This window comes from Muntiacus reevesi, chromosome 1, assembly GCF_963930625.1.
Source record: "Muntiacus reevesi chromosome 1, mMunRee1.1, whole genome shotgun sequence".
NCBI lineage: Eukaryota > Metazoa > Chordata > Mammalia > Artiodactyla > Cervidae > Muntiacus > Muntiacus reevesi.
In genome coordinates this window covers 93,847,336-93,910,077 of record NC_089249.1, presented here as the reverse complement: position 1 = coordinate 93,910,077, position 62,742 = coordinate 93,847,336, and the positions used below count along the sequence as shown (strand labels likewise).

Here is a 62,742-nt window from a genome sequence, read left to right as displayed (position 1 = left end):
GCTGATTGGTGTACGACAAACCAACACAATATTGTAAAGTATTTATTCTCCAATTAAAAAAAAATTTTTTTTCTTTGTGATGGTTGTGGTTTAGTACATACAAATTGGTTGTGTGGTAATTGGTTGTGCAACCTCAAATTAGACATTGCACAGCCAATTATTTTTTAAACATTTGATATGAAAAGGTTAGATTGATTTGAAATATGTTTGTGTTAGCAAAAGATTACATGTCAATGAAAAGGAAATGTTAGATTCTTTTGTTGTAAATTTTGTAATGACCATAAAAATAATTTATCAATATGAATCAAGATCTTTCCAATCAAGTGGCCAGTGACCTAGTTCACTGGTTATTCTTAGTATCACTCTGGTGGAATAACCAGGTAAGTTTCCTGATTTGCTGAAATATGAAGTAGACAATATCACTTGTGGTATAATCTATCCAGAAATATTTTACCTGAGTCTTATCAACACTTAAGATGTAAATTCCAGTTTCCAGGAAATGCAGGAGGTAGAGGAACAAGATGAAGAAGAGACCCTTGGACTGCAAGGAGATCAAACCAGTCAATCCTAAAGAAAAAAATCCTGAATAGTGACTGGAAGGGCTGATGCTGAAACTGAAGTGCCAATATTTTGGCCACCTGATGCAAAAATCCAACTCATTGGAAAAGACCCTGATGCTGGGAAAGATTGAAGGCAGGATGAGAAGGGGACAACAGAGGAGAATATGGTTGGATGGCATCACCAACTCAGTGGACATGAGTTTGAGCAAACTCCGGGAGGTGGTGAAGGACAGGGAAGCCTGGTGTGCTGCAGTCCATCGGGTCACAGAGTCAGACATGACTGAGCGACTGAACCACAACAGCCTCTAACCCACAGAAACTGAAAGAAGAAATGTGTACTGTTTTAAGCCTCTACATTTGTGATACTTGTTATACTGCAATAGAAAACTGATATATTAAGGATCCCTACCATTTCCATCTGGTTTGCTTTTTTCTGATTCACTCACTATGGGTTCCCTTTCAGGTTGTCTGATCCAATTTCCCACCTTGATGCAGGCTTTAGACTTGGTTTCCTAACCTCATACAAGGCCCGTAGACCCAATCTTCAGGTCACCAAAAATTGATGACTCTTCCCAGAATAAACAGCAGCTCCAGGTCTCAACTCTCTTTCTGATTTTTGAGGATTTCCCCTATCTAGTTCAGCCATCCATTTAAAATATATATATGTATATATATTTTTTTTAACTGGAGGCTAACTGCTTTATAATATTGTACTGGTTTCTGCCATACATCAACATGAATCAGTCACATGTATACATATGTCCCCTCCCTCTTGAACCTCGATGCCGTCTTCCACCCCATCCCACCCCTCTAGATTGTCACAGAGCACTGGATTGAGCTCCCTGTGTCACACAGTAAATTCCAACTGGCTATCTATTTTACTTATCAGTCATGCATTTTTAAATTGCGTGCTTTAAGTCGCTTCAATAGTGTCCAACCCTGTACAACTCTCTGGACTGTAGCCTGCCAGGCTCCTATGTCTATGAGATTCTCCAGGCAAGAATACTTGGGTGGGTTGCCATGCCCTCCTCCAGAGCATCTTCCCAAACCAGGGATTGAACCCATGTCTCATGTCTCATATCTCCTGTATTGGCAGGCAGATTCTTTACCAGCTGAGCTACCAGGGGAGCCTTCTTTATCACTAGCACCACCTTAAACTATGGTGTTTCAAATGTTTTATCCAGCCTTGGTTGGTGCTTTTTAACAAGAGGATCTCTTTAAAGATCTAATCTGCTATACATCTAGGGATTTCCATTCACTCAAGTCTTATTCCCCACCACTATCATGCCCCAAGCTGCTTTAGCAAAAAGATCAGGATCTCTTCATTTCTAAATCCGATCAACTCTTTCCAGTCCTCATCTTAATCAACCTCTCTCTCTGCAGCATCTGGCAGTGTTCAGTTGAGTTCAGTCTCAGTTGTGTCCAACTCTTTGCAGCCCCACGGACTGTAGCACGCCAGGCTTCCCTGTCCATCACCAACTCCCAGAGCTTACTGAAACTCATGTCAATAGAGTCGATGACGCCATACAACCGTCTCATCCTCTGTCGTCCCCTTCTCCTCCTGCCTTCAATCGTTCCCAGCGTCAGGGTCTTTTTAAATGAGTCAGTTCTTAGTATCAGGTGGCCAAAGTATTGGAGTTTCAGCATCAGTCCTTCCAGTGAATATTCAGGACTGATTTCCTTTAGGATGGACTATTGAATCTCCTTGCAGTCCAAGGGACTCTCAAGAGTCTTCTCCAACACCACAGTTCAAAAGCATCAATTCTTCAGTGCTCACAGCTTTTCCTTCTTTTCCTCCCTGTTCCCTACATTAGCTATTACTGCTGTCACTGTGTCCTCTCAATTTCTGTAACTGACTCCAGGGTTTTTTTCTTAAAAAAATTTTTTTGTTAATTTATTTTTAAATTTTTGGCTGTGCTGGGTCTTTGTTGCTGTGCTGGCTTTTCTCTAGTTTCAGAGAGTGGGGGCTACTCTCTAGTTGTGGTGCTCAGGCTTCTCATTTCAGTGGCTTTTCCTGTTGTGGAGCAGGGGCTCTCGCGTGTGCAGGCGTCAGTAGCTGCAGCACGTGGGCTTAGTGCACAGGCTTAATAATAGTGGCATACAGGCTTAGTAGCTCCACAGCACGTGGGATCCTCCCTGATCAGGGATTGAACCCATGTCTCCTGTACTGGCAGGTAGATTCTTTACCAGCAAGTCACCAAGAAAGCTCCTCCACTTTTTCTGACTCCCTCTTAAGTGATGGTGTTCCTCAGAGTTCTAGGAATGTTTTATTCTCATTCTACAAACTGTTCCTGGATAATCTGATCCATCCCCGCGGCTTCTACTATCATGTGTATGCTGATGGTTTCCTAATCTATATCCCAAGTTGTGTTAGGCAGGATAAGTTAAGTCAACTGAGGTAAGAAACTGCCCTGAATTCTCAGTAGTGTAACATGGAAAAGTTTATTCCTTGCTCACACAGATTCCATTCTAGGTCCAGGTGACCCACCGGAGAAACTATCCTCCTTATAGTGACTCAGTGATCCACTTTAGAGCTTTCAACCTTATCTTCTCATCACAAAACCTCTGTGATCACCCAGAAGGGGAAGGGATCAGAGGAGGTCTTCCTTCAGTAATTAAACACTTCAACTAAAAGGGAACATCATCACTTGCATTCATAGTCCATTGGCCAGAGCTGATCACATGGCACTACTAAACTGTAAGTGAGGGTCTGTGCCAGGAGAGAAGATCTGGTTCGGGGTGAAAACTAGTACTTTCTACCACACAGCTCTGGATCTTTCATGAGCCCCTGACCTGTGCATCTGACTACCCTCTTGACATCTCTCGGTAATACAATCCACAGGCACCCTAAGTCAATGTGTTCAGAAGTAAGTTCATTATACATGTCCAATCCTACACTCACCTTCTTCTATAATCTCACCATTAATTGGTGATTCAAGGCAAAAACCTGGGAGTTGTCTTGAGCTCTCTCCCCCTTACCTTTCTCCCACAACTAGAAAAAGATTAGATTCATCACCTTTCTGCCCTGCCTTCTCTTCCCCATGGCCAGTGTCTCTGATTAGTTCATCCTGTTTCTCACTGGAACTCTGCCATTCTAAAGGACTCCCTGCCCCCTGTCTGGCCTGCACAAGTCCCTCCTACACTGTTGCCCAAACCAGAATGTGATCATGTTTCATCCTTCAGCAGTCTCTCCATTGTCTCCAAGGAAAGTCTGTTTAAGGTCGTTTATCATGTGACCTTGAGCTTCCTCTACAGTCTTTCTTGTTTCAAAGAAAAAGATTTGGAAAAAGATTCCACCCACTCTTAATCTCTGTAGCATCAGCAATGATGAAATACTTGCATTTCGCTGAACATCACAAACGTGACAAAGCATGTCTTTGCTCACATGGTCCCTCTGCCTGGAATACTCTTTCTTCCTCTGTCTGCCTAGAAAATGTGATTCATCTTTCAAGAAGCAACTCAAACATCATCTTCTCTATGATGTTTTTCTTGACACCCACTTCCTCTCACTGTGTGACCTGAGCCTTTTCTCTTGAGTCCCACTCCATCCTGTATGTCTGACACGGCTTAGTTCCTTGTCTCTTTCTTTACCCACAGTTTACTTGATGTGATACAATCTTCCTTACAGGTCATGTTTGGAATTCACACAAGAATTCCAAAATCTTTAGTGGTTCTTTATTAATACTTAAAATATACGTTTTGCTTGGATTTAAAGACCTCCACAGTTTATCTCAATCTATCTACACAACTATTTTCTGTCTCACCCTTTACCAAGGCCTCTCTCTTGAGCCATGCTGGTGTCCCAGAAATCCATCGCTCAAAGCCCAGCAAGCAATCCTGGGTTGGGAACTTCCTCACACAGTCCCTTTCTTCTCCCCCAAGCATATTCCAGATCTCCCTGCTCGCAGCCTTGCCTGATCCTACGTGCCCTGCCAGCTCTTCCCTTCTCCCAGGCCTGCGAGTTACTCTGCCGTCCTCCTGGAACTGTCTTCCCCAGGTTCTCTGCCCAACCAGCTCGTTCCCATCCTCTGGTTCTCAGGGTGAATATCACTCCTTGGACAGGAATTCCCGGGTCATCCATTTTATCTACAGACATCCTCCCATCACTGACTCTCCAGCATGGCACTCTTTTTCTTTCCTTCCTGTCCCTGAACAAAATCCGTAATCAATCTGTTATTTCCTTTTCTACTGTTGCTCTTCTCAAGTAGAGTAACTTCTCAAGTAGGCCTACTCTACTAGACAGTAGGCCTCATGAGCTTTCCTGCCTTCTCTCTAAAATACCCATAGCACATGGCCCATTGTGTCTATTGAATGTGTATACTTATTATTGTATGGGTAAATGCTTACAAGTAAATGATCCACCTTCCCTTTGAAGCCATCTCCATGCTTCATATATATATATGAAATATATATATATGAAATTTTTACTTATTTATTTATTTTGACCTGTACTGGATTTTCACTGTTGCACACAGGCTATTTCTAGTTGTGTTGAGCAGGGGCTACTCCTCCTTGTGGTGTGTGTCCTCCTCGTTGTTGTGGCTTCTCTTGTTACAGAGCATGAGGCTCTAGTGCGTGTGAGCTTCAGTAGTTGTAGCACTTGGGCCCAGTAGTTGCAATTCTCAGGCTCTAGAGGGCAGGCTCAGAAGTTGTGATGCACAAGCTTAGTTGCCATGCAGCATGTGGGATCTTCCCAACCCAAGGATCGAACCCCTGTCTCCTGTATTGGCTGGCAGATTCTTTGTCACTAAGCCCCTGGGGAAGCTGGCGATTCCCATAGTCTTAAAACACCTAATCTGTCTAGTCCCCACTTAACACCATTTGCTTTTCATTTTTCTCTATCAACCTTCCTTCCTTGGCTGGAATAAACGAGATTATGACATGCTTGGTGACAATGATAATGTCACACCCCCACTGTGGTCCCCACAACATCTGACATGGTAGTTCCATATTCAATACTTAATTAGAAATAAACTTGTCTTATCCCCCCAACGTTCTGGCATTCGCGTGTCAAAAGATATAAAAGTTCTCTGCTTGTGGAATGAAAAAAAAAATAGAGTTTGCCACAAACAGGAAGTGGGCCCCAGAGTTTAGACAAGATCTTTGCGACACAGAGCTTGATGGTGGCAGTGGCAGTGGCAGTAATCACTGTTTCATCATTCTGAGAAATCGGAATGATAGCAGAAGCAGCAAGTGAAAAGCTCCGTCTTAGACAATGACATCTTACAACCGGACTTTGTCTTAAAAGGTAAACTCATTTACCCCGTCTTTTAATATAGATGAAATAATCACCAAAACAAAAGGTTAATCTAATTTTTAGTGGTTTCAGTTACTTTTCTTTTCTTTTATTTATTTATTTATTTATTTTTTGAATTTTCTTTTTTTTTTTTAATTTTTCAGTGGGTTTTGTCATACATTGATATGAATCAGCCATCAGTTACTTTTCTTAACCTTATCTGGTCGGGGAAAGGTTGTATGGGAATGGCTGCGTTTAGTTGGTGGGTTTTATGACAATCAGTAAGATTCTCCAATGCTGGACAAAATGTGAAAAAGTATGTATATGGAGTGTTGCTTCTATTTTAATTTATGTTTCTGTCAAATGTTTGGAGTGTTGTTTTCAAAGGGTGTAGTCTTCCTGTTTTTCTCAGCACAGATTCGTAACTAGCGTGGACTCATTAACTACTTCCCTGTTGGATCGTGTGAAGGTTTTGTCTTTCAGTATGGTGGGGACCCAGCTTTTGTTTTACGTGACTGTCCTAACATTTCTTTGGGGTGGTTGTAAACTCAGAACCACTCATGGGAAGGTTAAAATTTTATGGAAAACTATGATCCTCCCCTCCCCCACCTCCCCAGTGATATGGTCTAGTACAAATTCATAGGATAAATTCATACTATGATTAGTGCAAACACATATTTCAATATTTAAAAAACACTACATAAATATTTTACAGTACTCTGCAAAGAGCACTGTTGACTTTTTGTTTATTATCGTGTTTAATTATGTTCCCTTTTATTTTTTTATTGGAATATAATTGCTTTACAATGTTGGGACAGTTTCTCCTGTGCAACATGGTGAATCATCAATATGTACACATATATCCCCTCCATCTTGATTATTGACTTTTAAATTAGAAAAAGAACAAAAAGTACTGGAAAAATTGTTACCCCTATGGATTCTGCTATGGGGATGGACTTTCTATCCCTAGGGCTCAGAATTCTCACCAAATTTCCATGTTGGCATCTTTCTTGTTATCCTAGATTACATGATCTTTAAAAGTTTGTTTGATTGTAAGGCACCTGATAATTTTGCTGTTGTAACTGGTACATGGCAATGAGGTGTTCTTCTCCAAATCTTTCCCTATGCCCAAGGACTCAGAAATTAATTCACTTTTGACAGCTGAATAATTAAGTACGAATGTCATTTATTGTCTAAATAAATAACCTTAAAATACAGTAGTTATAGCAGAATTAAAAATTCTTCTCATGGGTTTATTTAAGTATGTAGTAAAATTGTGGCTTCCTAAAATTGTTTGTTATTTTATTTTGTTTAAAGTGGAAATAATTTTTTATCAACAGGCAGGAAACTGGAAAAGCAAGCTATAGTACATATTTACAACAGAAAGACCTATCACCACTCAGAGGCTTATAGAAATTTTCAGTGAAATAGAAAAATGTTTATGATGAAACACTTAGTAAGAAAAGAAAAAGAGATATGAGGAAGTATCTCAGCTAGCTTTTAAAAGATGCATGGAAGTACAACAAAAAGAAAATACACTAAAATATTAACAATGGGTAGTGGAAGTTTGATTGATTTTACTTTTCTGCTTTTAGATACTCTATACTTTTTTGTATAAATAAATAAAAGAGGGGAAATACAGAAAGTTTAACATGAAAGAACCATAGCTTCTATAAAGACGTTTTAACACTTGAAAAGATAATATGTGAACAAAATAGAAGTTTCTGATGTAGGACCTCCAAGAGCAAGTTAGTTTGCCCAGCACTGCTAGGGAAGCCCGAAGCCAATGCATCAGACCTACGTGACACTCAATATTAAAACCATCCATTCTGCTTCTTTCATACTCCAATTTGATGTTTATCAGGAAAAATTATGGTTTTAATTGGATTTCTCATACATTTTGATGAAATGCACTAGCTATACAAACATGTTGCTTATGTTATTCTAGTTCATACATTGGTCTCCTCTGAGCTGGTTGGTATGAGTCTGTTCTGGAATATTCAGTCAATTCTTGATGCCCTGATGAGATCAAATGTATGGACCTACCGAGCTGAGGCCTCCCTGCTGAACTGTCGTCCTCACGCTGTAAAGTTTGGGACCACTGACCTCACTAGAACATTCTCCCACCATTTGCCTCTCTCCTTCGTCACAGCTCCGATATTAAGATCACAATCTCAGAACTGGCCTCTCTGCTGCCTCTCTTTTCCAAGTTTTCTAAGACGTACCTTTTTTTTTTTAATTCTCAGGTGAAGGCAACATGGGAAACCACATGCCCAAACCTGAACCAAACAATAGTAAGTCTGCAACAGAACCTATTACTTGCCTTGATGCCAAGTTCAGATGGACTGGAATCACTGGACACTGTGCTGAAGGGCTCTCAGGGGATGGTATTTCTGAAGTTGGAAGAATCAGATGCAGGATCTAATGCCAAGAAGAGTGAAAATGGGAACCAGGGAGAACTATCTGATCCTCCAAATATGATAAAGGGAGTGTCTGTGCTCAACATTAGACCATCTTGGTAGTTTGTGAGAGCCTGGCTCCCTTCCCTTGAGTGTGCGAGCTCATTCAGTCGTGTCTGACTCTTTGCAACCCCATGGACTGTAGCCTGTCAAGCTCCTCTCTCCATGGGATTCTCCAGGCAAGAATACTGGAGTGGGTTGCCATTTCTTCCTCCAGGGGGGTCTTCCTGACCCAGGGATTGCACCAGTGTCTCCTGCTTTGGCAGGCAGGTTCCTTAGCATTGAGCTACCAGGGAAGTCCCTTCACCAAGGCTGCCTTTGGCTAGCCACTGTTAACAGCTGCCCTAAAAAATAAATGAATCAAAAAAAGGCAGCGATTTCTAAGGTAATACTCCCCGGAACATCGGGAAATGCTAGTTCTAGGTATCACTTTGGGTTTCTAACTCCTGGCCTTGAGATTCTCTGCTTAAGTCCCAGGGAGCATATGTCTCTGGGTCTCATTAAAATCTTGGAGGGAGAGCTCTGAAATGTTATTACAGGGACAAACGGGACTGCGGAAACGCTAGGCTCTTCCTTCACTTGTGTAGCTGATTATTGTTTAAGCTCCTGATCTAGTTTTCATGTTAAAAGATACAGGCTCGGAAAAAAAAAAAAGAAAAAAAAAAAAAAATACAGGCTCGGGAGGGATGCCATGCCAGAGGGATGGCATGGGGAGAGAGGTGGGAGGGGGGTTCAGGATGGAGAAGACATGTAAACCCATGGCTGATTCATGTCAATGTATGGCAAAAACCACTACAATATTGTAAAGTAATTAGCCTCCAACTAATAAAAATAAATGGAAAAAAATTAAAAATTAAAATTAAAATAATTTTTGAAATGAAAAAAAAAAAAATACAGGCTCTAAGAAACAATGCTCCCTGCTCTTACAGAGCTGTAGCCCCATGGTTGGACTCCACTGGTTGCTTGGATGACGGGGAGCACGTGGGGACCCTTGGGCTGGAGAAGATGTGGCCGACGCACTAATCCCCTTTGTACTCTTTCACAGAGGGACCAGGCACACATCCCGTCATAGTCTCGGCAGTGACCTCTGCACCCTGCCTCTCTGGCCACCCCAAGTAAGCAAGAAATGCCTCCCATTTCATCTCATACCACATGGCATTTGATTCTGTGTTGACCACTTTGCCTTATGGACTTGGGGAGGGAGGTCTGGGGAGAAGGGACCAGAAACAGCAGAAGTAAATCAGTATTTTACCTTCAGAGTGTGGCTCTTAACCTGGGGTCCCCCATGCCTCAAAAGACTCATGAAACCCCTAAACATAAAATTTGCTATGTGCAGTCCTATGAACATTTTTAAGGGGGAATAGAGCCCGTAGCTTTTACTGACACCTCAAATGGATCTGGAACCTGAAAGCCAAAAGTTGAAAACTGGGGGGAGAGATTGCAAGTTAACTAACCAGTGTAAAAGCTATTTCAGGGGATTACCCATAAGTGGAAAAGGTTACCCTCTTGTCTTAAGGCCTTCATAAAGTCCCATGGGTCATCTGCTCTCTTTCTTCACCACAACAGCAAAGAACATTTGGTCTTAGCCTTTTTTGCTGGGGTTATACTGACACTGCTGCTGATGGCCTTTGTCTTCCTCATCATAAAGAGCTGCAGAAAATGTAAGTCTCCAAGAGCTGTGACAGCCCTTCTTTCTCTGCCATTGAGGACAGAGATAGCTTTGAGGGGAGTATAACAGACAGAGCCCGCACTCTCCATGGATCCAGGACTTGAACCCCTTCACTTCTCTCCCGGCCCTCTTCATCCTCCACCCTTCCCACCTCCAGCACCTCCCCCTTACACTGCCCCTTCACCCAAGATTAAAGAAAGAAGCTTCTAATTCCTCCAGGCCCCATGGCTGAGACTTGTTCCTCTTCTTCCTGGCACTTCCAGCAGGTCATTCCAGGCCCCGGACCCTGGATCCTCCTTCAGATCATCCAGCCAAGGTAAGCCAGCCACTCTGTTTCCTGGATATGGAGGCCTGATGCCATTGGACATTGGGCAACTGATTCTCTGAAGGGTTCTTCTGATCTCTTTGGGTCTTCTCTGACCCAAGCTTTCAAGTTGCTTTTAAATGTCACTTGCTTCTGAGAGTCACCTTCCTCTAAATCGAACTGACTCATTTCTCCTCTTCCTTCCTCCTCGGCAGCTTTCATCCTCAGAGGAGGTACTTACCTATGCCAGCATGATTTTCAAAGCCCCCAAAGAAAACAGCGATCGCCTGACCAAGAGTGTACAGAATGCTGTACACGCGGATCCTGTTGTCTATGCTCAGGTTAAAGGGACAAACTCACCTTGCCTCTCCAGTGAGGCTTGAGTCCAGTTCCTTTTATCTCAGCTCCATCTTCATCCCTCACTTGCCATTTTAACAAATTTTGGACTACGACCAGATGAAACCACAGCTGGAGCTGTCTGGGTGTGCTTGGACAATGCTAGTCACCGGTTTGAAGACCAAGGGTCAGTCTTCTCCTGGCCTGAGAGAAGACCTATGGCCCTCCCACTTGGACTAACAGACTGTTAGACCATTGAGAGCTGAGACTACCTCCCCTGTCACCTTCTAAAAAGTGTGATACAGAGCTCACAGCACCAAGTGTTCCCTTGGCATCATTGATCTACTTGGGAGGAGTCAACCAGATGAACAATCCAGGTTGGCTTACAAATAAAAGCAAATTCTGCAATGCTGACTCCTTCTCCATCATTGATGTGTCTTTCCCCATCTCCTCTAGAGGTGCAGAGCTCATCCACAGCCAGAAAAGCCTAATGAAAGTGGCAGTACTCTGGAACTAACTCAGGATCGATTGGGGTACAAGTCCCAAACTCTGCCACTAACTAACATCCTTCACTCATTGGGGCAAGTATGCTAAACTTTTGAAGCTTCAATTTCCTCATCTTGAAAACAGAACTAATAACATATCTCCTAGTATAAAAATAAATGAGATATCATTAAGTACTCTATACATCCCAGAGCACTACACAAAACAAGGTCCCTGTTGGATAAAGCACTATTCAAATGAGGATGTCCATCTCCTTGCTATAGCATAAGAGATATGCATAGCAACAGTATAGGGGAACTAAAAATGGATCTAAATGTTAGCCCCCTCCCCTGCCACATTCCAATGGATGACCCCATAGATGGTCCTAGTAAAAATATCAATAAGATTACTTTTTACTAGGTAAGATTATTCTAAATTTTCTTTGTAAGTCATAAACAAGAAAGACCATTCATAAAAATAAGCAAATAAAAGTAAGATGGGAAGTCTGACCTGAACAGCTAACTGAAAGTACTGTTTCATTAAGAATGGCTAACTTCCCTGGTGGCTCAAACGCTAAAGCGTCTGCCTGTGATGCGGGAGACCCAGGTTCGATCCCTGGGTCAGGAAGATCCCCTGGAGAAGGAAATGGCAACCCACTCCAGTACTCTTGCCTGGAAAATTCCATGGATGGAGGAGCCTGGTAGGCTACAGTCGGAGTCACGAAGAGTCGGACACGACTGAGCGAACTCACTTCACTTCACTTCAGTGGTTTATGAATGAAAAAGTAAAGGGATAAAATAGAAAGACCAGAGATAGACCAAAAATACAAGAGGAAATTTAGAATATGATGAAGTTGGTATATGAAATCATTTAGGGAAAATTAGTTTATTCATAAATGGTGTTGAGAAAATTAGGTAGTCATGAAGATGAAAATAAGATCAGATCTATATCTTACTCCATTTTTCAAAATCCCAGATATGTCAAAAATTTAACTAAAAAAATCATAAAAGTACTAGAAGTAAATATGAGAGAACTTTGAAACCAACAGAGTGAAGTATGCCTTTGAATACATGACGCATGATCAATAAAACAGAAAGGACTGATTAACTTGACTTACAAAGTACCATTCAAAAGACAAATGGCAAGCTGGAAAAATACTTATAGAGCATCTCATAGACAAAGGGTTGATTTTCTCAACATATATGAGTTCCTATAAATCAATAAGGAAAAAATCAACAACTCAATAGAAAAGTAAAAGAACGGATAAGATTAGGCTATTAGCAGAAATGGAAATATAAATGGCTTCAAACATATGAAGAGATACTCAACTTTACTCTTTATTTAAGATAAATCATAATTAGAACTATAATTAGATAATAAGTTCCATCAGTAAGATCCACAAAATTCAAAAAGTTTGCTAACAAACTAGACAAGATTGTGGGGAACTAAAACACATATATACTACTCGTGGGAGAGTGAGTTGATACAACTACTATGAAAGACATTTTGGCAACAGCCAACAACATTTTAAATTCTATTTCAAAGACTGTGTCCTACTTAAACCTGTGGAAGTCACCTATGTCATTTGAATTGCAGCATTCATCAAATAGACTAAAACTAAGTGAGGCTTGTTATACTCTAAACACTATTCTGAGTGCTTGGCATGTGTTCATGGAATGCCCACAAAACACCAGGAGGTTGCAGCAGTTATTATTCTCATTTTTGGTACAGAAATGGAGGCACAAGGAGGTCAAACAACTTGCCTGAGCTCACAGTTACACACGAATACTGAGTTCATACCTGTATTTACGTATGTTTAGTCTCTCTCTGGAAGAAACATCATTAATGGTTTTAGTAATTGGTATTTTCTGGGGAGGGGAACCAGATAACTGAGGGGCAGAGATGGGAGGAAGTATGTTTTCCTTTAAAAACCCTTTTTTGTAACTTTTGAAGTCCTTCATTTACCTTGTTGAGGATTTTCAGGGAGCCTGATACCTAGTGTTCCCATTCCCCACCTGAATTCTAGACCAAGTGAGAAATAAGAGGACTCGGCAGATAGAGATCAAAGCAGCATCTTTATTACAAACATAGGAAAATATAAGCATAAACCCATAGCTGCAGAACCCGGAACGCCATGCACTAAGGCAAGTCCCTGCCCCTCCCCACAACCCAAAAGGCGGCTCAGCTGTCCCCAGGAGTTGCGAAAGATACCGTGTGCTCTGGAAGGAAGGGGAAGGGCAGAGCAGTCACTTCTGGTTCCGACCCCCAGACTCACTCATTAGACAGATCACTCAACCTCTGCCTGGGCGTCCCTCAATAAGGAGTGCCCACCAACGGAGCTCAGTCCACGGGGAGGAAGCTTTACCCACAAACCTCTCTTAAAAATACATTAAGTAATATTTTTGAGAATCAAGGGAAGAAAATTAAGGCTCAAAGAGATGAGATAATTTACCCAGTGTCTCCCTGCTAGTAAGCGGCAGAACAAAATTTAAGTCCTCTGACTTCAAATTCTTTGCATCTGGCCTCCACCGCAAGCTGTCCCAGAGCCCATACAGTGGCAGAGAAACTAGAAAGGCCAAGTTAGATGATCTATTCGAGATGGAAAGCTGCTCCTGACAGCTGGATTTTGAGGGGAAGACAGAGGAAGAGAGAGTTGATAAAGGAAGGGCTCCCTCTGTGTAGAGCCGGTTTAGGGAAATAGTCCTGGGAAGAGATAGCAGTGCCACGGCGCAGTCGGCCGCACGAGGGCAGCAGAGCGCCAGGAATGCCCTTGTCCCCCGCGCCGGCTGTGGGCTGTGTTGGTAGGGGAGGACTCCTTTCAGCTGAAACTCGGAGCAGACTTCAAACAATTCTACCAACCCTGAAGTTAGAACCACATCAGCTTTCCAGTTCAGGGCCAGTACCTTATGAACAGCTTGCAAGAAAATGTATAACCATCATCCTTTGGCCACCCAATACATGAAACATCAGATTAATTCCTCTTCCCTGTTTTATTGAAACTTCCTATTTTTAACAGCACAACCCTCCATTCACAAAGTCTTGATTTTTTTGTGTCCCTATCATGAAAAGTGGCACACAACTAGCCTTGCTGAAAGATGAAATGAGTAAATAATTGACTGCAGATTCACCAAGTCTTTGGTACATAAGGGAAGAAAACAGGCTGTGGACCCAACCGTGGAACCAGAACCAAATCCTACAGGATTCCAAAAAGAAACAGGTTTCCAGATAGGTAAGTCTGCATCTTCCAAGATGTCTATGGATGTCTTCATCTGTCGTGGAAAATTGATGTCTGCTCTCTTGCCTTGTGTAGCAGGATGTCCTAACCCACCCAGCCAAGGAGGGATTGCTGTTTGCAAAACTGGTGGGCTAGTGGCTTCTTTGTACAAATTCAACTCATGGCCACAGGAGAAGGACTAGGATTGTTTAGTGGCTGAGGGAAGACACAACACTTTTGATGTTTGATCTGGGACTGGGGAAGCAAGGGGACTGGCTGAGTGGGCATACAGAGGATGGTAGGAATGGGGTCCCCCTCCCTGCTCTTCCCATCAGCCTGATTGTTGAGTAGCTTTGGGTTCCCTACCCAGGCAGAGAGTGCTTAGGGCTGAAGGAGCTGTGTTCCTAAAAGACTCTGTGAGAGCCTGGACCTAAACGTGCAGATGTGTATAGAACCCTATCCCAGGCCTGCCCAGACTGGACGCCACTGAGTCTCCTGAGCATGGAGACTGGCCAAAACCCTCTCAGGAGGGACTGGAAGAGCAGGGTTTTTATGAGGGCAGCAGAAGCAGTGTGGGAGATTCCAGGGTCTGAAATGCAGGAGACACGCTCTAGGGGGAAAGAGGTGTAGACATGCAGGTGGAAGCTAAGAGCGTAGGGAATCCTGGCATTCGTGACAGTATCACCTCGCTTGCACCCACAACTACTGATGCCCTCATCTCGATTTGTTTCCTGATGTGAATCAGTATTTCTCTTAACTTATCACACTTTGGTTTCTTACTGATGAGAGGCAGAGTCCATTCAACCTGGTGGCATTTTCCCATACAGTTTCCCAAACTGGTGGCAGTTTCCCAGTTTTTGAGCCAAGAGACTCTGAGTACCTCTGATGTAGCCTCTCCCCCCTTCTTTGGGTAGGACAGCATGGAATACTAATTCAGAAGTAAACTGGAATATTATACTTTAAAACAAACTTTTCTAGAAATACTTTCCCAGTGATATCCTGAGAGAAGTTAGTCATACCTTGAAGTTCATTCAACACTGGGTCAGAAATTTATTGGCTAAGGAATACAGCAGAAGTGATCTCCTGGCCCCCTGATCAAGATCTGGCCCTCTTCTTCACTTTTGACTGCTGATTGCGTGAGAACTAAGATCTTGAGATGTTATCTGACTGTGGCCTTGCTCAGGAGTGGCCAAGTAACCCCCTGAGTGCCTCTGTTCTATCCTATCTGCAAATGATTGTTGGCGAGGTTGAGGAGCCTTCAGAACACCTGAGATCAGAATCCGTCCCCAAGTTGTGGACCAGTTGTCATAGTGATTCTATTGTAGCATCATTTTATTTATGAACTTAATAAAAGAAATCTTCAGCCCCATCTGTTCAGTATGAGCCATTGCCTTTGGAGTCAGGACACGTGGAAGGGACTTCAAAGAGTTGTCTACTTTGTTAGAAATAGAAAAGGAGAATTGAATTGAGATTTATTGCCTACCTCTGCTGGGTGTTTCTGCAGCAAAAATGGCAAACTCTGTCATAAGGGCTTCCCAGGGGCCCAACACCAAAGTTTGTTTTCAGAGAGAAAATCAGATGTCATGATTTAAAGGTTATCAGCCAGTTAGCAGCAAAGCTTGGTGCATGGGGCCTGCGTTCAACTCTCACCAAGCTCTGGTGACACGAATGCAGCTGACCTCCTTCAGAGCCCAGAAGGGACCCTGATTCAGGCTGCATGTTCCCACTGTCTGAGTGTGAGGAAGCTGGCTGTGGCTAAACCAGACTGTACAATGCCCTGCTAGATAAGATTTAGGGTTGGGTTCCTTTGCCTCAACTTTCATAGCACCATGCTTCTCTCCTTTAGAGTACTTACAGTTGACAATTTCACATGTGTGTGTGTGAGCATGTGTCTGAGATGCTTTGCCTACCTCCCATTCTACATTATAAGCTCCATGAAGACACATGCTATTTGACTCAGCTGTGTATTCCAGAATCTGGTATGGTCATTGTTTATTGAATGAATGAATGAGTGAATGAATAAAAAATCCTGAGGCGTATGGGGTCCTCAACTTACACGGAAGTAAACAGGCAATAAGTTGCCCTAGGTCATGCCTTAAAGAAGTGAAAATAGTTTTTGCAAAAACCTAGGCTCCAGTTGTGTCCCAAAGGGAGTGTTGTGTGCTTAGTCACTCGGTTATATCCAACTCTTTTCGACCCCATGGACTGTAGCCCAACTCCAATACTTTGGCCACCTGATGCGAAGAACTGACTCATTGGAAAAGATCCTGATGCTGGGAAAGATTGAAGGTGGGAGGAGAAGGGGACGACAGAGGATGAGATGGTTGGATGGCATCACTGACTCAATGGACGTGAGTTTGAGTAAATTCTCGGAGTTGGTGATGGACAGGGAGGCCTGGTGTGCTGTAGTCCATGGGGTCGCAAAGAGTCGGACTCAGCAGAGCAACTGAACTGAACTGTACTGTAGCCCCAGGCTCCTCCGCCCATGGGATTCTCCAGGAAGAATACTGGAGTGGGTAGCCATTTCCTTCTCCAGGGGATCTTCCCAATCCAGGTCTTCTGCCTTGCAGGTGGATTCTTTACTGTCTGAGACCCCTGGGAAGCCCCCCCAAAGGGTGTGGTCTTGGGAAAACCAAGCAAGATGTTTCTTTGTCTACACCCCACACCTCCACAGCTCTTAGACGGCAAAATCCAGGAATGCCATGGAAGCCGCTGCTTTGAGTTCTTAGGGCTTCTGCTCTGGCCCTGGAGCCAAATTATCACCAAACCTTGGGTTTCAAATTGGCCTGGCTGTAGACTCTTGTGTTTCATTAACAGATGTTTCTGGTTCGTTTGTGTTCCCTCATTCTCTAAAATGCTGTTTTCTACATTTCCACACCCAGAGGAGGTTGGAGTCTGTTTTATAGTTATGCCCACAGTCTCTCCATTGCCCAAGGTATTTCTGTGGCTTCTGAGCACAAAAACAAACAAAAACCTATTAGCCAACTAGCGGTGCTTGTGTCTGATGCTGTCTGTGCCCTGTGTCCACTTGAGAGGTCAGCCGATTCCCCACATGGTGGCCTTGGGGATTCTGGCTTCTCTGAAGTGGCCCCACGGGAAAGATGGACGTATCTACACACCCTCTGCTGAACACAATTCCTACGTTTAGGAACAGGGAGCCGTACAGATCAGGGAGCAGTGGGTACGGAGCCCAAGATAGAAGAGTCAAGGAGGGAACTTACCAGCGGTGGGGGGCTCACAGAAGTTTGGCTGGTTTTCTGGTTTCTCGTTAGGCCTTTACCTGCAACCGCCCAAGGGAAGAAGGAGGCACAGAGCTTAAGGGCCGCTCCTTCCGTGGTTCGAGGCCAGGCCTGAGGCCCTTGGGCTTGTCCTTTTCCACTCCCAACCACTCCCAGCCCTTCTTCTCAAGGAGACCTCTCTATGCCTGCTTGCTCAGGTGCCCAGAAGCTCCCCAGTGTCTCAGCCCCCTCCTCCCTGGCCTGCACATGCCTCCACAGTGCTCCCTGCCACCTCTCAGGGTGCCTTTGTGACCATGAAGCAGATTTGCCCTCAGCCCGTGGGCAGGCTGCATGGGAATCCAGGGGTCCAGGCAATAGGAGGAGGGTCACATTCACCCATTTGAGAACTGTTCCTTGACCCCTTTCATTTTCTCCAATTTCCACCACCCCTGCCCCAAACTTCACCTACCCCTTCTGTTTCTTTGGTTTCTCCTCCTTCTGGACAAACGACTGAATATGGAGATGAGCCCTAAGCCCGAGATCAGTATGCAAATGATGAGAATGGACATCCTGGAAGGAATCACAGACAGTATCCGTATCTCTTGGAAGAAACCACGTTTTAGGTTCTCTGCTCAGGATCCCCTTTCCTGGGACCCATCCCCTCTCCCAGCCCCTGCCCCCACCCAGTTCCAGCAGCCCCTGGAAACCAGATTCTTTTAGAGCACCCATTGCCTCCAGATCACACATGATCACGCATGATGGGACCTGGGGTGGCTATCTGACACCAAGCCAGGCCCAGCCCCCTCCTCGGAGACTAACATGGGACTGGAAGTGGGAGGATGCGGTCTTGGGCTGGGGGAACAGGGGGAAAATAAACTCAGCAGCTACAAGTGGATTATCTTCTCCCAGGGAAGAAAAAAAAAAGTGAAATATAAGAGGGCAGTGGGGAGAAAGAAGAAGCAAGCACAAAAGTAAAGCAGATTGAAGACAGAGATAAATCCTGATGATGCTCCCCATTTCTGAGGGCGGCCACATCTCTGCCCCTGCATTTCATCAGACACTGCTTTCTCCTTATGATGAAATCTCCTCTTTAATCAAAATAGCCAGAGGGCATTTTTGCTGCTTGCAATCAAGAGTCCTAAACTGTTTTCTTTTGAAAGAAAGCAAACAAAAAAAAAAATAAAAATAAGAAAGAAAGCAAACAGTCACACTGAAGATGGATAGTTCAAGAGGAGAAACAGCACACAGCTGGAAAGCAGAGGGTGCAAACCCACGGCCGTGTTGCGTTGTTACTGCCCAGCCGAAGTCCACTTGTCCCCTAAAACTGCTCACCTGGAGTGATCTGCCTTGTGGACAACCTTGGAAGCCCTGCAGCTTCTGTTCTTGTTGCCTGAAAGGTCTGTGTCAAAAAGGATTTGTTGAGTCAAATAAGGCCCAACCTCGGGCCCTTCCGTTGCCTCCTGCATCCCTGCACCCCTGCCCATCCTTCTCTCAATCTCCAGAGAGTGAGTGTCCAGGGTGAATACTGGGTTGAGTTCACCTGACTCTTTGCAACCCCATGGACTATACAATCCATGGAATTCTCCAGGCCAGAATACTGGAGTGGATAGCTGTTCACTTCTCCAGGAGATCTTCCCAACCCCGGGATTGAACCCAAGTCTCCCACATTGCAAGTGGATTCTCTTACAGCTGAGCCACCAGGGAAGCCCAAGAATGCTGGAGCGGTAGCCTATCTCTTCTCCAGCGGATCTTTCCAACCCAGGAATCGAACCGGGGTCTCTTGCATTGCAGGCAGATTCTTTACCAACTGAGCTATCAGGAAAGCCCTCACAAGGCAGAAGGCGGATGGAACAAGCAAGGGCTGAAATCCAGCCCATACACTGTTTGCCAATCCATATACCCTACCACTGAGTCCCATGCACTGGGAGGAAGGGTGCCTTTTCCAGATGTGCACAAAGGTTCTAAGTTGACTAAACATGGCCCTTGGTTAGAGAGGCTGACAGCTATGGGAGGGGACCGTCAGAGGCACCAGAGGGCCAGTCCTGTCCTTAAGGAACTGATCAGTAGGTAACACAATTGCCACATTGTGTTTCTGACACCTATCAAAACCAGCAAGAGAAGGGCCGCCACAGTCACCCGCCTTGCCCCCTATGAGAAGATCAGGGGATGGGGTGTGTGTCTGCGTTTCATTTAAACTGAGGAGCTCATTTAGGTGGGACTTCTCTCATCCTGAGCCTAAAACTCAGGACAGACTACACACTTAAGTAAAAGCAGAGCCACACAAAGTAGAAACATGGTTGGTGCGAAGGATGTCACACTTTCGGTAAGATGTGTGCTGAAGAAATTACCGACTGGTCAAACGTGAACAAGGCTCTCCAGCATCAGGAGGCTTCCCCGAGCCTCCCTTATGCCCTTTGCTATGTTTTCCTACTGGCATTGTCCTCTGATGATGCTAGAGAAAGATTTCCCTTCTAATTTTTATCTATTTATTTATTTTTGGCTGTGCTGGGTCTTCATTGCTGTGAGGGCTTTTCTCTAATTGCAGTGAGTGAAGGTTACTCTTATGTGAGGTGCATAGGCCTCTCATTGCAGTGGCTTCTCTTGTTGCAGAACACTGGTGTCAGGGTTCGTGGGCCTAAGTAGCTGCAGTTCCAGGTCCACAATTTGTAGGATCTTCCCAGACCAGGGATTGAACCCGTGTCTCCTGCATTGGCAGGCGGATTCTTATCCACTGAGCCAACGAGGGAGCCCAAGACATCCCTTCTAGAAATGGAAACAAGGAGAAGTCACAGGGCCGGGGGTGGGGGCGGTGGAGGAAGGCAGGAAAAAAAGGTAGATCAATGTGCCTGAGAGAGATTTTCTGGTGTAAAGGGAGGTCTTCAACATTGGACAGAAGGACTTTGGGGAGCAAATGGAGCCCCTATCCCTTCTGCCTGGCCCAAAGGAGCAACATACTGGCTTAGACAGACTCGCCCCTCCAGACTGCTCCACCCATGCCCTTCCAGCTGCCTCCAGGAGCAAACTGTACCCCTTAAAAGAAAGCATTGACCTCTTGGACCATGTTTATCTCTGTATGTTATAAAATTATTTAAGTGGGCAATTTTTGAGGGTGCTTGCCTGGGTGTCTGTGTGCTTGCTAAGTCGCTTCAGTCATGTCCAACTCTTTGAGGAGCCCACCCGGCTCCTCTGTCCATGGGATCCTCCAGGCAAGAATACTGGAGTGGGTTGCCATTCCCTTCTCCAGGGGATCTTCCAGACCCAGGGATCGAATCTGCAGTTGTTACGTCTCCTGCATTGGCAGGCGGGCTCTTTACCACTAGTGCCACCCCGGAAGCCCGTCCAGGTGCCTAGACCACTATTTACAGCCTCAGCCACTTCTCAAGAAGTGAATATTCAAGATTCTAGTTCACAAGGCAAAGCTCTCACACTGGTGAGCCGCCCAAATCAGATGGCTGTGAGGGGAGAGAGGTTCTTAAGAGCACCCTGGGGCCCAGGCACCCTCCTCTTCCCCCAAACTCCCAGTTCATCAATAGCACCATCAGCAGCCACCCAGCTCTGGAAGGAGGGAGGGACCAGGTTAACCCAGAGAACCGAGTTGGTGCTCAATGAGTATTTACCTCACCAGCTCCCACCCACCGCCGTGGGTCACCCCCAGCTAGACACACAACAGGTTCCTTACCTTGCCCGGACCAGAAACTGTTGGTGATGGCTTTTCTGTCATCGGTCACAACCAGCTCTGTAAAGTCCATGTCATCTCTGGCAAAGTCACGCTGGACGCCACACCAGTACCAGCCAGTATCCTCCTTGGTCAGGCAAGACACAGTGACAATGAGCTGGTTTCCTGTGTCCCTCAGGGCCACGCGGTCGGTGCTGTTGGGTGTGAAGGCGATGATGTTGCAGTAGTCCCGGAAATAGCCTCGGCACCAGTACTTGAGGTGGTCCTTATAGTGGGTGCTGTAGTTGCAGATGGCGGAAGCTGTGTCCAGCACAAAGCTTTCCTTGACTTTCTCGTCCATGACCATGGCATCTGTGAAAACACACAGACAAACACCATCATTCTTTTAAACACATCTTGGCCCCTGTACCCTGGAGGAAAATTAGTGAAAGCTTTGGAGGCAGATTTTTGCCTGTTTTGGGGTTGGCAACTAACCGTTAGAGGTTGAACAGTGTTCCCCTAAAATTTATATGTTGATGTGGTAACCACCCAGTGCTTTTTAAAAAAAATCTTATTTATTTTTGGCTGTGCTGGGTCTTCGTGTTGCGTGTGGACTTTCTCTAGTTGCAGCAAGCAGGGGGTCCTCTCTAGTTGCGGTACTCGGGCTTCTCACTGCGGCGGCATCTCCTGTCATGGAGCACAGGCTCTGGGGCAGGCAGGCTTCAGTAGTTTCAGCTCCCAGGCTCTAGAGCACAGGCTCAATAGTTGTGGCCCACGGGCTTCATTGCTTCACAGCATTTGGGACCTTCCCAGATAAGGGTTTGAACCCGTGTCTCCTGCATTGGCGGTGGATTCCTAACCACTGAGCCACCATGGAAGCCCCACTCGGTACTTTAGAATGTGACTGTATTTGGATTTAGAACCTTTAAAGAAGTAATGAAGTTAAAGTAGGGTCATTAGAATAGGCCCCAATCCAATCTGACTGGTGTCCTAATAGAAAAGGTGATCAGGACACAGACAACAGAGGGATGACCACGAGGACAGTGAGAAGGTGGTCCTCTGCAAGCCAGGGAGAGAGATCTCAGGAGAAACCAAACCTGCTGACACCTTGATCTTGGACTTCTAGCCTCCATCACTGTTAGGAAACAAGCGTCTGTTGTTGAAGCCACACAGTCTGGGTTTGTTACAGGGGGCCTAGCAAACCAACACAGCAAACCTGGAGAAGAATTTTTCCCTGCTCTAAGAGCAGGGAAAATATGTATGCCCCTCTGAAAGACTTTAGAAGGCCACTCATGTTGCTTGGGGGAGGGTTGAAGAGCCTGAGGCTTACTGTTAGTAAATTCTCTGCCCCTAGCTCACCCCTCGCTGCCCCACTTTACCTTGGCACCCTCGAAAGGAAAGTAAGGAGGTTTGAGACAGAAACAAGCTCATAGACATAGGAAACACTGCAGTTACCAAAGGGGGAAAAACCAGGAGTTTGGGACTAACAGATACACACTACTGTATATAAACAGCTAAACAACAAAGACCTATTGTATAGCACAAGGAATTACATATTCAGTATCTTGCAATAACCTATAATGAAAAAGAATTTGAAAAAGAATATATGTGTGTGTGTGTGTGTGTGTGTGTGTTCACTTAGTTTCTCAGTTGTGTCCAACTCTTTGCGACCCCATGGACTGTAGCCCACCAGGCTCCTCTATCCATGAGATTCTCCAGGCAAGAATACCGGAGTGGGTTGCCATGCCCTCTTCCAGGGGATCTTCCCAACCCAGGGATCGAACCTGCAGCTCCTGCATTGCATGCAGATTCTTTACTGCTGAGCCACCAGAAAAGCCCCAAATCAACTATACTTCAATAAAAAAAAATTTTTTTTAATGTAGAAAAAGAAAAAGTAAGGCAGTTTTGAGGCTTCTGCTGGCTGTACAGTACTGAAGACAGAGGCATCCGGTTCTGTTCTGTCCTCAGGGTCTAAGAACTTCACGTTTCCTCTGTGCCTGACCAGTGAGGGGACCTCTGTCATCTCAAAATGTTGTGTAAAAAGGAAGTCATGCAGTCCTCATCCAGCTTGACAGTGGCTGGGGAAGTATTAGACCAAGGAAATGAGATGGCTAAGAGAGCCCAGCCCTCCCTTAGCCTTCCAGATGTGCATTGGGGCCCCTCAGTGCTGCCTCCAGAGTAGCCTGCAGTGGGTGTGACCAGCCCACGAAGCAGTCTCGTGTCTTGATGTCACTTGACAGGCTATGATATTTTGTTCTCATATGGACCCCATGAGAAAGATCATGTGATGATCAGTTTACCAGCCTGGATGCTGACCCAGAGAGAGGTGCAGTAACTTCAGAGATCACAAGGCTGGAGGAGGGCAGAGCTGGGGCCAGCCTGGTCCTCTGATCTTCTCATCTTTGGGGTCAGGTGTGTGCAGAAAGTGGGAAGTTCAATCCTCATATATCAGCACAAATGTTTTCAAAGGAAGAAGGGGAAAGGGAAGGGGAACTTACACCGAGAATACAGGGCCCTCATTTTAGCTGAGGGCTTCAAATTCCCCACCACCCTTTTATCAGATTGAAGAACAAGGACCAATTTGGACAAGATTTATTATTTTACCACCTTTTATTTTCCCATCCGGCTCCTTCTGTGGCTTGCACTAATAAGCAGGAACTCCAGGTAGGAACGGAAAAGCACACTAAGTTTAGGGTTGGGATGCACCACCTCTGGGAAGCTTGGAGGCCTGGAGATGATCCTTCCCCATTTCTTACCTGAAAAGACAGTCAAAGAGAGCAGAATGAAGAGCCTCATGACTGGAAAGAAGTGAATCTTCAACTGGGATGACCAGATGGACCCAGGGGCCTTAGGAATCCTGGATCTGTTTAAAGGAAACAGATATCTTTGAGTTGAAGATGCTTTTATCCTGTTTGGAGAGACCAGGGAAAAGAAGGACCAACCAGTTAATCCAAGAAGTGCTGTTAGGTATAGGTATCCCTGTTGTGCACTGCACAAAGGCGCTTCAGCAGAGGGAAGACATTTGCAGACATAAACTTACTTACTTACAGACAAAATTCTGAGCTTGCTGGTAGAGCCCAAAACACAGAGGAGCTGTCCCTCCTGGATACATCCGCTCTGGCAGACAAGGCACACTCAGAAGGGCACATGACTCCAAACCATCACTGGCACACCTTCGTCTATGCACCTGTGCCCGGTCCTGCAGAGTGGCCCAGGTATCAGCCAAGGTCAGGCCTCTTGTCTTGTTCACCACTCTTGGAAGCCCAATTCCTATTTAGCTGAGGGGAAGACCAATAAGGAGACTTATAGCTATCCTGCCTTCCAGGAGAACACTGCAGCCTCATCCAGGGAATGTGGCTGGAGGGTAGAGCCTGAAGCTGAAATGCTGGCAACCGGAGCATGTGAGCAGGTGAAAGTGTGGGTTCTGGGGCATCAATAGCCAGGCTGTAGCCTGCAGACATCTTCAAAGCCTTCTTGGGACACATCAAGGCTGTCCGTGCGATAGATACTTGCCCTGATTGCACGTGGGACCCATATGGTCTGGCTACTGATTTTTAAAGTTTGAATTATGGAACCATGCTCAGGTGAATTTAAGCTGAATGCTTATGTATCACACCCAGAGCTAGCACTTCTCATCAAGGGTTGGATGTGGTGATTGTCCAGGTTTTCAATAATGTCCTCTCCTGAGCAAGGAGAGCCTTTCTCTATTCGCACCAAGTCAACATTAGGCCAGCAGCAGGTCTGCATCATGGGAGGGGTTTTGCTTATATTGCCTCATTTGTTCCTCAAGAAACCTTTGTGAGGTCAATAATTAAACTGCCAGTGAGACAAAATGAAGCAGCACTCTATAAATTCAAAGGGGCTTGAGAGACATACTCCTTGGAGGAGGGCGCAGCAGCCCACTCCAGTATTCTTGCCTGGAGAATCCCATGGACAGAGGAGCCTGGTGGGCTACAGTCCATAGGATGGCAAAGAGTCAGACATGACTGAAGCAACTGAGCACGCATGCACGAGAAACATGCTAACAAATTATAACATATGGAACTTAGTAATACAAGAAAATTCTGGATTTTGGATCCTGACAGAAGCCAACAATTGAGAAAGGTTGGACAGTGACTGGATAGATGATGATATTAAGAAATTATTGTTGTGGACATAGTGGGGAAAGGAAAGAGTGGGATGAATGGTGAAAGTAGCATCAACATATACACACTACCATGTGTAAATCAGATGTCTGGTGAGAAGTTGGTATATAACACAGGGAGCCCAGCCTGCTGTCTGTGATGACCTAGAGAGGTGGGGTGGGGAGAGGGACGGGAAGTTCAGGAGGAAGGTGATATATGTATAATTATGGCTGATTTTCATTGCTGTATGGCAGAAATCAACACAACATTGTAAAGCAATTTTCCTCCAATTAAAAAATAATTTTTTTAGAAGTGAGAATAAAAGAAAAGGAAACACTGTTACACTTTTTTCCAGATGTGATAATGACATTGTCATAGCCAGCCTCTAAGATGGCTCCTGATACACGTGCCACTGTGTAATTCCCTCCAGACTTGAATCAGGGCTGCCCCGGTGATCAGTAAAATATGGCAGAAGTGATGGCATATGGCTTCCAAGGCTAGATCATAAAAGATGTGCAACTTCCACCTCAGAGGTTGCACCACTTTCTTTCTTTCTTTCAGAAGTCAGCTGCCACGTTGTGGGGACTCTCAAGTGGAACTGTGGAAAGGCCATGAGGAAAGGAACCAGCTTGCTAGACATGGACAACCCACCTTGAAAGTAAATCCTCCAGTACCATCAAACCTCCAGATGAATGCAGACCCAGCAACTTTGTGAGAGACCTCAAGCATAACGCGCCCAACCAAGATGGTCCTGAATTCCTGACCCATCAAAACCACAGGAGATAATAAAGAATTATCATGTTAAGCCTCTAAGTTTGGGCGTGCTTCATTAAATCACAGTCAATAATTAATATTGATATTGTGAGTGTTTTTAAAGTAGGCGCTTATCTCTGAGAAAACCACATGTAAAACACTCAGAATTGCTCAGAGCTTGTACCGTGAAACCAAAGAAAGTGCTAACCAAAGAAGATTGTGCACAGATATCAGGAAAATACCCAAGACATGAAAAGTAACATTCTAAAGCAAACGACAGGCTCAGAGTTCATAGAATAAACAGATGCATCTTTTAGCATTCTGACTATTATTTGGTATAATTAGTTCTATTGGTCCCTCTTAGGGGGAGAATTAATTTTCACTCTATTTGATATGTAAATAAGAAAGTAAATGGGTAATAAGAATAAGCTACATTTTAAAAATAACTTTTAAAAATACAAACCAAGATGCTGACAGATGAAATAATTTGATGTCCAAAATTTCAAAATAATCAGGTCAAGTGGGGAGGGGCCATTAATGAAACAAGGTTGGCTGTGAGCCGATCATTATTAAAGCAAGATAATAGTTATACAAGCCTTTGTTATTCTAGTCTCTCCACTGTTGTGTGTTTGAAATTTTTCATAATAAAAACTAAAAAGCAAAAAAAAAAAAACGTAAAAAGCAATAAAACAAGCAAAACATTGACACAGATATTACTAGCCTCACTTTAAAAATAAGAAAAATTGAGGCTTAAATAAGGCTAAGTTTAAATTCATACAGCTACTAAAGCCACCGTGAGCTAATGCTAAATCTGAAAGAAAAAACTCCTGTCCATCACTTGATTATGCTTCCCCAGCAGTAACCAGACTGCAAGACTGTAGAGCACCTCAGAGGCTGCAAAGAGACTTCACATATGCCTGTCCACCGAGTGGCCGGGGCAAGATGCAACCGACTTTTCTCATTCCCATCATACCCATCATAGTAACTAAGGGCAGAGTTTCTGTAGAAAACGTGCATTTAGTTCTAAGAAACAGAAGGCCCAGGTGGACCATGGCCAAACCATATATAAAAATAGAATCTGGCCCACAACCAGCCCAGGAAACCAGCCCCTTATCTATAGTAACTGGCCCAGGAAGCCAGCCCGATATAAACCAGACGGATCGGAAGTCAGACCATTATTTCTAGTAACAATCCAGAAAGCCAAACAATAATCCCTGTAACAATTGGCCCCACATGGTCAGGGCTAGATGAATAACTGACAGCATCCCTAATTTTTGTCCTGCTTCCAACTAAAGACCAACTAGAGAAAGTGAAGTATGCCCCCAACTCACCACACAGAATGCCCCACTTTTACAGTCTGCTGCAGTCTCCCCAGACCAACGGTCTCCAGTCAGGGTGCACCTGAAGCCTTCTTTCTTCCACTATAAAACCACCCCGCTCTTCTCCAGCCTTTCAGACTCTGTCAGAGAGCAACGGCCAGTGGTTTCCTGGTGGCTCAGATGCTAAGGGATCTGCCTGCAATGCAGGGGACCTGGATTCGATCCCTGGGTTGGGAAGATTCTCTGGAAAAGGGAATAGCTACCCACCCTAGCATTCTTGTTCATGGGGTCACAAAGAGTCAGACGCGGCCTAGTGACTAAATCTTTGTGGCTGACTCCTCCTCTCTAGAAAGCTCAGAATAAATAGCCTTCATTTGTTCTCATTTTGTTGGCCTTCACTTATTTCTACTGTTAATAAAAATTTAAAAATCGGGTAAATAAGCCAGCTACTCAGCATCTACTTTTGGTCCAGTGAATCTGTGTGGAGGAGAAGGGGGAGGCAAACTTTGACTTTGTCTGGGTGGTCTCTTTACCTGATTCCTTTAAAATGAAAGCCTAACAGCCACCTTTGACAATGTTTAGCTGAAGGGAGGAGCCAGGAGACAGAGAAACTCCTGTGATGCTAATCTTTAAACCTGAAACCAGGGTGGTTCTCACTACCTCTAGGCTAACTCCTCACCAGTGAGTCTTGCTTCATCTTTTTTGAGTTCACGCCCAAAGATACATCACTAAAAGGCCTCTTCTGGGCTGGTAGAACCCCTGAGCTCAAGAGATTCTCACTGACACCCAAGATATGACTTCCTACAAGCCTTCAGTGGGTTTGCTAAGCAGTGAATATCATAAAGGAAAAGAGAGAGAAGGAGGGGAGGAGGAAAAAGGGAAATAAAAGTTTTTCTGAAACTCAGGAACTGCAGCTTGTCTGATGACACCAAATGACTCAAGACAGACTGCTGCCTTCTTTTGAGAGAAACAGTTCCTTTAAATCAAGTCTTCCAAAAAAGGCATAGGTCAAATGTTGCTACAGCAACTGGGTTAGAATCTGAGAACTAACCAACACGTGCCTCAAGTCTCAAATTGGGCAAAGGTGAGTTGTTGGCAGACCAGTGTGCCAGGAACACCCATTACCCCCGAGTAAACCCAGGGCCTCATCCTGGAGGAGCATTTTCACTAAACCATAAAAATTAATTCAGGAGAAAAAGGCTGAAATCAAAGGGATACCATTAAGAAAAAATTGGAGGTGGCAGAGACTTGGTTTTTTGAAACAAAAAAGATCCCCCAAAATGTTTGATGGGGAGCTTGTCAGGAACAAAGTCTCCTTCTGTATCCAGGGACCCTCAGGAATGGGGGTGGGCATTCCAGTCTTCTTCCTCTAACATAGGAGTGTGAATGGTACCAGGAAGTGGGTGGGTGGGATGACCAACTGGGTTTGGCATTAGTAGAAAAGAACATGCAAATTTTAAACATCCCAGATAGTGCTGATTCTGCTTGGGCTGACAAAAGGAGATGCAAGAACATTTCCCTGAAGTGAAATGTTAACAAGATAAATATGGTTCTCAGGCTCTGGCCTAAGATTAGGGTCAGGATAATCTCTCAGGACTAGTTGAGAATTGATAAGAAGCACATTTTCAGTACACTTATCCTCTCTGATGTGGTTTAACTAAAATCCCCAGCTTACTGTTCTCATCATGTTAATATACGTACTGTATTGACTTGGGACTAAGAGTCCACAGCTGCAAATTTGGACTGCCTAATCAGAGATGCCACCTCCAAATTCCAGGGCCACACGCAATGCCCCAAATGACATGTGAAAGTGAAGTCACTCAGTCGTGTCCAACTCTTTGCTACTCCATGGACTGTAGCCTACCAGACTCCTGTGTCCATGGGGGCAAGAATACTGGAGTGGGTTGCCATTTCCTTCTCCAGGGGATCTTCCTGACCCAGGGATCGAACCTGGGTCTCCCATATTGCAGGCAGATGCTCTAACCTTTGAGCCACCACGGAAGCCCCCAAATGACATGACTAGCATGCTATTCCTGTCTGGTGTCCCAACAAGAAACAGCAACTAAGGCAAAAAAACAAAAAACAAACAAACAAAAAAGCAGTCCTTAAGTATACAAACCATAGCTTGTATTCGTGATTCTGATAATTGTACATAAGGTTAACTTAAGAGTTTGGGCTTTGTAGAAATTTCAAGTCCCACTGCATGTCTAAGGATAGGTAGCAAGAATGTTGGGTTCTCCCGTAAATCAGGGCTGCCTTGAAATCCTGGTGCTCACATTAATTAATTATGTGATTGTGGACAAGTTACTTAAACTCTCTGTATCTCAGTTTTTTCTTCTGCAAAATAGAGATGGTAGTGAGGATGGTACCTCAAAGACTATCAGAACCAAAAGAGAGAACGCATGTAAAATAGTACATAGCAAGTGAAAGTGTTAGTCGCTCAGTCGTGTCCGACTTTTTGTGACCCCTTAGACTGTAACCCACCAGGTTCTTCTGTCCATGGGATTTTCCAGGCAAGAATACTGGAGCAGGTTGCCATTTCCTTCTCCAGGGGATCTTCCTGACCCAGGAATTGAACCCCAGTTTCCCGCATTGCAAGCAGACTCTTTACTGTCTGAGCCACTAGGGAAGTATGTAGAACATGCTCAACAAATAATATTAATAGCTCTCTGGGGTCTCTTTTTGCCCCTATCCCACTATTCCTATTAAAATAAAATACTAGAGGAAATAATTGAAGACTCAGGTCTAAAAGAGAATTGTTTCTTCTTTAACTCTTGATGAATGGTTCAGAAAGCTGACAAATACTCTGATCAGCCCAGGAAAAAGGAGCAGAGTGTGCTGGGGCCAGGGGTGAGGATCCTAGAATCTATACAGAATTTATAGGAGAAGGTGTCACATGATGTCACGTAGCAAGCAGGCTGGATGCCAGGAGGAGCCAGCTGGATCTTCCAACCCCAAGTGACCCTGACCCTCATCAAAGAGTTATAAAGAAGTTAGCTATCATCTTTTATTCACTCAATACATTTACAACTGAATCCAGAAAGTTAAACTCAATTCAGTTCTTGCATTCCATCATCTTCCAGGCAACTGCTGAGAGCAGGGTTCTCTGCTTAGTTCCACAGTGAAGCAGAACTGAGTCACCATCACGTACATGTCAAGCCCCATCAGTCCCCTTTTGTCAGTAAGTCAATGAAGCATCCTTCAGATTCCATAACTTCTGTTAGAGGAGAAGACATGTAGCAGTAACCGTGGAGCATTGTCCTCAAGTCAGATACCCAGAAAAGAAGGACACGGAAAAACAAAAAAAGGATTAGAGAAAGAGTACATAAGGAAGGTACAACTAGAGGCAGCCAGCCAAATGCTTCGCACATCAGTAGAAGGAATCAAAGACATGAGAGCCCCATCCCACGTGGAAAAGCCCTCAAGTGTTGATGCCGAATCTGAAGGTCATTGGGATGGACAGCCATCTTTCATGGATAACTACTCAGAAGTCTGCTCAATGCTTGAGTCCATGGACTTAGAGGGCTGGCAGATCACACAGGCTTTGAGGATCAAGAGATAGGTTTCCTTGAACTTCTTTATTTTATAAGCATAGACGATAGGGTTCATCATGGAGTTAGCGTGGGAAAGCAGGATGCCCAAATAGAGCAGAGTTTGTGGCACTTCACCATTAAAGTAGATGATGCAGTTGATGATGGACAAAGGCAGCCAGGACAAAGCAAACAGGAAAAGAACCAGTAACAGAGACTTGGCGGTCTTGAACTCCCGCCCATAAAATGCACCTGTCTCTCTGGAGCCAGAGAAGTTCTGACTGAGTCGCTTCCGGATGATGTAGAAGATATCAAAGTAGATGGCACACATGACAACCAGGGGAATGAGAATCCAAATGAAGAAACTGAAGTAGACCATGTAGTCCATCCTCATGACCGAACGGAATTTGCAGGGTAGGAAGGTGAGATTTTTGTCCGCTGAGGTCAGTTTCATGTTCCAGCCAAACATGGGGGTCAGTCCCACCAGGAATGACACCAGCCAGCAAAGACCCAGAGCCAACCATATTCTTCTTTGCGTGGTGACTCTCCTGTATCTGTTTGCATGGAAGAGAGTCAGTGAGTTCACAGCAGAAATTGCTACCGGGTGGGGGGGAGATGGAGCTGGACTGTTGGGATTCTACGGTGATTTCAACTAAACTCTACTGGATATGAAGACAAGATGAGCAGAGAAAACTCCAGCAAAGTTCTCTGGGCACTTTTCTAAAGAAGTACAATCTACAATACAACAGGAGTATGTTGCCAAGGGCTTCCCTACTGGCTCAGTGGTAAAGACTTCACCTGCCATGTAGGAAATGCAGGTTCCATCTCTGGATTGGGAAGATCCCCTGGAGGAGGAAATGGCAACCCACTACAGTATTCTTGCCTGGGGAATCCCAAGGATAGAGGAAACTGGGGGGGCTACGATCCATAGGGTTGCAAAAGAGTCAGACACAACTTAGTGGCTAAAGAACAGCGACATGGCAACTGTGGATTGCATGCCCCTCTGACAGCGCCATTTCCAGCCCAAGAATTCTTCAATTCCTGGGAGGTAAGAGTTACTGAAGTCTCCTAGGATCACCTACCTGAGAAGAAACAATCTGCTCAAAGCATGTTTGCCTGCTGTGTTCTGCACTATTTTTTTTTTTTTTTTTTTTTGGCCATTGTGATGACATCCATCATTTAGACTCTGCCTCTCCCACACTTCCCCTCTACCTGTGTCTGTCTCTGCTTCTCTATGCTTTTCAAACACTTGGTGTTTGAGTTAGAGTCTATGGAGCTGCAAAAGTTGTGTTGAAGTTCTTCCAGGACCTTAAAAGACTCACCAATCAGAAGCCACCATTTCTCTTTAAACTATTCTTCCTGACAACATTCTACACAGACTACAAGAAGAAAGAGGATTTTATTAAGTACTGGCTATGTACTCAGTAGACTTTCTCTCAATGAAATCTCATGACAAACCGGGACTATTTTATGGCAATCTCCATTTCATTGTCGGTAATGGTGAACATCAGAGTAGTGACAGCTACCATTTACTGAGCACAGACTCTTTGTTGACATTTTTCTAAGAGCTTTACGTGTGTTGACTCACTTGACCTTACTGGGAAGGTGCAATTACGATCCTCATTCTATGGGCGAAAAAAATGAAACAGACAAGCAACTTGTGGAAGCTAAAAGTGGTAGAACTAAAATTGAATGAAGGACAGTCTGAACTCAGAGCATTGCAACACTATGCTGAAGAAACTAAGACACAGAAAGTTAAATAACTTGCCCAAGATCAGACCTCAAGATCTGAGATTTGAACTAGTGCTTGTTTGTATCCAAAGTTGTCTATAGCTGCTTCACCATGCTCTTTTTCCAAGAGAAGAGAGGCGCAACAAGAGACCAGTGTAATTCAGGACACGTGGGGAATTATTCACTCGGCAGTCTGTTCTGTTCACATGGTCACACGAAAAATTGCTACTACTTTCTGCAATAGAGAACTTTTTTGGTCCCCTTCGCATCATGGAAGAGGAAGCAAAATTACAATAACTTTAATTGGCAACATACTCCTGTTGTATTTGTAAAGGACAGAACCATCAGTTTATCTCTCATTTTTTTTCTCTCAGCTTATCTTATCATCTAGCATGTTTCTATCATTTCTAATAACCAAGAACATTTTTCACTAATTAAAGGGGGATCAAGTTTTTATCATCTTTAGCCTCTGCCCCAGGGGATATGGAGCAGGTACTCCCGTATCAGTGGGGTGGGGGGGATTGGAGGATTCCTTCATTCCTTGTGACAAGTGTCTGCTTGTCATTGATAAACCCTTCACACATCAAATGGTAAAAAGAACCACTTTCAAGCTCAGAGACCAATTTGAATTTGTTTCCACTTAAAAAGTCTTGGGTCTGGACTTGTAGCTCCATTTCCCAGGCACTTCTATCACCACCCGACACCACTGCTCTTTAGGCAAGTTACCTGACTGTGAGCTTGACCCGCAGGTATCGGTCCACAGCAATGGCTAGCAAGGACATGATGGATGCATGGGTGAAGATCAGCAGCAAGCAGGTCATGAGAAGGCAGCTATAAAAGTGGATTGTGACACCCAGGCTGATGACAATGGCCAAAGGCATAACCAGCACCCCAACAGCAATGTCAGCCAGGGCTAGGGAGACAATGAAATAGAAGGTGGTGGTCTGCAGGCTAGGGTTCAGTTTGACCACCCAGATGACCAGCACATTGCCCACTATGGCGCAGAGCCCGATGAGAATCTCCACAGTGATATAGGTAACGTTGGCCAAGAGCACAGCAGTGCTGTTGACAGGCATCTTGTTTTCCAAGAGGAGCCTCCCAGGTGAGTAGTGTTCCAAAAAGATCCGTGTGGGCCAGTCCACCTAGCTCTTGCCACACATCCTTCCAGAGGTCCAGGTGTAGCAGCCACCATCCAGAACTCACAACTCACCCATTCTCTGTCTTCTCTGGTGTCACCTAGTCTCCTTAGAGAGATTCCACCACAGGCTGACACAGGCCACACATCTCCAAGCTTGCAGAAGTCTGGGGAGGACAGTTCTCTGTGGCGGAATGTGAAAGTGCAGCTGCTCTTAGTTCCCCTGCCCCTGCAGGGCTACCCAAGCTCCATCGAGATAAGCAACGCTCTTCGGTGGTGTTTAAGGAAGTGAGATGGGCCAAGAGGAAGCACAGAGCTAGGAAACACTCAGCAAGAAGATGGAAAGAAGGGGCGGAGGGATGTTCGCAGCATGGAGAAGCCTCAGCATTTATTTACTAAGGGACTGGATAAGAATGTCACAGAGTGGGAAAGGAACTGGGAGCACTGACTGTGTAATAATGTTCTGGCTTTCTGCTGACTTAGCAGAGGCAAACAGAACACACAGAAGAAAAAGAAGTAGACTCTGGTTTTGCTGTTGTTCAGTCACTAAGTTGTGTCCGACTCTTTGCAATCCCATGGACTACAAAGCACCAGGCTGCCCTGTCCTTCACTATCTCCCAGAGTTTGCTCAAACTCATGTCCACTGAGTCAATGATGACATCCAACCGTCTCATCCTCGGTCGTCCCCTGCTCCTCCTCCTGCCCTCAACTTTCCCAGTATCAGGGTCTTTTTGTGTGTGTGTGTGTGTGTGTAATAAAGTTTTATTAAAGTATAACGGAGATAGAGAAAGCTTCTGACATAGGCATCAGAAGGGGGCAAAAGAGTACCCCCCAGTATCAGGGTCTTTTCCAGTGAGTCAGCTCTTCACATCAGGTGATCAAAGTACTGGCGCTTCAGCTTCAGCATCAATACTTCCAGTGAATATTCAAGGTTGATTTCCTTTAGCATTGATCTGTTTGATCTTGTTGTCCAAGGGACTCTCAAGAGTTTTCTCCAACACTACAGTTCAAATCATCCATTCTTTGGTGCTCAGCCTTGTTTATGGTCCAATTCTCATATCTGTACACGACTACTGGAAAAACCATAGCTTTGACTAGACAGACCTTTGTAGGCAAAGTGATTTCTCTGCTTTTTAATATGCTATTTAGGTTTGTCATAATTTTTCTTCCAAGGAGCAAATGCCTTTTAATTCTGTGGTTGCAGTCACCATCCACAACAATTTTGAAGTCCAAGAAAATAAAATCTGTCACTGTTGCCATTTTTTCCCATCTATTTGCCGTGAAGTAATGGGACCAGATGCCATGGTCTTAGTTTTCTGAATGTTGAACTTTAAGCCAACTTTTTCACTCTCCTCTTTCACTTTCATCAAGAGGCTCTTTAGTTCCTCTTCACTTTCTGTCATCAGGGTGGTGTCATCTGCATATCTGAGGTTATTGATATTTCTCCTGGCAATCTTGATTCCGGCTTGTGATTCATCCAGCCCCACATTTTGCAGGATGTACTCTGCATAGAAGTTAAATAGGCAGGGTTACAATATACAGCCAGATGTACTCCTTTTCCAATTTTGAACCAGTCCGTTGTTCCATGTCTGGTTCTAATTGCTGCTTCTTGACGTGCACACAGGTTTCTCAGGAGACAGGTAAGGTGGTCTGGTATTCTCATCTCTTTAAGAATTTTCTGCAGTTTGTTGTGATCCACATAGTCAAAGGCTTTAGCATAGTCAATGAAGCAGATGTTTTCCTGGAACTCTCTTACTTTTTCTATGATCCAACAGATGTTGGCAATTTGACCTCTGGTGTCAGGTTCTTAAACTTAGAATTTACTCCTTCTAAGCACATGCCATAGACTGACTGACTGTGTCACCCCAAACTCACAGGTTGAATTCTGACCTTCAAAGTCAAGGCATTTGGAGGGGGAGGCTTTTCGAGGTTATTAGGTCATGACGGTGGAGGTCTCATTAATAGGATTAGGGTCCTTATGACAGAGACCTCACAGAGCTCTCTCGTCCCTTCCACCATCTATGTACCAGGAAGAAGGCTCTCATCAGACACAGGTTCTATCGATACGCTGATCTAGGACTTAAAGAGACCTCCAGAACTGTGAGAAATAAATTTCTCTTTTTTCTAAGTCCCTTAGACTTTAGTGTTTGGTTATATCAGCCCAAATGACTAGGACAGCATATAACAGTTAATACGGAGAATTCAGCCACATGAGTTGACCCTGTTGGGCATGGCTGAACATGGCAATACATGGCAAGCCTTTGTATTGAAGATCTTTTGCCAAAGGGACAAACTAAGACTCCCTAATCAGACGAACAAAACTTCGGCACCTCCCATAAGCCCCATGAGCATCATATCTGCTGACCCTCAGCTCCCCTTCTCAGCTCACACTGTGGGCTCACTCACTCTAGCCACCAGCCTGTATCAAATCTATTTGAGGGACAACAGGATGACCAGCAACGCAGAAAATAGGGAAAGAGCAGCATGTGCACATAATCACATGGCAGACCTCCTGCCCCAAGCCCTGCCCCCACCCTGCAGAAATAGCTACGGATTGTCTGTACTTATGTTGTGCACTGTCTTAGCCATTTGGGCTGATAGACCAAATACTAAAGCTTAAGTCGCTCACCTGGTTTCAACTCCTGGGAATCAGACACTTGAAATGCAATTGTGATCTGGAGTCCACCCAGATGGCTCAAATTGTAAAGAATCCTCCTGCAATGCAGGAGACCTGGGTTTGATCCCTGGGTTGGGAAGATCCCCTGGAAAAAGAAATGGCAACTCACTCCAGTATTCTTGCCTTGAGAATTCCATGCAGAGAGGAGCCTGGCTGGCTACAGTACATGGGGTCACAAAGAGTCAGACACGACTGAGCAACTAACACTGGTTCAGAGGTTTCTCCATGCTGCCCAAAAGGGTTATTTAGAGAGACAGCAAAAGGAACAGTTGAACCTAAGTCCACACTGTGGATTGAAGGATTTATAATATTTACCTCTAAGCACCAATCTATGGAGAGCCACAAATAAAATTTGACCATCACAGGAGTGCTGTTCTGGTGTTTACTAACACTGGTGTTTACCTCTCACTGGGGCACAGGCGAGATGCTTCGGCATGGGGCCTGCCAGGGTCTTCTTTAGTTGTTCTGCTTCTGTATCATCCATCAATACCCTACCCCAGCTGCATGCCAAGTCTGTCTGGCATGCCTTGCTCCTTCCTGCTAGACTTGCCGCATATCCCTGAGCAAACACCCCAGGTAATAAGGGGCAGCCTTCTTCAACAACATTTCTGTCACCCCAGCATTTCCCAGCATTAGCTGTGCCTGCACCCCTGCACTTTGGGAATGCGACCAGTGTCACCAACCTCCAATATAAGTAAGTAAGTAAGTGAAAGTCACTCGGTCGTGTCCGATTCTTTGCCACCCCATGGACTATACAGCCCAAGGAATTCTCCAGGCCACAGTACTGGGGTGGGTAGCCTTTCCCTTCTCCAGGGGATCTTCCCATCCTGGGGATCGAACCCAGGTCTCCCGCACTACAGGCAGAATTTTTACCACCTGAGCCACCAGGGAAGCCCAAGAATACTGCAGTGGGTAGCCTATCCCTTCTCCAGTGGATCTTCCCCACCCAGGAATCGAACTGGGGTCTCCTGCCTTGCAGGCAGATTCTTTACGAGCTGAGCTATCCGGGAAGCCCTAACCTCCAACATGGTGAATGTCTCTACTGCGGCTGCTCTCTTTATCTCTGCTCAGAGGAAGTCATAGAGAGCGATTTCTAGGAGACTGCATGCTCCCAAAACAAGCCTTTCTGTAAGTCCACTATAAAGCAGTTGTTGAATCTTGGTCTGTTGTCATTTAGTCACTCACTGGTGTCCGACTCTTTGCCTACCAGGCAAGAATACTGGAGTGGGTTGCCTTTTCCTTCTCTAGGGATCAAACCCACATCTCCTGTGTCTCCTGCCTTAGCAGGTGGATTCTTTACCACTGAGCCACCAGGGAAGTCTGCTGCATCTTGGTAACTCACTGCAATAAAAGATATCCCAGCTCTCAGCCCTTGGCCACCCAGTAGCACCAAATAACCTTATATAAGAGAAAGACCCTCTGGGGAAGAGATGAGATGCTAACTGGTTGTGGTGATGGGATAGCTAAGGAGCACTTTTCCTGGAGGGCTTGGTAACCCCTGGGGTTACCTGGAGTGGCCAAGGACAGAGGGAGTTGGCTCATAGCAGAGCAGAGCACAGACCTCTGCCCCGTGTCGTGACTGGTCAGAGAGCGGCCAGCTCCTGCATTTAGAAAGAAAACGGTTGTGGCCCTTGTATGGTTGTGGGCCAGAAGCTGGGGTAGGGGAAGATGGTAGAGGCCAGGGAAAGTCTCTGAACCACGGATCCATCACACGAGAAGTGGGCTGAGCCCTTAGGGGTGGATGTGACAGCTGCAAACCTGGACTGGTGTGGTTTGGTCCCAGCCCATTTACTCTCCTTTAAGACCCAGATGAGTCCTTCTGAATTTGCGAAACCAAGGACAGGAGGGTTTGCCCAAGGACCAGTTGCAGGGGCAGTGCAGTGGGGACAGGGTGGCCTGTCGGAGAATGACCCCCAGGAAGAAGGAGAGGCAGGGGACAAACTTAGGGCTGCCAACTCACCCACTTCACCACTTAGGAATTGTCCCCTGAATCCTCTGCACAGACCTGGGGAATTCCCTCTCTGTGAATAAAAGAAGCCCTTCCTTTGTTTTCTTCTGAGTAGATAGAGCTCATCTCTGCTCAGGGGCCTGAGCTGAGGGGAGGTAGAGAAAGGTTTTCACAGTGACTTAGCATTTTGGCCTAGGAGGGGGCACTGAGTGTCCTTTTCATTCTAGATTAAATATCGAAGAGCAGCCAGGGAGAGGACAGAGAAACCAGGAGGAACGGACCCCTTCCCCCATTCCCCACCTCTGCCCACAGCCACTCTTAGTCACGGAACCAGCCTCATCACCGCTGAGCTGCCTAACCCAGCCCCAGACTCTAGTCCCTCCACAGCCTCCGTGTTGCCTGCAGGATCAAGTCCAGACTCCTCGCAATGGCATCCAGACTCTGCTATGGGGTCTCCCAGACCCTTCAGCCTCCTGTTGCCTGGTTCCCGGGGAAACCATAAGGGCCTTGGGGGCTCAGGGTGTGCTTTCTCACTTCCTCTCCCCTCTGCACACTGCTCCTTTCTGTCTAGGAAGGCCCTTCTCCCTTGCATCCACCCAGAAAACAAGCCCTTCTCCTTCCAGCCTCTTCTCAAACAGAACTTTGCAGAAAACTTTGCAGACACCTCCCCTCCTCCCATGGCTGGGGTTATACAATCCCTGTGAGCTCTTGGAGGGCAGGCATCTCCCTTTTTCATTTCTTCCAACCGTGTACCACAGCTCCTGGCCACTACTAGGTGCTCAGGATACCGACAAACAAATGGATAGGAAAGCACCTCAGTGAACCAGGGGCATAATAAATTCAGCACTAGGTATAGAATACCAAGAAGCCAGCTAGGACCTGTGAAGCGCTTTCTGTTCTACGGCTACTGTGTTGATGTTTTTATACACCTAATCTCTTGCAATGTTATCTGATGAAATATATGCTATCATTACCATTGAGGCTCAGAAGTGTGAAGTAACTTGCCCCAGAGGTTGCTGCGCTAGAAAGTGGCAGAGCTGGCATTCAAACCCAGGCTCCTGGCTTCAGTAAATCAATAAGCAAGCGAACAAGCTTTCACAAGTATAAGCTGTCCCTGGATTTACTGTTGCCAAATTGTCAACTGGAGGTTCTACACTCATGTCTGGAAAAGAAAGCGGCGACCAAGACCACCAAAACACAGAGCAAGAATAACATAGGCCGAGCACCAAATCTGAGCGAGAAAGTGGAGGAAGCAGAGACTGCTAGAGCAGCCTGGGTTCCCAGGGGAGCTCTGTGCCGGGAAGAAAACCTTTTGTTGGACCAAGGTGCCATACACAAAAAAATTAATAATAAGATAAATTATAAATGAAACATGGCTCACGTCATTTTCCCATCTAAAAGAAGGCCCATGTCTATTTCAGTTCTACTGAAAGAAACCTGAGAACTCTGGAGGAGGGAAGACTCTGGGAGGAACCATGAGCCTGAATGGGGGAAAAAGCAACAGACTTCTAGGGAAAGGCCTTGTGTGTCCCAAAGCCTGCCCCGGCGCCACCTTGAGCTGATGCAGCTGGACTTAGGTCAACCACGATGCTGGAGTTCTGCTTAAAATCCTAAAAGCCTGGCCAGAGATGATTCGTCGGATCCTCTGCAGCTTCTCAGAAAAGCCTGAGAAACCCCAGCAACCAGCCTGCAGTAACCCCAAGGTGCAGTGTTAGGAGGCAACCAGAGACGGCGCTCTGGAGCCGCAGGACTAGTACAGGTAGCGCTGAGACGGGATGTCAGGCGGGCAGAAGGTGGCGGCTTCTGCCAGGGGCCTGCTCTCACTCACTCCACTGCTGCCTGCGGAGCTGCACAAAACCATCTTGCTCACTTCCTCTTGGCCCCATTGCCACTTCCCCAAAGCCCTGTATTTTTACAGAGCGTGGTGCTTGCGAGCCAACAGCCGAGGCTTAGAAAGAACGCGTGCTCAGAGGCACCCCAGGACGGCGGCCAGCTCTTACTACCCTCCTCTCCCAGGCCCCCCTCCCTTCTCTGCCTCTCAGGTAAGCCAGAGGGTGCAGACTGGGCTTATTTGAAGCCACTGTCCTCTGGGTGCTTCCTACGAGGACTTCAGTGGTGACCAAGGAGCCAGGGACTTCCTGGAGTCTGACTTCAGGAGACTCACATAGAGCCAGTGTGAGAGAGGAGGAGAGAGGTCAAGGCTCCTTCACTCTGAGCAACAGGAAATCCTGCCCAGCCAAGGGGAACTGCTCCTGGCGCCTACGCCCCACCCACCCCTACTGAGCGTGTCGGAAGTTCTCTGGGCTCTAGTGGAGAATCTGAGAAGGGTTCAGCTAACTGTTCGCTCCAGGTTCTAGGCACTTAGGAAACGAGGAGGTGTTCAGCTGCAGAAGTCTCAGTGGATAGAGGCTTTTTATTCTTGTGTCCCTGTTGGGACGCTATGTGCAGCAATGACCGCCAGGGGGCAGCACATTTCCACTGCCACTCAGGATGCCGGCTGCAAGAAAGTAAAGCAAGAACTTGGGGGTTCCACCTCTGCCATGTTTAGCCAGCCCCCTCAGATCGTTCAGAAAAGGAAAGAGAAGACTAAGGGCAAGGGAGACACGCAGAAGACTCCCCTGGAGTCCAGTGGTTGAAAATCTGCCTGCCAACGCGGGGGACATGGCTTTGATCCCTGGTCCAGGAAAATCCCTCATGCCTCAGGGTAAATAAGCCCGCGTGCCTGTGTTCTAGAGCTTCTGCTCTGCAACAAGAGAAGCCACTGCAATGAGAAGCTCGCTCACTGCAGCTAAAGAACAGCCCCGGCTCACCACAATGGAGAAAAGCCCAAGCAGCAATGAAGACCCAGCACAGCCAAAAATAAATATATAATTTTTTTTAGAAAAGGGAGGACATGGAGAGATTGCCGTCTGTCTACATTCTTTCATTTTAGACAGACTATGCATTTTTATTAATAGATCACAGAAATGTGTGAATTCCTGTGTTATTAATAGTCAGTCATTAAGTATAAAATCAATGAGTTAAATAGCCTGTTCTTTAAGCTATTGTCCAAGATCTAAACAGAAAGCTGGACATACAGCGGGTAGTCAGTTAATACACTGAGTTAATTACGTAAACGTTGAAATTAGACAACTAAGCTTTTGAATTATTTTAAATGAAATTCTGAAAAAAGTTTGCTAATGTATTATTGAACAACTCATGAAAGTTAGCATGCTTTATCAGACTCTGAAGGAGACTTTAAATTTACTTTGAAAAGACTATCATAACTTTTTTAATTAAAAAATGTTTATTCTCATCTAAAATAGTTTTAACTGCTTAAAAGTAAGCTGTAAAAATATAAACAAAGTCTCCCATGGGGTGTGTGTGTGTGTGTGTGTGTGTGTGTGTGTGTGTGTGTGTATCTATATCTTCCTGAGAGAATATATATATATACTCCTAAATCAACTTGAGTTGACATTCATTTGCCATCTGCCTGCATTCAATCCAATCCCAAAGAATATTCCTGGACATTACCAAATTCCATTCTGTTGACTCAAGGGGGCTAAGAAGCAGGTTCTCCTTTCAAACCTGTGTGTGTTCCAATAAAAGCAATATTTGTTGTTCCTCATAGTGTGCAAAGCACCTCACATGTCCCGCCTCACTAAATTAATGTAACAATCTCACTGGGCAGGTATTATTCGTCTCATCTCCCAGCAGAAGAAACTGAGGCAGAGAGATGGAGGAATCTACTCAAGGTTGTCCATCTGGTCAGAGGCAGTATAAGAATGGAGCCATCTCACTCAGAGGAGGATCACTCAGAAATCCCCAGAGGAGGTCCCATCAGGATGTTTCCCTCCTCATACCTGTGTTCCTGGGTCACCAGACCCTCCCTCACTGCCTGCCCATCTCTCACCTATCCTGTCCCTTCTACAGGGCCCATTGGTCCATTTACTTGACCTTCGTTGAAGAGCATCCTGTCTTTTGGAGCCCATTTCTCAAAACACCTTGGGTCTCTTCATAACCCAGCCTCCTCTTCATCACAGCTCCAGCCTCCTATCACCTGTGCTGGGGTCTCCGCAGTCGCCACAGTGGCCAACAGCACAGCCTGCTGTCGACCCCCATGCCCTAAACACCAGAAGGTGTAGGAACAAACTCTAGATAGAGCAACTGTGGATCCTAAATGTTTCCAGCAGGGCCACGCCCTGGTCCCTTCTTTTTACCTTCTGCCTAACAAATGTGATGCCGCTCCTGCAGTAACGGGGTGAGAGCTCCCCCATGTTGATGACATATGTGTCTCCCCCTCTTACTCCACAAGGCCTCTCATATTTATGCTCACGAGAGCCGCATGATATGGTGCCAACCAACCTGTGCCAGGCACCCTGCCCGGGATTACACACACATCATTATACAGCGACCCTGTAAGTGACTGTTATTAGATCCATCTCACAGATGAGGAAACTAAGGCATGGTGGCCACTGAATGACTTGCTCTGGGCAACACAGCCAGTAAATGACAGAACTGGGCCCAAACCCAAGTCTGTCTTGGCTTCAGTGCCCTGGCTTGTCTCAGGGAACCACATGAGGACAGTTACACATCAATGATGCCAAAACCCCAATTGTCATTTGGGGCAGACATTCTCCAGTGTCCTGGTGAATAAGACTTGCTTCATAGGTCAGGCCAGCTGCTAGGAGCAGTGTGTCACTGGGTCAACTGTCCGTGCCCCACCTCCCGCCAAAGCTCAGCTCAGCAGGAGGTTGTCCTGGGCCAGTGGTGGAGTGAAGCCAGCCCCCTCTCCCTCCATACTCTACGTGCTGCTCCTGCAGGGAGCATATTCGACAATGCTGTCCTAGAACCATATCACTTTCGTTCCCTGCTGAAACATATTCCCAGACAATCTTATCCTCTCTGCTTTTTATTAAAGGTAAATATAGAAAGCTGTCAGTGGAAGTATGTCTTGCATTTCATCATGATCCAAGATACTATCTACTGCTATGTTCCCTGCAGAAAGTTTCTGAGGATACATTTCTCCAAGCAGTTTAGTGCTAGGGAGGAAAAAAAAAAGGCTGCTTTCCTTAATAATCTAGCCTGCTTTGTTGAACTGCCGAGTGGGAGAGTTTTGTATAATTTGACTTTCCGTGGGCAGCCGAGAGGCTCAGCACTGGGGTCCTGTCTCAGTAATCACTCTCTGCTTTCGCCTCCCATGGCATCTATATGCCCCGTATCAGCCCTTGGCACCTGGTGTACCGGAACTCTTCATGCCCCTCCTTTTACTATCAATGGTTCCCAACCTTTTTCTAAGTAGGCAAGGTGTAAATGATAATTTCACAGAACTATCATTACAAGGAGGGGCCTCCCTGGTAGCTCAGAGGTAAAGAATCTGCCTGCAATGCAAGAGATGCAGGTTTGATCCTTGGGTCAGGAAGATGCCGTGGAGAAGAAAATGGCAACTCACTCCAGTATTCTTGCCTGGGAAATCCCATGGACAGAGGAGCCTGGCAGGCTATAGTCCATGGGGTCTCAAAAGAGTGGGTCATGACTTAGAGACTGAACAGCAAGATTACAAAGTCTGTTAGTCTTTATTTCAAAGGCAGGCCTGAAGGTCGATTATCTCACGCTGTTATGTAAGATTCTTGTCATTCCCCACTCCCCACCCCACCCGCCCCATGATTTTGGGGTAAGGATTTCATTTGAAAAGTGGGCCATAATCATATTTTTACATTATCAGTTTGGACAAAAGAGGAAAAAAAAAAAAAAAAACTATGGAGACTGGAAATGCCCTCTGGGGTTAAGTGAGCACTGTGGGAAAAGCTTTAATACAATGCTTGAAGCCTCAGTATCTAGCAGGATCTAGTAAATACTCTCTTAGGAATGATGCTTATAGAGCATAATATGATGATTCCCCAGGTAGAACTTGTTTTTATTTATGTAACCTCACCCACTTCCACAAACGATTGAAGTTACTACCAAGCTGAGTCAATAGCTTCCTCCTCTGTCCTCCCACGTCAGCTCACACATTCCTCTGTTGGAGCACTTATTACACCACTCGGTAGTTATTTATTTACATGACTGCTCCTCTCACTAGCTGGTAAGCCCCCAGTAGATAGTAAACTCCTTAAGTACACTCCATAAGAAATTATGTCTATCTATGTTTTTGTCTCCCTCCCAATCCCCTTATCGCAAAAGTACCAAGAAACTGAAATAGTACCTGGCACATAGGAAACCTAAAATAAATTCTCACTGAATGTGTGATGTATTATTATTCTCAGGTCTTTCTGCTCCTTACATTGCAAGAATGCTGACCATACCTCTCTATGGCCAGTGAGGCATCAGAACGAATCTAGGAGACCGCTTCCTCAACAAAAATAGCATTTTGCATTTGGGTCTGGTCAAAGGGACCCTCAGACAAACTGTCTGATACATTAGAGTTTGTGGTTTCAGCATTTTAACATACAATCATCTGTTTCATTCTCATCTCTGTGATGTGTCTAAAATGGTGCCCTCACAAACACACACACACAAACACACATACTCTCTCACACATGCACTCTCTAACATGTTTCCTATGTTACTCCTTTCACAACCAAAATTCTTCATCAGAGTTTATTCCTTTCTTCACTTGTCAGGTCACTGCTCTCTGCAGGACCCAGAACCACCTCTGGCCCTGACTGGCCCATTTAATGTGACACATGATGTGAGGGGCTCATGAAACCCTGGATAGTTGTGTTTGGTGTGAGGTTTCCAGGATGTAAGGACTTGGGGTGGGAGGGAGCACCAGAGGAGTCTGATGCCCACAGTCTGATGTTCAAGGTCAAACCTGAAACAAGCACTCCAGGATCTTCACTAGAAGAAATGTTGAGAATCCACGTGGCTGGGCATCCATAACGATGCTACGTCCCCAGGTCCTGTGTTTTCTTAGGGTTGATTCTCTCAGTCTCTCGCTGGAAGGGCTCTGTCGGTGCTCTGCTTCACTGGCTCTTTGTCACTCTGGTCCCCATCTCTCTGAATCTCCAAACAGCCTGCGGCTCTCCAATCAAGCCTGTATTTGATTTATTTTTTTCTTCTTTCAAGACTGCACTTGATCCTTGACCACTGTGCCTGTCAGCCCATGCAGGGGGTGCCACAGTGGGTGCTAATGAGTCACACCTAGAGCACCCAGATGCGCTTAATGGATGCTCAGTTATGCGGAGACGTTCGACAGCACCGCACACCTGTGCCTCTTCATCCTGGTGCCAGGCCCACGCCCTCTCTGCTCCCGGAGAGAAATCGCTGGCAGACCCATCCCTGTGCTGTGAAACACGCCCACCTGTCTTTTTTGAACTCTGTTTCTAAATGGATGGTGGCGGACAAATCATTCATTCTGTGTCTTCCTTTCCCCCTCGACAACCTGAACAAGGGTGGAGGGAAGCAATGTGGGCATGGCAGCTGGTGCAGAACTGGGTCCACAGCCTGGCTCCCCGGCCCCTGTGCCAGTGTGTGAGCACTGCTGGGGAGCGTCTGTGTTACCCCATTAAGGCTACTCCAGCCCCCAGCCCAGTGCTCCCCTTAAGAGGCGCTTGAACAGAAGGAAAATCATTCCGTACCTGCCACCCTCCCCAAACTGTGAGATACAGGCTTGCTGGGAACCACTGAAGACACGCTCCCCAGACACGGGTCTCTTTAGGGATGACTCTCCCGGTCTCACGGGAGCAGCTCTACTCCCATCCAGCTCCCCCATCAGTGCTCCTGGCTTGTGAAACAGGAAGCTTCCAAGGGAGATATGGAGGAGGCAGTACCCTCTTCTTCTCCCTTCTCGGTGCGTGCCAGGGTAACCAAGCTTACCCTGTTCCGAGTGGTGTGTCAGCACCGGGAATGGTGCCCACCCACCCAGGGAAGCAGAACCAAGGGACCTTGCTGGGCTCACAACAGTCCCACCCATGACTCTTCTGAGTGGCTCAGATCTAAAAATGCTCAGTTCCAAACATGCGGCCTGCTGGTCAGTAGCCCCTGGGAGCCATTTAGGCCCCCCACTTGCCACAGGTGACACTCTCCCAGTGCCGCTCTCAGATTATCCCAGGCACTGATCATAGATTCTATTTCTCATGTGTCATTCATTCTGGAGGACCTAGCACACCATTTGACACTATTCACCACTATGAAGGACCCCTCCCGCGCAGGGTGAGGGTTGCTGAATATTACAGCCAACTTCTGTCAAAACAGCTGCACGGCAAACACAGGGGGCACATGAGGCCCATCATTTAACTTGAATTACATTTATTCGTATTTGTTCTTGACCCTAAACATCAAACATCACCCAATCTTTCATTACCCCTGGAATAATTCCTAATTTCAAAGGAACAAAGAAATAAATTTCTTTTAGGTCACGGGTTTAGGCTCAGAGCCAGGCTGTGGAGCCAATTCCAATCACTCTGGTCTTCCAAGATAACATCTCATTCTGTCCCTGTCCCTCCAAGATGAGTCAATTTGCTCTGGCCATTCCCAGGGGAAGGCTAGACCTTGCTTTAATGACCATGACTTCGGCTGGGGCAGCAGAACTCTAGGTCACTGCAAGATGGCCCAGCCCGAGCTCCTCCCTCCCCCACTCCCATCCCGGCCCAGTGCCCATGACTAGGGCTTTTTGTGTGATTTGGGAATTGGCACCCTCGCCCTTTCCTGCCAATAATGGTGGCTGTTGTTTCTGAGCAAGTGGAACAAATGACCAACGTGAACTCCATGCAGTCTATGAACGGAAAAGATCTGCAGGGAGATGAGGGCGGCCACGGGTGGGGTGGCGGGGTGGGACTTGGCGAGGCAGAGGAGGGGCGGGAGAGGGAGATTCAAGAACCCCTGTACCACCGGCCGGGCGCTCCTTCAGTCTCACTGCAAACGTGAGCGCTGGGTGTTGCCAGACTCTGTGGATGAGAGGCAGAGGCGAGCAGCTCAAATCCTGAATTGGACAGTGAGATGGCCCCGGGGCTGCTCTCCTCCTAAAGAGGGAACCTCTAGAGGACAGGGCGTGTTCTTGACCTAGACTCCAACCTGGAAGGGCCTTTCTGAGCATCCTGCGGACTGGTTACTGTCCCCGGGGCGGGTGGGGGGCAGTGGGGGGACCACACGACAGGACACGACATAGACGAGGTCACAGGGGCTGCCCAGCCTGGACTCCCCCCAGGTAAGACTGAGCCTCGGTCCCTGGGTCTGGGAGAGGAGGCACCAGGTTCCTAAACTGCCCCCTGCTGGTCCTCAGCCTGGCTTATTTGATGGAGCAAACACCAGCTGAGAGTTCTCTGGCCCTGGATGCTGCTGGATCAGCTAGGAGAGGGGCGAGGAAGGGGCTGCGGGCTCCCTCATGTCAGTCATCCCCAAGCGGATGACAAGGAAGGAGGTCCCTGCAAAGATCCAACGATCCCTTGCGCCGAGGCCGCGGGACCAGTCTTCACAGACAGCTGAGCTCAGCCGTGGGCCTGAGAACTGGAGAAAGACAGGAACACGGAGGTGAAGCTCACGGAGTCTTTGGTGTCTGTGGGGGTGGGCAGGGGTTAGCGTCAGGGTGGGAGGTGGGATTCGTGCCCCGGGCACCCCCAGGAGTCACAGTACCATCCGCTCAGCTCCAACGCGGTGAGGAGGGGTGGGGCTGTGGGGCTGATTCATTCGCCACACAATCTGAGGATGCTGGTGGTTCACCCGGCCGCAAGGGCTCCTCCGGAACTCAGAGAACTGGACCCCGGAGCGGTGTTCCCCCGCAGACCGCTGGCGTGAGCTAGTCCGGTCCGCATAGGCTGGCCCAGAGAGCGGCGCCCCGGTCAGGATCAGGTCCAGCCGGGGTGCTCTGGCTCTGCGGGCGGCCCCAAGAATCCTGGAACCGCAGTTTCCGCGATGCCGGCGGTCTGCAGTCACAGGGATGGGTGACTGATGTGGAGGCTGTGTCTCCTTTCCCGCGCTCCCATCACCAGAGCCGGGGATCCTCCCACAATCCTCTTGTAAAAGGACTCTGCCTGTCGGGACCGCGCACTTGGCACCTGCCTCCCCACACTGCCCGCCCTCGCCTTCCACGGCCCTGCACACGTCACCTGCGGTCCAGTGGGCTGAGCAGGAAGCTGCTCTCAGGGCCTCTGAGAAAGGAGAGCAAGGGGGAGGGCCAAGAGGAAGTCACAAAGATCAGCGTAAAAATAACTCTCCTCTCCATGTCAGACGTGCACACGGAGCCAAGTTCTGACAGCGGTGGCTCAAGGCGGGGTCTGAGAGGCCCAAAGTGAATCAGCAGACACCCATCTGGGAGCACACACTGTGTCCTTATCAGCCTTAGCAAGCCCCTGCCAAAACCCTGTCTTCTCAGGAACTTCCGCCCAACCCGCAGCTGCTTCCTCCCCTATGTTTAACCACCAGGTTAGTGAACTGGCCAGAGTGTTGCTGCCCGCCTCAGGAAGAACCCAGTTTCCCATGGAACATGTAGGGCGCAGGATGACCCCGAGGCCTTGTGGCCTCTGCTGGGCTCCTCCCCAGCTTCTGCTGGGTGAGTGGGGCCCAGAGTTCCGGAGAAGGCCTCCACCCCCATGGTCCCGGCAGTGAGGCAGGAGAGCTGGGGGGAGGGTGTGCCCAGATGGTTTTCTGGGTGTGAGCAGTGTGTGATACCTTTCAACACTGAATGGGGTGAAGGGGACCCCCAGGAAAGCCAGAGACCCATGAAACAACACCTATGTCACAGCCCCAACCCTGAGCACCAGGGGGTGCAACCCTTTAACTTTGGATATAGTCAGGCCTCTTGGCTATTTGGGGGGGCTTCCCAGGTGGCGCTAGTGGTAAAGAATCTGCCTGCCAATGCAGGATATGTAAGAAATCTGACACGGGTTCAAGCCCAGGGTCAGGAAGATCCTCTGGAGAAGGGAATGGCAATCCACTCCAGTGTTCTTGCCTGGAGAACCCCATGGACAGAGGAGCCTGGCGTGCTACAGTCTATGGGGTCGCAAAGAGTCAGACATTTCTGAAGTGACTTAGCATGCATGCATTCTTCTTGGCTATTTTTAGCTGTCATTTCCACCCTTATCTAAACAGAGCTGTTTGTTTAGAGGAAGACCACATCTTTACCAGGGACCTTTTCCTGGTTCTGCTGGCTCCCTGGGCCCAGGCTATTGTGGTCTCATCACACTAGACATACACACACACACACACACACACACACAAAATACTAGCCTCATGAAACATTTAGTGAAAGGAGGAGCATTTTAGGAACCCTCTAGAAAATATCCTCACATGACATAAAGTACTAATGCTTGAGTAATGGTCTACATCTCTCTTAGGATGCCCGGCCTTGGCCATTACCAAGAAATGTTCTCCATGAGCGGCTTGATGCTGCTCAGCAAGGCAAGGAGACTTTCCTGGACTTACTAGTTGTCACTGGACAAGAGCAAGAACGCTCCTGTCACTTGCGTCCTGCTCCCCTTCACTTGTCCTCACGTACCGCAGGTTATTTGTCCCAGCTGGCACTAGCGATACAGACTTGCCTTTACATTGTTCTTTTCATCTTTAAACACAGAACACACCAACTAACTGAATAGAAAGTAGGATACTTTATATCCTGGAATCTGCCCTGAGGTGAGCATTTCTAAATTTCAACTCCTCAAAGCACAGGCCAGAGTCCTAACTGGGACTTCCTTGGTGGCTCAGCGGTAAAGAGTCTGCCTGAAATGCAGGAGACCTGGGTTCAATCCTCGGGTCAGGAAGATCCCCTGGAGAAGGGAATGGCAACCCACTCCAGTATTCTTGCCTGGAAGATCCTGTGAACAGAGCAGCCTGGTGGGCTGCAGTCCATGGGAGTCACAAGAGAGTTGGACATGACTGAGCTTCTAATCAGAGTCCTACCTGAATTCAGAACCCCAGCTCCACTTCTTAGGCCTGGGTGGGTTTCAGCAAGTTGCTTTCTTTGGAGCATCTTTCCATATGTGTAAAATAAGACTGAAATTGGCTAATGAGAGCCATATCAAAGGTTGTCAAGGGGATTCAATGAGATGATATTTATAAACACTGGGCAACTTGCCCAGCAACTCATACTGGGTCCTTCAAGGATTGATGAACTTTATGTTGCTGTGCAAATTGTCCATTTCTGTTTGGTTTGTGTTCCCCTTCATGGTTCATATAAAAAAGTTCAGAGCTTCTGATTAAAATCAGTGCCCCCCTCAGCACTGTCTCCATAACTACTCCCCTTGTAATAACAGAAAATATCAGTTGAGCAGTTGCTAAACTATGCGAATATGTCCTTTGTGTGTCTTAACACATCTCTGTGAGGCAAGTATCATTGTTGTCCTCATTTTATAGATAAGTAGACTAAGGCTAAATGACTTGACCAAGAATATAAAGGTAGCAAATGGTTAAGCCAGGATTTGGATTCAGGCAGGCTCCAGAGTCACTACTTGAAACCTCTTTGCTACCCCTGCATTAACTATTGAGTGTACTGCAGGTAGCTCTACTGGGGACTTTTCCAGAACCTAAGACAGACTTGCACAGTCCTTTCTTCCCCAGAATCTGGTTTTCAGTTAGCCACACCGAACTGATCTTTGGGTGATGATAGTACCATTGATCTAGCACCTTCAAATTTTATGCCAGATACTTGTATACATTATCTCTCAATTAGGATTTCCAGGCCTCAGCTCTATTGACTTAATTCTTTGCTGTGAGAAGCAGTCTGTGCATTGTAGAATGTCTAGCCACATCCATGGCCTCTACCTGCTAAATGCTAATAACACCTCCTCCCCCAAGTCAAGATGATCAAAGATGTATCTAGATGTTACAAAATGTTCCCTGGGCATGGGGGGGGGGGGGGTGCAAAATCACTCCCAATTGAGAACTACTGCACTAAATGAGAAGTCCGACATTCAGAGGTTAAGCAGTTTTCCCAAGGTCATAAGGCTGGCGGGCAGCAGAGATAGAATCTGAACCAAAGTTTGCCTACACCAAAACCAGGTGTTTGTCAGTCTGTCATGCTCTCTCAGTAAAGAAGGCAGAATAACAAAGAACTGATGCATTCAAATGCTGGAGAAGATTCCTGAAAATCCCTTGGACAGCAAAGGGATCTTCAGTCTTACGGAAGATCAACCCTGAATATTCACTGGAAGGAATGATGTTGGAGCTGAAGCTCCAATATTTTTGTCATCTGATGCTAACAGCTGACTCATTGGGAAAGTCCCTGATGCTGGGAAAGATTGAAGGCAGAAGGATAAGAGGGTGTCAGAGGATGAGATGGCTGGACGGCATCACCGATGCAATGAACATGAATTTGGGCAAACTCCAGGAGATGGTGAGGGACAGGGAAGCCTGGCTTGCTGCAGTGTATGAGGTCACAAAGAGTCGGATATGACTGGACAACTCAACAACAGCAGCAATAACATGCTTTCTCCTAGTTCTATATAAAGTTAAAGTTAACGTGTTGGTCATTCAGTCATATCCCACTCTTGACCACCTCATGGACTGTAGACCGCCAGGCTCCTCTGTCCATGGAATTTTTCAGACAAGAATACTAGAATGGGTAGTCATTCCCTTCTCCAGAGGATCTTCCCAACGTAGGGACTGAACCCAAGTCTCCTGCATTGCAATCAGATTCTTTACCATCTGGGCCACCAGGGAAGCCCCAGGTCTATATAAGGAAGGTGTGAACTCAATACTGAAATCTATTGGCCCAGAGGCAATAGCATCAATAAACTGGTTCCCCACCCCCTAAGACTGTTCAAATGCTGAACTTACAACTTTTGGCTGCTGCTTATCAGAGCAAAATCTAGATCTTAGACTTTGGGAGTTAAATCAACTGAAATTTAGGCCACTCTGCCAAGACTGGGGATTTAAGCTCTTCTTTACAATCCTGTCTCCCTTACATGTGCCAAGAGCTTAGTTTGGACATCCACCACACTGGTTCTTCTGGAACTGTGGGAAGGCTGCAGTCTTTGGAAAATCATGGCAGCTCTTCCAGCAGCTTATCCACAGCCACTTTCTAGAAAAATGCTGAGGCCAGAATCCCAACCCAGACATCTGCCTGAGTTCTATCTCCTTTGGCTCTGGGTTCATTGATTAAAACCTTCATGGGCATACTGTCATACTGAGTGAAGTAAGTCAGACAAAGAAAGACAAGCATCATATGGTATCGCTTACATGTGGAATCTATAAAATATGGTACAAATGAACTTATTTACAAAACAGAAATAGAATCATAGATGTAGAGAACAAATTTATGGTTATCAGGGGAAAAGGGGGAGGAGGAATAATTTGGGGGTTTGGGATTGACATATACACACTACTACATATGAAAAAGATAACTAATAAGGACCTACTGTATAGCACACAGAATGCTACTCAATACTCTGTAAGGTCAATATAGGGGGAAACTTTAATAAAAAAAAATAGAACTTAACTGTATAAGTAGAACTTAATGTATAACTTAACAGTACACCTGAAACTAACACACCACTGTAAATCGGCTATACTCCAATAAAAATTTTAAAAATAAAATAAAATCTTCATGAACATTAAATGGACTGAATTTGCACATTATACCAATTCCTATGACACAGAATGATGTCTAATTGAACAGAGACTGCCAGGCACATGAAGATAAAGTTGTATACAGAAACATCCTTCATAGCAGAACTTCAAGCCTAGATTTCTTTCAACATTTGTCTTTCTTTGCCTCCCTCCCCTGGTTTTTTCTCTTCTTTGCTGAACCCTGTTATGCACAGATAGGTATCACTGTTAACATGCTGGATGTTAGAAAACAAAGAACCACTTTTCATATGGCTTTCTTTATGCAAAAATAACTACTAAAAGTAAATTCTGCTGAAAACTAAGTCATCACAAAGTTCACTGCCGGAGCCCGCTTGCTTACTTTGATGAGGGAAATGATAACAGCAGCTGCAACCTACGTTCATAAAGTCCAAAAGCTCTGGCAGCCACAGTAACTGTGTGGTCGGTAGCTACCATCTCACATTTCCTCAAAAGCCCCCTATAGTGTTCCTCTCGCCTGGAGTCATCACAGAAGAATTTTCATTATGAGATCATAAGATCAGCAGTTGCCAGAACAAGACAGTGGGCAGATAGTGGCAAAGGGGTGAGAGTAAGTCTGTTTCCAATACAAGAATTGGAAAGACTAGGACTTTTACTTTAAAAAGTTTTAGTTTCTCAACCATGTTAACAGAAGGGGAGATGAAAGTCAGTGGTAAAGACATAGAAATGGACTCAGAGGAACTTGTCAGTGTAAGAAACTGTTTTGGACTCATGCCATCCATTTTTCAAACATATTTTAAAGCAGTGTTTTTCAAACTGCAGATCCCAATCCCCTGTAGAAGTACGAAATCAGCTTACAGTTGATCTGATCAGAGTATATTTTCGATTAAACGGAATGGAATGAAATGTGTGTATCAGATTACACGGCACATAGCAAGAGTAATTTTGTTTCAGTTATGTTCCAGTATGCAGTGGATAGTAATCGAAAATGAATTCCTTTGGTTTTATACTCTTACTGAAAGAGAATTAACATGCTAAAAACTTTACATACATAATGTACAAAATTTGATAAATCTTTACATATGTGAAACCATCACCATAATCAAGAGAGCATATCCATTGCTCCCAAAAGTTTTCTCAATGCCCCTTGATAATCCCTCCTTCACTCATTAACTACTGACTTGCTCTTTGTTACTATAGTTTGCACTTTGTAGAAAATTATATAAATGGAGTCATACAGTAAGTATGCACTCCTTTTCATTGATTTTTTTACATAATTATTTTGAGATTTATCAATGTTCTTATGAGAATCAATGGTTCACTCATTGTCATTGCTGTGTAGGATGCTGCTATATAGATCTATCACAGTTTGCTTATGCATTGCCTGTTGATGGACATCTAGATTGTTCCCAGTTTGGGACTGTAACAAATAAAAGTGCCATAAACATCCACACACACGTTTTTATGTGGACACATATCTTCTTGAATAAAAATATGATTATGGAATAAATGAATCATATAGTAGATGTATATTTAGCTTCCTTAGAAATTTCCAAAGCATTTTATTTTATTTTTTACCATTTTACACTCCCACCAATAATGAATGCCAGTAATTTTTGCCAGGGCTTGGAATGGCCAGTTGATTTAATTTGGCCATTCTAGTGGTTACACAGTAGTATATCATTGTTTTAATTTGTCTATCCCTAATGACCAATGGGAGAAGGCAATGGCACCCCACTCCAGTACTCTTGCCTGGAAAATCCCATGGACGGAGGAGCCTGGTAGGCTGTAGTCCATTGGGTCGCGAAGAGTCAGACACGACGGAGCGACTTCACTTTCACTTTTCACTTTCCTTCATTGGAGAAGGGAATGGCAACCCACTCCAATGTTCTTGCCTGGAGAATCCCAGGGATGGCGGAGCCTGGTGGGCTGCCCTCTATGGAGTCGCACAGAGTCAGACACGACTGAAGCGACTTAGCAGCAGCAGCGATGACCAATGAGGACTTCCCTGGTGGCTCAACTGATAGAGTTTGTCAGAAATGCAGGAGACCTGGGTTCGATCCCTGAGTCAGGAAGATCCCCTGGAGAAGGGAATGGCACCCCACTCCAGTACTCTTGCCTGGAAAATCCCAAGGATGAAGGAGCCTGGTAGTCTATAGTCCATTGGGTCACAGAGTCCGACACGACTAAGAGACTTCACTTCACTTCACTTCACCTCTCATATAAGTTAAACTAAGGTCATGGCAACCCACTGGTATTCTTGCCTGGAGAATCCCCATGAGGAGCCTGGCAGGTTACATGGGGTCGAAAAGAGTCAGACACAACTGAGCGACTCAGCGCACAATGACCGATGAGATTGAGCACCTTTTCGTATACTTACTTGACATTTGTCTATTTTTTTTTTTCAGTGAAGTGACTGTTAAATCTTTTGACTAATTAGATTTCTATTCTTCTTGTAGAGTTGTTAGAGTTCTTTATTTTAATTACAAATCCTTTGTCATATATATATTCTGTATATATTTTCTCCAGTCTTTAGCTAACCCTTTTACTTAAAAAAAAAAAAAAGAAAGAAAGAAAGAAAAGAGTGCCTTTGGAAGAACAAAAGATTTAATTTTGATTATTTATTTTTACTTTTATACCCAGTTTCCTTATTTTTGGTAGGTCTTTTGTGCTTTTTGCATCATATTTAAGAAATCTTTGCCAAGTCCAAGGCTACCTCTGTGTTTTCTCCTGCAAATTTTATAGTTTTAGCCTAATAATCAAGTCTATGATCCATTTCAGGTTGGTTTTCATATAAAATGTTAAGTAAGGGTTGAGGGTCATTTACAGCATTTGTTATTGTTGTTTAGTTGCTAAATCATGTCCAATTCTTTTGTGACCCCATGGGACCCTAGTAGCCCGCCAGGCTCCTCTGTCCATGGGATATCCCAGGCAAGAATACTGGAGTGGGTTGCCATTCCCTTCTCCAGGGGATCTTCCCCACTTAGGGATCAAACCTGTGCCTCCTTCATTGGAAGGTAGGTTCTTCACTGTCTGAACCACCAGGGAAGCCCCATTTGTTGCATATGGTGATCCAATTGTTCCAGCACCTTTTGCTGAAGAGATGGTCCTTTCCCCATTCAGTTGTCTTGGCATCTTTCTTAAAAAATCGATTGACCCTTATGTGTGGATCTACTTCTGGACTCTATATTCAGTTCCATCAATCTACTTATCTATTTTTATACCAATATGATATCATCTTAATTGTTGTGTTTTACAGTTAGTCTTGAAATTAAGTAGTGTTAGTACTCCAACTTTGTTCTTCTCTTTCAAAGTTGTTTTGAGTAGTCTAGGTCTTTGGATTCTCATACACATTTTAAAATTAGTTTTTCAAAAAAGTCTCTGGGAACTTGGTTGAGATTGTGTTAAACTTGAGAGACCAGTTTGGGAGAGAGAACTGCCATCTCAACAACACAAAACCTTAAAATACAGTATCTGAAGACACTGTATCCTTTTTATTAGGCCTTCTTTTATTTCTTTCAGCAAAGATCTGGCTTTCAGTATTCAGATTTTGCATATTTTTTGTTAGTTTTATCCTTAAGTATTGTTCATTGCTATTACTGTTGCAAATGGTATTGTTTTTAAGTTTAATTTTCTAATTGTTCATTACCAGAGTAAATAGGTACAATTAATTTTTGCATATTGAACTTAGAGAAGATTTTCTACTTAGACAATCATGTCATCTGCAAATAGAGACAATTAACTCATTTTCCAAACAGAATGTCGTTATTTCTTCCCTTGCCTTATTCTGCTGGCTAGGACCTCCTTTACAATGTCGGATAGAAATAGTGGCAGTGGCCATTTTGCCTTTTTTCTGATCTTAAGAGAAAGACCTTAGCCTTCCAATGTGATATTTGTTGTAGGTTTCTCATTGGTGCCTAATCAGATTGGGGACGTTCCCTTCTGTCCCTATTTTACTAAGAATTTATGTCAGTGATATTAGACTTTTGTCAAATATTTTTTATGCATCTGTTGACATAATATGATTTCTTTTTATTTCTTAGTCTGTTAATATAGTAATTAAAGATTTGGTTTTGAACTATAGATTAGGCTCTAGGATAAATCCCACTGTACATCATATATGTTATCCTTTTCAAGTACTGTTAGATTCAATTTACTAAGATTTTAAGAATTTTTGCATTAACTTCATGAAGTGTATCAGTATATAGTTTTCTTATAGGGCAAATCTGATTTCAGTATCAAAACAGCACCCGTTTCATAGACTCATTTGGGAAGTATTCTCTTCATTTTGCTGAAAGAGCTTTGGTTAAATTGATGATATTTCATCCTTAAATATTTGATAAGATTTGCTCATGAAGTCATCTGGCCCCAGAGTTTTCTTTATAGGAAGATTGTTTAACTAGAATTTAAATTTATTTAGCTTTGTCTTTCAAAAATTTTGAACAATTTTACTTAAATTGTTGAATCTATCAGTAAGGTTGTAAATAATATTCACAGATCAAACCAGTCAATCCTAAAGGAATTCAACCCTGGATATTCATTGGAAGGACTGATGCTAAAGCTGACGCTCCAATACTTTGGCCACCTGATGCAAAGAACCAGCTCACTGGAGAAGACTCTGATGCTGGGAAAAACTGAAGGCAAAAGAAGAGGTCGGCAGAGGAAGAGATGGTTAGATAGCATCAGGGACTCAGTGGACATGAATTAGAGCAACTACAAGAGATAGTGAAGGGCAGGGAAACCTGGCATGCTGCAATCCAAGGAGTTGCAAAGAGTTGGATACAACTTAGCAACTGAGCAACAATAATAAATACTTCTAATGTGTGTGGAACCTGTGGTAATGTGTCCCCACTTTGGCAATTTTGTTTCTCTTTTTTTTCTTGATTTGTCAAACTAGAGGTTTGTCAATTTTATTGATATGTTTAAAGAGTCAGCGTTTGTTTGATTGTTTCTATTATTTTTGTTTTCTCTTTCATTGTTTTCTGCTGTTATCTTTATTATTTTCTTTCTTCTGCTCGCTTTGGGTTTAATTTGCTCATCTTTTTCTAGTTTCTTAAGGTCTCATTGATTTTAGACCTTTCTTATTTTGTAATAGAGATGTTTAGTTCTATAAATTTCTTTTTAAACACTGCTTTAGCCGTGTCTACAAATTTTGATATTATATTTTTACTGTTCATTTCAATATACTTTTTAAGTTACCTTTTGATTTCTTGACTTATAAATTATTTAGAAGTGTGTTAACATCTAAATGTTTGGGAATTTTCCTAATATCTTTCTATTTTTTATTTCTAACTTAATTCCATGTGGTCAGGAAAAAGTTTGTAGGATTTAAGCCCTTTTCAGTTTTTTCAGAATTTGTTTATGTTTTTGTGGTAAATGTTCTATGTGTACTTGGAAAGAGTATATATTCTACTGCTGTTGCATGGATAGTTCTATAAATGCCAATTAGGCCTAGTTAATTAATGGTTGTTTTCAGCTTTTCTGTGTACTTGCTGACTTTCTATTTGTTCTAAAAATTATTGAGTGAGGGGTGTTAAAATTCCAACTGTAATTATGGATTTGTCTGTTTCCTCTCGCAGTTCTATCAGTTTTGTTTCAAGTATTTTAAAGCTCTATTATTAACTGCATAAATGTTTAGGATTACTGTGTCCTCTTGATGAATTGACCCTTTTATCGCTATGAAATAACTCTTTATCCCTATTATATTCTTTGCTCTGAAATCTACTTTGCTTGATATTAATAGAATCTATCCAGATTTCCTTTGATTAGTGTTTCCATGTTGTATTATTTTCCATCTTGTTAATTTCATTCTATTTTTATCTGTATATTTAAAGTGGATTTCTCTGGAGGCAATATGTGGTTCATTCTTGCTTTTGTATATAAACTGATAATCTGTGCCTTTTAGTTGACATTTAATGTAATTATTGATATGGTTAGATTTAAATCTGCCATCTTGTTATATGTTTTCTATTTGCTCCATTGTTCTTAGTTCCTTGTTTCCTCTTTCTGTGTCTTCTTTTGGACTATTTTTTAAGAAGAGTTTTTAAAAATAAACTGCTTCTTAGAGCAGTATTGAGTTCATAGAAAGAACAAAGTACAAAGTTCACAAATATCCCCTGCCCTCCAGGACACACAGCCTCCACCACTATCAACAACCACAGTGTGGGGCTTTTCTGTTATAATTTGTTACAATTAAAGAACCTACATTGACACACAATTATCACCAAAAGTTCATACTTTACTTTTCCCTCTTGATATTGTACATTCAGTGGGTTTTAACAAATGTATAACAATATATATCTACTATTATAATATTATACAAAATAGTTTCACTGCTCTAAAAATCCTTACTGTTCCATCTGTTAATCCCACCTGCCAACCCCTTCAACCACTGATCTTTGTATTGTCTCCACAGTTTTGCATTTTCCCGGATGTGATGTAGTTAGAATTACACAGTACGTGGTCTTTCCATGTTTGGCTGTTTTCACTTAGTAATATGCCTTTTTTGTTCCTTCTTTTCATGGTTTGATAGCTCGTTTATCTTTAGTGACAAGTAATATTCCATTGTGTGGATGTACCACAGAGTATTTGTCCAGTCACCTACTGAAAGTCATCTTGGTTGCTTCCATGTTTTGGCAATATGAATAATGTTGCCATAAAAATCCATATGCAGGTTTTTGCATAGACATGTTTTCCAACTCATCTGGGTAAACACCAAGGAGCACAATAGCTGGATCACATGATAAAAGTATGTTTAGTTTTACAAGAAACTGCCAAACTGTCTTTCAGAGACAGTACAGTTTTACATCCCCACCAAGCACCAGCATTTGGTGCTGTCAGGGTTTTAGGTTTTGGCCATTTTACTACACGTATAGTAGTACTTCATTGTTTTAATTAGCATTTCCTCAATGATGTATGACATAGAGCATATTTTCATATACTTATTTGAAGATCTGCATATTTTCTTCAGTGAGTTGTCTCTTGCCCTTTTTTAATCTGATTTTTCATTTTCTTATTGCTGCATTTTGAGGTTTTTTTGTGTAACTGTATTGATTAACAGTTAACCAGATAACGTCTTTTGCATATAGTTTCTCCCAGATTCTGGTTTGTCTTCTCATTCTCTTGACAGTGTCTTCTGCAGAGTAGAATGTTTTCAGTTTAACATGGCTTAGTTTACGGATTCTTTCTTTGTTAGCTGTGCCAAACTCATCGCCATACCCAAGGTCACCTAGATTTCCTATGGTATCTTCCAGAAATTTCATAATTTTGCATTTTACATTTAGGTCTATGATCCACTTTGAGTTAATTTTTGTGAAGGGCATATGGTCTGTGCTAGATATACTTTTTGCCTGTGCATGTCCAGTTGTTCTAGAACCACTTGTTGAAATGATTGTCTTTTCTCCATCGTATTGCCTTTGCTCCTTTGTCAAAGATCAGTTGACTATATTTATGTAGGTCTTTTTCTTGGCTCTCTATCCCATTCCATTGATCTATTCATCTGTTCTTTTGTCAATACTGTGCTGTCTCAGTTACTATAACTATATAGTAATTTCACATAGTATCAGTCTTCCAACTTTGTTCTTCTCTTTCAATGTCATGTTGGCTATTCTGGATCTTTTGCACTTCCACATAAACTTTAGGTTGTTGACAAAATAACTTGCTGAGATTTTGATTGGGATCATTTTGAGTCTACAACTCTAGATAGAAGAACTGATATCTTGACAATATTGAGTCTTCCTCTCCATTCAACATGAAATATCTTTCCACTAATTTATCTCCTTTTTTATGGCTTTCATCAGAGCTTTATAGTTTTCCTCACAAAAATCACACAAATATTTTTGTTAGATTTATTCTCAAGTATTTAATTTTTAGGGTGTTAATGTAAATAATATTGTATTTTCTTTTTCAAATTAAAATTATTACTAATATATAGAGAAACAACTGAGCTTTGTATTTTGATTTTGTATCTTGCAACCTTACAATAATTGTATTTTAATTCCAGGAGCTTTTAGTTGATTCTTTGGAATTTTTTACATAGATAATCATTTTATCTTCAAAAACTGACAGTTTTATTTCTTTCTTCCAAGTGTGAATACCTTTTATTTCCTTTTGTCTTTTTGCATTAGCTAGGATGGGCTTCCCTTTTGGCTCAGCTGGTAAAGAATCTGTCTGCAATGTGGGAGACCTGGATTCGAATCCTTGCTTGGGAAGATCCCCTGGAGAAAGGAAAGGCTACCCACTCCAGAGTTCTGGCCTGGAAGATCCCATGGATTCTCTAGTCCATGGGGTCCCAAAGAGTTAGACACGACTGAGCAACTTTCACTTTTCACTTTTCCAGTACAATGTGGAAAAGGAATAATGAGAGGGGGCATCCTTGTCCTGTTACTGAAATTATAATTTAAATGATTCTATTTAATACCCTTGGTTGACTTATTAGCTATAACACTTTGTTTTATTATTTTATAACAAAAGATTTGCAAAATACAGTCTACCTTCAAATAATATTATACCATTTAACACATCATATAATGACCTAGAGACAATATATATCCATTTTCCCCTCCCTGGCCTTTGTACTATTGCCATACATTTTACTTCTGCAAATGTTATAAACCTTTCAATACATTGTTATTATTTTTGCTTTCCAAAGTCAGTTATTTTAAAGAATTTTTTAATAATAAAGAAGTTTTTTTATATCTATATTTACCATTTCTACTTCTCTTTGTTCCTTTGATTTCCGTCTCATATCATTTTTCTCCCTGTAGAAATTCCTTTAACATTTCTTGTTGTGCAGGTCTGCTGGTCATGAATTCCTTCAGTTTTTGTATGCCTGGAAGAGCTATTTTTGAATTATCTGCAGAAGTTATTTTTTAAAAACATTTTTGCTAGGTTTTGACAGATTTTTCTTTCAGCATTTCAAACATGTTGCTCCATGGTCTGTGTCTCATTGTTCCATTCACCTTCTTTCATTCTTCGTTGCTCAGTATGTAAAGTCTCCTTTTTCTCCCTTTCTGGCAGCTTTTAAGATTTTATCTTTATCTCTGGTTTTGAGCAATTTGTTTTTTGCTATAATTATTTATGATTGGTTTGCATGGGGTTTGTTAAACTTCTTGGGCCTGTGGCGTTATAGTATTCATCAAATTTGGAAATTTTCAACCATGACTTTTTAAACGTTTTTGCTGTTTGTCCCTCTTCTCTCCTTCGGGGTCTCTATTTACATGTATATCGGGCTGCTTGAAGTTTAACCACTTACTGATGCTCTTAAATTTTTTAAAATTTCTTTCTCTCTGATTCATTTGGCATCATGTCTATTGCTAGACCTTCAGGTTTATTGCTCTTTTATACTGTGGTATCAAATCTGTTAATCTCATCCAGGGTATTTTTCTTTTTTGTTTTAAATATTTTTTCATTTACTTTATTTTTGGCTTTTTGCCATAACTTCATGACAAATAGATGGGGAAACAATGGAAACAGTGACAGACTTTATTTTCTTGGGCTCCAAAGACACTTTGGACAGTGACTGCAGCCATGAAATTAAAAGACACTTGTTCTTTGGAAGAAAAGCTATGATAAATCTGAACAGTGTATAAAAAACAGAGACATAACTTTGCCGACAAAGGTCTGCCTAGTCAAAGCTATGGTTTTTCCAGTAGTCATGTATGCATGTGAGAGTTGGACCATAAAGAAAGCTGAGCACCAGATAATTAATGCTTTTGAACTGTGGTGTTGGAAAAGACTCTTGGGAGTCCCTTGGACTGCAAGGAGATCAAATCAGTCAATCCTAAAGGAAATCAGTCCTGAATATTCTTTGGAATGACTGATGCTGAAGCTGAAGCTCCAATACTTTTGGCCACCTGCTGTGAAGACCTGACTCATTGGAAAAGATCCTGATGCTGGGGAAGCTTGAGGGCAGGAAGAGAAGTGGATGACAGAGGACAAGATGGTTGGATGG

At 44.5% G+C, this 62,742-nt stretch overlaps 3 protein-coding genes across 4 annotated transcripts; 1 reads left to right on the top strand and 2 right to left on the bottom strand.

The window, feature by feature from the left end:
• The first annotated feature begins 5,652 nt into the window (after positions 1-5,652).
• On the top strand, positions 5,653-11,110 carry C1H1orf162 (chromosome 1 C1orf162 homolog). 2 transcript variants are annotated; one of them, XM_065927307.1, is made up of 6 exons: positions 5,653-5,808; positions 8,043-8,090; positions 9,301-9,370; positions 9,822-9,916; positions 10,191-10,240; positions 10,444-11,110. In XM_065927307.1, the coding sequence occupies exons 2-6, from the start codon at positions 8,054-8,056 to the stop codon at positions 10,609-10,611; spliced, it is 420 nt and encodes a 139-aa protein (XP_065783379.1). In that variant the 5' UTR covers positions 5,653-5,808; positions 8,043-8,053; the 3' UTR covers positions 10,612-11,110. The 2 variants fall into 2 exon arrangements, with proteins under 2 accessions (XP_065783379.1, XP_065783373.1); XM_065927301.1 differs by having other exon boundaries at positions 10,188-10,240.
• Positions 11,111-14,811: 3,701 nt separating this feature from the next.
• TMIGD3 (transmembrane and immunoglobulin domain containing 3) lies at positions 14,812-23,956 on the bottom strand. Its single transcript, XM_065909147.1, has 6 exons — positions 23,891-23,956; positions 21,159-21,506; positions 18,812-18,878; positions 17,949-18,049; positions 17,483-17,541; positions 14,812-14,871 (listed from the first exon to the last, which is right to left on the bottom strand). The coding sequence occupies exons 1-6, from the start codon at positions 23,928-23,930 to the stop codon at positions 14,812-14,814; spliced, it is 675 nt and encodes a 224-aa protein (XP_065765219.1). The 5' UTR covers positions 23,931-23,956.
• A 6,367-nt stretch (positions 23,957-30,323) lies between these two features.
• Positions 30,324-34,018, bottom strand: ADORA3 (adenosine A3 receptor). The gene is made up of 2 exons (XM_065927292.1): positions 33,318-34,018; positions 30,324-31,414 (listed from the first exon to the last, which is right to left on the bottom strand). Exons 1-2 carry the CDS (start codon positions 33,665-33,667, stop codon positions 30,811-30,813), a joined length of 954 nt encoding a protein of 317 aa, XP_065783364.1. The 5' UTR covers positions 33,668-34,018; the 3' UTR covers positions 30,324-30,810.
• Between the last annotated feature and the right edge of the window lie 28,724 nt (positions 34,019-62,742).

What these genes read in the sequence shown, in the direction of transcription:
- C1H1orf162 (XM_065927301.1), top strand. Translation starts at nt 8,054, where the DNA reads ATGGGAAACCACATGCCCAAACCTGAACCAAACAATA. An exon ending in TGCCTCTCTGGCCACCCCAA is followed by an intron (nt 9,371 to 9,821) that starts GTAAGCAAGAAA and finishes TCACCACAACAG; the next exon opens with CAAAGAACATTTGGTCTTAG. An exon ending in CATAAAGAGCTGCAGAAAAT is followed by an intron (nt 9,917 to 10,187) that starts GTAAGTCTCCAA and finishes TGGCACTTCCAG; the next exon opens with CAGGTCATTCCAGGCCCCGG.
- TMIGD3 (XM_065909147.1), bottom strand. Translation starts at nt 23,930, where the DNA reads ATGAGGCTCTTCATTCTGCTCTCTTTGACTGTCTTTTCAG. An exon ending in CACAAGGCAGATCACTCCAG is followed by an intron (nt 18,050 to 18,811) that starts GTGAGCAGTTTT and finishes GATTCCTTCCAG; the next exon opens with GATGTCCATTCTCATCATTT. An exon ending in AAACCAAAGAAACAGAAGGG is followed by an intron (nt 17,542 to 17,948) that starts GTAGGTGAAGTT and finishes GGGCGGTTGCAG; the next exon opens with GTAAAGGCCTAACGAGAAAC.
- ADORA3 (XM_065927292.1), bottom strand. Translation starts at nt 33,667, where the DNA reads ATGCCTGTCAACAGCACTGCTGTGCTCTTGGCCAACGTTACCTATATC. An exon ending in CGGGTCAAGCTCACAGTCAG is followed by an intron (nt 31,415 to 33,317) that starts GTAACTTGCCTA and finishes CCATGCAAACAG; the next exon opens with ATACAGGAGAGTCACCACGC.